Here is a 67,153-nt window from a genome sequence, read left to right on the forward strand (position 1 = left end):
AACACTAACCTTGTATATTTTGTTTATCTTTGCCTGTCTTTTGATTGTCTAATATTGTTGTCTTGAGGTTTCTTTTGTGTTGCATTTTTTGTTGTGAAGCACTTTGAGCTGCATCTCTTGTGTGAAAAGTGATCTATAAATCAAGTTTATTATTATTATTATGAAATGCGAACCTGTAATATAGCAAAAGGGAGTATATTTTGTTTAAGAAAACTGAAAATGGACATTAAGTCAACCTCATTATTGATATATTTAGTGGGTAACTTGATTACCTCAATTTCCTCTATGTCCTTTCCTGTGCAACAAGTGCAAAAATACAGCTGGGACAAATATGATTATAGGACTCATTATTGATGTGATATGTTGTCTCTCTTTCATATAACATTTTATTCCATGGAGACCGAGACTAATTTATTTTGGGGTTTTTTTTCATTATTGCAATGTCATAAACTGTTTATTTTCCCTTGACCTGAGTGGTTAAGTAACAGTTACTAGTTCAGGCTAATAACCATCCCCCCTCTGTGTCTCTCTGCTGCTTTGCCAGGGCAATTAGTTTGACCGCGTTAATGTGGAAAAAACACAGAGAGGAATACAGCGGCCATAGAGAGCGCTCACAAACACGCAGCAGGCCTCACTTGAATGCAATCAACCCATTTTAGTCTGGAGGATGTCTAAAATGGCTGTGTGAGTTTGTTGCCGTGAGTCATTTGTAGAGCAAAGTTTGATCGTTGGTGGGCAGCAGTAAAAGCCTCAAAGAGGAAATCAGTGTAGATGTAGAGGAGGCAGTGAATAAGCATAACATCACAAGCTTACAAACCATTACTAAACCTTGCTGCAGCATTGTGAGTGCAGCTGTTATTGCTGTATTACATTAAATGTGTATCAATCGTTGCTGATGGCCGAGGATGTACCTATTAACTTGCAGCTTTAAAGCATTGTCACATGCTAGATATCACTGAAATAGTCATGACACAGCAAATTTTTAAGTAAAGGAGAAAATCCATCTCCTTTAGATGTTTTGAGCCGCGAGTAGAAAACACATCATGATAGCTTAAATATGAAGATATAAAGTAAATGGTAGAGGTAATTTCAAATTTGCTGATTCAAATCATTTCAATCAGTTTGCATCACCCATGCAAACCAGTGTGGCATCTGTTCTGTGCTGTCTCTGTCTGAAGTTCAGTCTTTAGTTCAGTGTATTGCTGGCTCAATCTACATCCATTTCTGTATAAAACTAAAGCCTATGGGATTTTTCCATTAGATTTTATTTTATCATTGCAGAAAAAAAGCGCTGACACATTTATGACACTGACACATTCAGCAAGATCATCACAAATGAACCCCACTTTCAGGATTTTTGAAGCCTAAATGTAATTGCCAGAGGTAAAAAGCTATTGTTAGGCTATAAACAAACAATACTACTACCACTGTGGGGTTGTAAAAATCACGTTTGGCATGGCTCTATGTGATGACGTTCTTTGGTCTCATTAAGCAGCTTGTTAGCATAAAATCTTCAAAGTTATTGATCTAATTATACATCCTAAGCTAATGGAATACACAATTGGCCAGGACTTGAAATTTCTGACAAAGTTTACATCACAAAAACAACTATAATGATGTAAATTATCTATTGGTAATCCCGTCAAACTTCTTGATGTAAGTGTTTGTGCTTTACCCTCTCTTTTCCTGTGTTAGTATTGCTTATCATAGTCCTAGGTTTTTTTTAATTTAGCGCAATGTGTCATTTCTATTACAAAAAACAACAAACAAACAAATAAACAGCTAAACTCTGAAACACACTTATGCACCTAATAATGTACTATCAGTTTTCTTCAGTCTGGAGAGGCAAAGACAGTTTCATGAGTCAGTGAAAGCTTCACAAGCTCTTGTGTAGATTCTTGTGTGTAATCACTGCCATCTAGTGGAAAACAAGTGCAGTACAAACTACAGATCTCATTTATTCCACTGAATATGACTACTCATATCCTCAATATTACATGACATGACTGGGCGTGGGACAGATCAGAAATTGATCATGCTGCAGGATGAAATAAAATCACTATGAACACAATCACATATTTCACAGCATAGTCACCTGTTACACAACAGCTTGTGCCAAAAAAAGAGAAACGTTTGGCTTTGACTACACTGACAACAAACATAATATCAGTCAGTAAGTTATCTCTGAAGTCACAAAAAGGAATCTGTAACATCACAGCCTGAGTGAGGTGTTAACTGATGGTCATTACATCACAGCACATGTTGCACAAATGAAACACGGAAGAAAGAAAACTTGTATTGCTGCAGGAATTAAATGTATACAATCAAACTGGATCCATTTCTTTTCCTAAAAAAATGCAGTCTGGTACTTAAACTAACAACATATTGTCATTTAATACAGTTTCCTTTTTCATGTATGCAATGTGTCATAACATATCTATGATCACACCCACAAATGTGCACTGTTACAGAGTGTTAGTACAGCATTCTCAGTGTAATTACAATACATTACACCAGAAATTATTGATGGTATAATTAACTCTCACTCAGTGGTGACTGTTTTAGTGCAAATTTCATTACAGTACAGTTTAACCAAACACTACCCACCTTTTAGTGAGTTTTTTTTTGCTATATGATATTAAATAATATACAAATATTGCAATCATGTCATCAAACTAAATGAACAGCTTATAAGTAAATCACACTATCTACGTAAATACACACGAACAAAGACACAAAACCAAACATGAAATGCATATTTGCCATAAAATAGGTCTTCTGTCTACATTACGAGACATATAAGCTACAAAATAGTTTCTTCTCCATGTATGGAACATACAACGCAGAAGTATCACGTTCTTAAAGTATATAGAAACATAACTGGGTATAAAGAAAGAGCCAGCTCCTCCATTGTGCATGTGAGTGCATACATGTGGGGCTCAGTGTCAGCACGGCCCAGCAGGGGGCAGTGTTGTCTGTTATGTAACATCACTAAGTCAATTCACACTCCAACTCTCGGTATTTTTCAATGCTTCCTATATATCGCACTACAGTCTGATTTAGGAGGGTTGAACAGAGAAGAGGAAGTAGAATGGCCGATCTGTTGCATTCATCAGGTTTCAGTTACAGCAGGCTACAGATACTCTTCTTCTTTTACGTACAGGATCTCATGAGCTGAGCTGGGAACCTGAGAGAGTGAGAGAGAAAAGATTGGTGGCTGAAGGTTGGACATATTTCCATGCTGACATTTAATTTAATACTGACATCTTAAATAAATGAAAAATATTGCCTCTGATTGGCTTGGCTTTTCCAGATAATCTATCTTCTGGGAGGATGAAGTGACAGTTTTAGCGAATCTGACCAAAAGTTATTTTCATAAAAATTACCGACTAAATCTTTATTTCTTAGCCAAACTGTGAGGTATGAGGTATGACAAATCAATATTTTAATAAAAGTACGTACAGTAAGTACAGTTTTAAAATACTGTTCTAAATTGGCATGTCAGTTTTTTTTTTAACTGCTGATACCATCGAAACAATATGTAATGATTTGTAACCACAGCACAAGTTGTGCAATAGTTTGTAAATGGAAATTTTAATAAAGTTTTACTCTTATTTTACTATGCATTTTTTTTTTAGATATTTAAGGCACCTTACAGAAATAACCAACTCACTCAATCACTATTATCAGGCTGCAGATTCTCCGCAAGGTGAAGCTGTTCAGTCAATCTCCAGTCAGTTTTATTAATGCTGTTGCCACCTGCAGGTAAGGAAAGGAATAGCTGCTGCAAGTTTGACATTGCAGGTTAACTTTGTTTTCTGTGGCTACTATTTTCCTTCTGCATGTTTGTTTAACATTCTCCAGCCATATGTGCTTCAATAATTATTAAATGCCCTGAAAATAGGCATTTGTTCTTTCTATGAACAACTGGGCCCTTCATAAACATAAACAGTTGATTATTTCACAGGAGGAGTTTCTCTCTGTGTGTTTTTTGTCTGCACTCTACTCACTGGTTTGATTAGTGAGAGTTTGAACATCTGTAGTTTCTTGGCAACTCAGCAAACTCAATCTCCTGATGAGTTTAGAAATAATATGTGTAATTGATGTCAGTAACAGCAGCCAGTTGATGGTTCAAATGTTTAAAATACAGAACTTAGTCAGTCTAAACCACCATATTGCTTTCCCAAATATTTTACTTGTTGATGCAACAAATCTACTACTACTGTTCTCTGCTGCTGCTGCTGCTGCTTCTCTAGCCGACAGGTGGTGCAGGATGAACTAAAACAGCAGGTCCTGAACTGCAGTTCTGATACTGCAGACACTGCGGCTCTGTCACTGGATAATAGTGTTAAGGTCTGGTTCCAAGTGCTTTGCATTAACGAAAGAGACACTGTGGCGTAAAGTATCACTCACTTCATGTAGACCTTATGCAACTTTATTTGCATTGGCTGCACTAGTCTTTAAAGCTACAGCTGGTAACATTATGAAAATAACTTTTTGTCATAAGATTTTGTTACTGCATTGCCTTTTTCTCATCTCAAATTGTTTCAGAATCATATTTTTGTGTACTGTTTATCTGTAAAATAAAAAAGGTTTGCCCCAACTGGTGAGTTGGTCATTTCTCCTAATCACCCCCATCCAGGTTTCTCAATAGCTGCCCATGTGAGGGTTGAGGTCCCCCAGGAGAATTATAGACTGCAATAGTAGTTATTTAGAAATAAGGGTATTTAGAAATCAGAAAGGTATTTTTGTCATCGCCGTGATAAATACAAGTGCTTGTCTTTCTATAAAACTTACGTATATAGTGCACAGCATGCACCACCAGAGCTCAGTCTCCGTTCTCAACTAGTCAAACAGGCAGCTGAGCTGAGATGCTACGATGCACCCTCGTGTACTGCATACCCCAGTGAAATTTCAGGAGGGTATGACGATATGAAAAATTAGACACTGCAAAAGCCTACTACATAGGCAATATTATTTCCAGGACCCTACAGACTCTAAGTGGGCCGGATACTCTGAGCTGCTGATAGGTGCATAAGCTGCAGTTACTGTAAATCTATAATGTCACATTTTTAGTTAAATTTAACACTTGTGTACCTGGTTGACTCCTCCCACCACTAGGAGGCGGTCTCTGATGACGATGGAGGAGGTGGAGCAACGGGGGAAGGTCATCGGAGCCAACCTCTCCCACTTCTTCTTCTGAGGATGAAAGGCCTCCACTGTGTCCAGCGCGGACGGCTCATGACCTCAAAGGTATCAGACATATCAAAGGCAATGAATATTAGCCCATGTTCTACTCCTGTATACTGACTGAATCTCATATGTTACAGAAAATCTAAAAACATAAACACACAGGATTTAATCAATCAATCTGATGATGAGTCTGACAAATGCCATAATCTCATTAGATTTTGTCTCTGTCACAGAGGTTGACTTTGATCACTTATAAGTAGACTACCTGAACACATGAAACTGTTATGACACTAATAATAAAACATGGATGTAGCAAAATCCACGATGTATCCCTCTTACCAAGTCCTCCTGCTACTATCATCCGGCCACGCAGGAAAGCAGCAGCAAAGTCTGCTCTCTTTGTTTTCATCGCCACCGTCTCCTCGGACTTTAACCAGGCGCCTGCAGGAGAAGACACGACAGCTGAAACGAGCAGATGTGTGTGTACAAGCTTATGAAGTAGCTGAGGGTGAGGTCAGCGGCACCGTAGTCCTCCTTTGGCTGGACAGGATGCTGCTGAGCTTGTTTTCAGAGTGCGACCTGCACAAACAGGTCGACCGCAAGCCAGCTGCAGCCAGGACATTCACGGTACACACACACACACACACACACACACACACACACACACACACACACACACACACACACACACACACACACACAGACACACACAAAAGAAGGACACATTAAGGTTATAACAAACGCAGTCTACAAACAGACAGAGGGGAGCGGGAGGTTGGAGATGGGGTCAGAATATTACTAGGCAGAGAAAGTGGGGATACTGTTGGCACATTATTTTCATGAGTGAACTTTAATGAAAAATTTTAACCTTCCTATGTGGTGTGGAAAGGAGAAAGGAGGAGAGAAAGTCCAGGGTGGCTACTCGACCTTTGAAGTCTGACCAAGACTGTAAAACATCATCTAAAATAAGCTAGATATCTGAAAGCTACAGTTCATGTGAAAACCTTCAGGGACAATAGGTATACTGGTTTAAGTCACTGTGAGTGTAGTGGTGTGTATGTAGTGCAGTAAATTAAGAACAGGGTATTAAAAAATCTGGTAAAATCCTATGTGGGAAGGCTGGTGATAGAGGTTATGTTGTTGCCTCGTGTGGTGAGGACATACCTGGGAAGTGTGGTCTTTGTCCACTATAGGACACAGTGCCTCAAGACAGAGTCACACCGTGTCTGAACTGGACACGGCACAAGCGAGCGTCAGTGACTAAATCTGGTTAATTCCATTATTTCCTACTGGACTGTCCTAACTGACCTTGAGCGATGCAGCTGGATACAAGTAATCGTTTGAGGTAACACTTTTGTCACATGCCCTGTTTTTATTTTATTCCTGTTGCTCGCTTTGACTGCGCCAGTAACAACAAAAAATAGCTGCTACACCATGGATGTATTAAGAAAGTCTGGATATAGCCATGGAGGCAGGGCCCTGTTCATTCCTATGAGACCTGCTCATTGGCCCACCAAAAAAACCAAGCTCTTTTTCGGGTATAGAAAACCTGGATCTCTGGGTAACTTCCACCGGCAGAGCAAATGACTTGTGGTTTAGCACTTGGCCAGCTTGAAAAGCAGTCTAAAAAATTCAGTCTTGCGTTGCTTTTAGACTTCCCAAATGTATTCAAACTGGATGGCTTAATTCTAGATAGTGAAGTCTATCTAGATCGTCGTTTAGCAGGGGGTAGGGGTTGACACTCACAAAAAATGATCCACTGATTTACAGACATCTCTTTCTCAGTGTAAGTCAATAGGTAAAAGTCTTTCTGGGCCCATGGGCATCACACAACCAAGAGGGTGTAACTTTTGACTAACTAGCTCAGGTGCCGGTAGGTGAGCTTGTAGTAGATGCACACTTTTTATGTGCAGTATTATGGTTAGCGGGTGTAGCTCGCTAGAAGAAAATAGTTTCCACATTAAACTGCTCCATCCAAGGTGTGTGGATTATCTTGAGTAATAGTATTTCTGGGAAGAGAAACTGCTGTTGAGTTTTATGTTTTGGTTCTTTGAGCACCACAAGCCGAATGCCATCTAGTTCCATTATAATGGAGAGAGGGCAGACATCTGTGAGGCCAATATCTGCAACACTCGGCAGCTCACACCAGAACAATCTAAATTGATAAGGTGCATGAAGGTGTTGTGGTGAGCAGGTGCTTTTTCTTATCCACCATTTGAAACAAGTACTGAAACACCCCAAAATTTTGACATTAAAAAAGGAAAAAACAAGCCAAATATGTGGAAGCCATTACAGAAGACCTAATGGGGTTGAAGTAGAGGTGACATTTCCTTCACATTCAAAAGCTGAAGTACTCCAGATGATAAAAAGCATACTTGAAAGTGGTGGAAATGAAAAACAAAGCCGTTCTCTTTCCCCAGAAGACTCTGCAGACATTTTCTTTTTTTACTTTTAGGTTTTGTTGCTGCCAAGTTGTGTTTATCTAAAGGAAACCCAGGGTGGAGAGAATCGTGACAGAGGATGAAAGATAACTTCATTAGGGAGCGAGGGAGGGAGAGAGAATTAGAAAGATAGAGACAGAGCAAAAGAGCAAAAGTACAAAAACGTCTAACTCTTTTATTGTTGTCTAACTCCTGTTTCTTTTTATCTGGATCTGTATCTTGTTCTTTTCTTTTCTCAAACTATTTTTTCCATTGCCTTTTTTTCTATCTACCGTGTCTTTTTCATTCTCTCATCATCTCCTTATTCATTCTGTTTCTCTTTCTTTTTGCCTTTTTGCCTCTTTTTTTTTTTAATCTATTCTCAATCTTTTTTAAACAAGAGGCAGAGACAAAAAGGTGGAGGGAAACAAACAGAGATAGAGGGAATGAAAGAGAGATAAATAGCCAGATGGTGAGCCTTGCTGCCTGGTGCAGCAGTGTGTAATGAAGAGCTGTGTTTTCCTCTCCAGCCTGGTAACACTGAAGACAACAGAATAGAGATCACAGCTGGCTGTCCACTCTGCTCGCTTTTCTCTCCAGAGGGAAGTCCTCCTGGCAGATATTTCACACTGGGATAAAACATCAATCTGGGATGTTCATTTTTTTGGTAAATGACTAAAGGGTGGTGTATTCAAATATGTTTATATCCTCAAAGTGAGTACGCAAGGTATCAAAAGTAAGTTTGTGTATTAGCACTAGTATAGAAATATTTGAAATGATACCCGCCTGATCAAAAACATTCACAGACTAATGGGTGACTGCACGGGCAGTTACGCCCATTATTTTGACTGTTAATAGGTAAGATATGTTGACCACAGCCCACTTAACATCATTTTCTGTTTTTTCACCAAAAGTGGGTAATCTGTAACTTAGCAAGCTTTTCTGTTAGTTAGTTTGTTTATGTAAAGATAGGCGACATTATAGCTCCCCAAAAGTGAGGCCAAATCGTCTCACTTTCCCCAAGTTGCTGGCTGCAGTACAGGTCATAGACTCCGCCCCCTCCATGCATGTCAATGGCACATGGGCCAAACTAAAAAAAAAACAAAAAAAAAATCAAATCTTTTCCCAAATACTGTTTTATTGTTTTATTGTCATTGTATTAGGTAGTTCTTCAAACACTGATGTTTGTTTAAGTGTTTTCTTTCTGATAAGTTTGGTTTTAATTAGTTATTTGATACTATAAAAACAGGGTTTGAAGTCATGATTGACATAGCTATGTGTGCTAATCAGTGTACTTGCGTTCAGTAGCACTGCTCGTGATTGGTTGTGCAGATATATGGGCGAGAACTTGATACCATGGAGACCTCTGACTCTAAATGGCATCACCAGCGCATGATTGCAGCAGCCTTGCCTGGGATATCTTGGCTTCATTTTTGCACAGTGGGAGTATGTAAAGACGCGTCATCCATCTTTATGTACAGTCCAACATTTGGTCAGCTAGCTGTGTCACTTGGCGGTTGGTAGGTTTGGCTATTTCTGTGTAAGAACTAAGGTGCAACCTTTTTTAATGATGTAAGATGTAAATCACCTATTGGAAAACACTAGCATGATATCTCAGCTAAGTTTAAACTTATGGACATCTCGTGCAATTTGCTTCTGGACTTACTACATGCAGGTATGTTTTTATAAGCCTTGCTAGTTAAGGGGCTTTAGGGATGTCAGCCTGTCAGTTCACCACTAGACTAAAATATCTTAACTACTGGAATGATTGCCATTAAATTTAGTACAGACGCTTCAGGTGCCTAGAGGATGAGTCCTACCAAGTTTGGTATTCCCAGCTAGTGCCCTGATCCCCTTTTCCTCGAGCACCACCAGAAGATTAACATTGGGATTTTAGGTTACTCTGTACAATTACTGGATAAATTATGAGAATGTATCCAATACTTATGACCACATACCTGCAAGACTGATGACACTGTCATCCCATCAAACTCAGCTGATCTTTGTGTGTAGTCTAATTAGCGAATGTTGTCATGGAAACACTTTATTAAGATTTTTGTGTTGGCAAACATTACACCTGCTAAGCATTATAGCTGGCTTTGTAAGCATGTATGCATGCTTATGTTAGCATTAAGCTCAGTGTGCCTAAGTACAGCCTCACAGAGCTACTAGCATAGTTGCAGACTCATCGCTGTGTTTTTATCTGCAAAAATTAAAAACAAAAATGCATTATAAATTCAAATGCAACCCCTTGGCAAGGCCACATTGCACACTGCATTGAATTCTGGCCAAAATGAGTCTACTGCAAATTGAGACATCAGAATGTCTTTCTAGTGTGATGGATTCATCTTTTAATGATTGTTATACACTGAACCAAGATGGGGGATCCACAAAAAGTCCTGCTCTTTGATTCTGAAAGCAACATTATACTTATCTTCTTCTTGGATTATACTTCATACTACAGTAAAAACTGGATACATGCTTTGATGTACATGCTACTTTTCCATTTATCAGTCAATGGAAAGTAAAATACAACATAAATCTACAAAGTGGGTGCAGAATGCAGGCTACAACACTAGTAATTCTTTTATAAACAGTGCTTACAGTGTCACTCGCTGGATTTTCCACTTTAAATTACAGTGTGTGTCAACACATCACACTACAGACTTATGGTTCAATCCTCTGAGACTGAGTTGCGACTGCAAGCTTTATTCCTATTTGCTTTGGAGGGATTACACAAGTCTTTGCGCCAAGATTTTCTTTGTAGGACTCGGGGAAAACACCAGCATGCATTATTCTACTCTGGAGGGAGACAGCAGAGGAGAATAAAGAGATGGAGAGACAGAGAGGGAGAATAAAGACGGAGAGAGAGAGAGAATGACAATAGAATGAGGGAGATGAGGCGATTCTCTGAAGACTGGGCTTTGTAGTCTGTGTGGTAGTAATTTCGTCCACAGCTCTCCTCTGTAATTGTCCATCGTGATTAACACTAGAAAAGGATGGTGATTGCTTCACGTCCTTTGATGGATTCTGTCTGTCTGTCACGTGTGAAATCTCAAACACTGCTGACCACACAGACCATCCTTTTGAACAGAATCTCGCCATTATGATTCAGTAATTACATATTGGCCCACAGTCACGGCCAAAACAAGAGCACATTTGCCCTATTCTCATTTCTGCTTGATTCCATCTGCTTTGAAGTCTTCTGGGTGGGTTTTACCATCTCAGGCAGGACAGAAATCAAATATAGACGACGTGGGAATACATTTAGTCACTAGTTGGCTCCAGGGGGATGGCATCATTTGTGGTTTTTGTTACTGTTGCCTGAGTTCTACATGCCTCAGAGAAGCTTCTGATCAAAGCGTGTTTTTATTGGATAAAGTTAAAGCAGGATTCATAATTTTAGTTATTGTTGACAGGAAAGCAGTTTTAAAGGGTTAGTCAAAAAAAGTATTCCCCTTTTCAACTAAGTGGTTCCAGGCACTAAGAAGCCACAGATATGCACACCTGTTTGTTTGTTTTTCTTGTGAAGCATGAAGACTGAATTTCATTGTGTAATCCACTGTTGTACAATGATGATAAATGAACCTTGAAATAAAGTCAGGAAAGAAATCAGAAAAAACAGAATGCCCTTTGTGCTTTCCTGTTTTAGTTTTCACGGCATTTAAAAAACCATGAAGATGAGCTTGAGATGCAGTTTTCATGCATGGATACTATGATTATAAATGTTGCAAGGTGTTTTGGGACCACACAGCTCTGAGGTCTCTAAATGAAACTGCCAATTGGCAAGCTCCCCAGAGTTTGCATTCACACTGCCAATCAGAACGCTCAAGTGACATAAGCCAGCTAATGGTTGCAATGCAGCGCCTCTTTTGCTTTAACGTGTCAAAATTGTGTTGTATTTCCACTACTGCGTATATACTCAGTAAAGCCTGGACTTCAATGTTGAACTATTTGTCTGAGTTTTCTTCTATTATTTCATCACAAGCTGTTGTTTGTCAGGAGTTCACAAGGACCCAAAGTCAGGACAAAAAGGGCAGACAGGTGTGCAAACCAAAAGCAAGCTTTTATTCTGATTTTTTTTTTTTTTTTTGACGACATGCTATACTATGATGTTTTTTTAATGATTTTTGATATCATAGCATGAAAATGTCCACTAAACAAGCACGTAACTAAAACACAAAGCACAAGTGAAACACTAAACCGAAGCAACTAGGATCTCATGTAAGAACTCAGGGGTGAAAACAGCAGCAAACACTGTGGAGGCAACAGAGAGGGGCACAAATGAACTGACGATGAACAAAGAGAGACACACAGGGCTACATATACAGGGCAACAATCACAAGAACGAGACACAGCTGGGGGAGGTGGACACATGTAAAAGGCGGAAAACGCAGGGATTGGCTAACAATCGCAGGTGTGGCAGAGATCACAAAGGTGGAGCAAACAAGACTAAAACAGAACAGGTGAGGACTGAACAACTAGTGAGGGACAGGTGAAACCAATCAGGGAAACACACAAAGACAGGAAGTAAAAACAGACTTGACACATGAGGAGCAATACTACAAAATAAACCAGGAAACAGAACATGAGTAACAAGAAAACATATCAGAAAACCCCAAAACAATATAACACGAAACCCAGGATCATGACAGCTGTTAGTGTTATATGCTTTTTGTTCTTCACACGGCTTTACACGGTTTTTAAAAGTGGCGGTTGCCAGTATTGCATTAACTGAGTTCGACTAATCAACATAGGAGTGTTGTCACAGTACTGGAATTTCTAGCCCTGATATAATACCTTGAAAAATATCGATATTTGAAACCATTTTTGATACCATGTGGAAAATTTGACTTTAGGGGCATACATTTTAAAACTTTATTAACAGGTAAATATAACAAGGACATAACATGACAATGACTTTCTTGGTTAGTAGCAGAGTACTGCTGAATGACTGTGGTACGCACGAATAATAACATTAAATAGTCTTCTTGCGTTAGTGCACAGGTTGAAAAGCCTCTGAGAGTGTCAGATATGCAAAACGCGTTTCAAAAGTGCAAGTAAAAACAACAAAAAGTATCATGCCACAAAAGCCTCTAAGCAACTGTAGCGACTAAAACGAGTGACGACACCACAGCACTGTGAGCGAGTGAGAGGAGGCGGGGATATGTGGGAACTGTGCAACAACCAAATAATAAATAAAAAAGTGCAGCTCCACTAATGGCCACTTGAGGCTGCTATAAGAGACAATCAATCCCCACAGACCCGCATGTTAAAATGCCAAACTCTGCAGCAGAAATAAACAAATTTACAGCCTGATAGAAAAACGGATGCCCCCCCCTCGTAAAATATATTATAATTATGGCCGAGCAACTCTTTCTGAGAAAAGAGAGAGTGACAAAGTAGTATCAATGGTGTCAACACTGAGAAAAATGCGTATTTAAACATTTTTAAATATTCTGAATTAATATTTTATTGATTTTTTTTACAAAACTACAATCTACATTTACGTCTTGACCAATCATCTTACACTTACGTCACTCATGGATCCGAGGAGGTAAAATAGTCCCTCTACACAGAACTGTGGGCATTCCTAGTCCTTGTGCTCTGGAGCCAACAGTAAGGGGGGTCGCTGTGTCCTTTATCTGAATCAAACAGCATATTCATTTTTGATTATCTCTTAAACTCTCTTTGTTTTGTTTTGATCACAATCACAATCTAACGCTCTGACTTTATCTTTCTTTTAGAACTGTCAATTTTTAATGTTAATAAAGGACTTCTGACCCTAGTTCCTTTGATTATAATGCATAAAAAGGGCCTGAGTTGCTGTAGTGGAATTGGGCAGTATCCTGCAAAGCTGTCATCAATTTGTCTGAGTTTTGAGACATCAATCTCTGAGATTACTACCTTCACCACAAAATAATAGAGGTGGATAAAGTTTTGTTTGTGGTGCTGGCATCACTGATTCCATTGTATTGTTGTTGAGGCAGACAATTCAGAGACGGATAAAGACGAGATCTGGGCAAATGAAACCACAAATATCTGCACGGCTGTCTATCACTTAAGGAGAAAATATGTTTTTAGTATTCTGCATGAACTGACCCTTTGAACAATTTTCTCAGGCCATTTGTCATTCTCTACGTTAATTTTCTTTCACAACTCCGTTCTTTGCGATTTTGGCCTTGTACTTGTTGCAGCTTACCCACAATGCTGAAACATCACCTAACAGGCGTGTGTGTCTTAATATTGGAGATATGGAATGGAACAGTAATAGAATATCACTGTGTGACAGCAGATTGCAAGACTGTGTGTGTGTGTGTGTGTGTGTGTGTGTGTGTGGAGAGATATTGCTGCAGATGGATAATAAAGCAATCTGTTTCTGGATCTTGTAATTTAAAGCGCTCCTCATCCCCAGCCCTCCCTCCGCAGCTCATCTCCAATCTCATCTCCACCAAAATTAGATTGGAGAAACGGGGTACGCCTGCCTTCCCCGTTTGTGTGTGTGCACGTGCGTGTGGATATGCATCGGTATATGCACGCCCGCGCTTGTGTTGGTGTCTGTTGGAAGGCGTTTTCTTTCGTTCTTTCTTCCTCTATCTCTCGTACACAAGGCAAACTTTCTCCCCATTATCATACTTAACATTATCACTCCCACGTTCTGCTTTATTTGGCTTCTATTCGACCAATCCCGATGTGCAGCCGTATATCCAGCTGTCTAAAATGACTTATCGATTCTTGCTCTCCCATTTCTTCTTCCGGTCCCTCCTCAATTTGTTCACCTGTTACTCTGGGGTGTCTTTGCAGGATAGAGGGATAAGTCATTTCACTGTGTTGTGGGACACGGGGTGTGCACAGAATTAAGAGAGAAAGCAGCCTGTTTGAGGAGAAAACCATCTCTCTTCATGCTGTGGATGATTTAAATGGATGCTGTGTGTGACAGCAAGTCAAAATGAAGATGGATGCTTTAAGTGAAGGAGATAATGAGACATTTGCTGATATCTAAAAAAAAAAATAAAAAAATGAATGTCTGTATTAACCAGCTCTAACAGTGACTTTCTTTAAAAAAAAATTACAGGTCTGGTTTTCATCTATAATGTTAAAGAAACAGTTTTAGAAATGTCTATGTTCTTTTCTTATGAGCCAGCGATGAGAAGATTGATTTATATTTTATGCCTCTGTGTTGAGTATGAAATCAGGAGGTATTTAGCCTAGCTTAGCATACAGACTAGAAGCAGGGAGAAACAATTTACCTCACTAGCTCGCTGCGAATCTGACGAGTACTTCACTAGTTTTGCAATACACTATAATAGTATTGTTAGAATGAACAGTAAAAGCTAGTAGCGGCTAACTAAAGTAACTGCTTTTCAGTAAAGTAAAAAAGAAAAAGTGCCTGGGGACACTTAACAGGCAATACAGGAGAAAAAAGTTGACTGTTTTGTCCTCCTTTGTCACTACTTTGTTGCTTTTTCTTAAAGGTTACATTGTGAATTTATCCTTCCATCACAGACTATAGTCCTGGCTTTCTGCGTCTTAAAGTTATATTGCCTGAAACTAATAAAGATTGCGGCACAAGGCTGAACAGAACGGACGTCACCACATGTCTTTTGTCAAGTGTGTTTGTCTTAGCAACAGACACTATGGGGGTGGGACTTGAAGTCAGTCGAATGTTCATTAAGGAGTAGCTATAGCCTCTACAAATGTCACAAACTGTCATTTTCACATTTCTACTCATATATGAGCTTTACAATCAAGCCTAAAAAAAGCAAATATGAACACTTCCCAAATTTGGAACAATTTCTTTTAAACCACCCAGACTACACAAGCTAGACCTTTTCAACCATTCAATAAAACTGATCATTTATCTCTCAATACTTTTTCCTCATTCCAACTCTTCACTGAAGTCACATCCTGCTCATATTAAGTGAAATAATTCAAGATGGCATATGTTGCATCTGCATTTCCAGCTGGACTGTTTTACAAGCATTTCTTTGCGATTAATTGTGACATACTTGTTATAACTCAGAAACCTAGAGAGGATTTTCATCCAGCATGTGTTGTGTGTGCATGTGTATATGTTCTCATTTATGAATTTTGGCTCTGGAGGACAGAAGTGGCAGGGTTCAACCTTTTGTCAGACTCCATCTGCAACACTATTCAATTTTACATCAAAATACAGAACTTTTCTCAAATAAAGAAAAGAATAAATGGAAACCTGTAAAAGAAAAGGTGTTTTCGTACCTTGGCTTGTGTCAAATATGTTGACATTCTTGGTAAACTTGGAGCTCTGGTGTCCGCCTCCCTGCCGTAGTCCTCCAAGGAGACACAACCTCCCGGTTGTGTCCCATATCACACCCCCGTACGAACGTTTACAAGGCATGGGGGGTAGCGTCGTCCAAGAACGCGTCTCTGTGTCATACACCTCAAAGGCCTTCACCGGCCGCTTACACTGCCGACCGCCTAAAGCATCATATGAAAATGACATTAATAATCATAATTGTAAAGATGCTTGTGCATATTAACATTTTGAGAAAAAATGTACGTTGTTAACCCTTTAAAACCTGTATTGACAATATTTTATAATGATATATTTAAAATTATGTGCATAACATTTTTTTTTTTTTAATTTTCATTACTTTTTGGGGGTCATTTTCTTCCTTGTCGTTTACTGTATTTTCAGGTAATTTTCTAATTTCTTGCTAATTTGTTGGGCCATGTACAGTTGCTTCTTCTCGTGTTTTTTTAAAGAAATCAAACCAATTTGCTCAGGTTTCAAAGGGTTAAAATACTGTAGTACAAACACACCCACCTGCCACGTAGAGCTTGTTGGCCAGCAGATGTGTGTTGGCATCATAGCGTGGAGTCGGCATGGGAGGAAGTAGCGCCCACACGTCTTTTCGAAGGTCATACTGCTGCAGGATGCTACGTGGGAGCAGGTCAGCACCCATTCCCCCCACAGCCAGGGCCCGGCCATCTACACACACACACACACACACACACACACACACACACACACACACACACGTATGCACACACGCACGCACGCACGCACACACCCACGCAGAGTTAGAGTTTTCATCTGAGTGCTTTCATGTATTAATAATGTATCAAATGCAGGGATTCTATGGAAGTATAGTGTGTGAAATATTGGGTACATAACAACCTTAACAAAAATGCTGCTAAAATGAGTCAAACAATAACAACCTGCTCTACAATGATAAGCTTGTGAAAGACCAATCCCAGCAGATGGAAACACCTCATTGGCACTTTATTTTATGAAGTGCTAAAAATCTGCAAAGCCAGAGAGCTGGCTGAGAAGTTTGTGACGAGGCAGGAGACTGTGGCAGACATGGGAAGGACAGGGAGTACAGCAGCAGAATAATAAAATGCAAGAGTCCACGTCTGGCACTTTGGCATGACACCTCTAGCATAAGAATGGAAGTGGGTGAGAGTGTTGACACGGGGGAAAATACAGAGCAGCATTAACCATCAGAAAAGAAAAGAAGCTGCAGGGAAACAGCATGTATTTTTTTTAAAAAAAAAAAAACTTCATTGATTTTTCCAAGTTTTCTTCATAAATTATACTTATTTACTTCAAATTCTTACTTCAATGTATCTACATTACATAAGGAAGGAAAAAACTTTCCCACATACTTTATATTCATTTTGGGGATTAGAAAAGCTCATTATCTGAAGTCCATTATCTAAGATCTGGAAAATAACGATTCTAAAAATGTCAATAAGTACTGCGTTATTTAGTCAAATCGGCGAATGACTATCCATTCAGATATACCATATTTGTTTTAATTTGGCTCTATCGATCATTCTGTCAGACTATTTGTCTCATTTTCAGCTGCTGCGGATAAGTTTGGGGATAAATCTGCGATCAAAGACCTGAGGATTGAAGACTGTGCGGGGAGATGGAAAGAGCCGCCCGTACACAACCAATAAGTCTCTGTATTTACAGCATCTATCTGTGTTCCAGCAGACACTGACAGATGCACCGCTGGACTGAACACAAACCCATCCAAGGCTGGAGAGACACTCTGTGAAAAGACTGTTTATTTATATAGACCACTGCACCAATCCCGAAATGTGAGAATAAATGTGAGTGTCAGAGCCCAAAAATTGCTCTTTGACATCAGATAGGAAAACTTACCTGAGACTTTTTGGTTACAGTTCAGGTGTATTAAACTGTTGTTTCGAGTGCTGTTCATAAAGTGTGTTTAAAAATAACGTGAAGTTCTCTGTGGAGTACAGTTACTCTGATCATCATATCTACACTTAACACAGGCAATGGCACATAAAGTGACTAGTTACATAAATAAAAGTTATTATTAATTCAAAAGGGGTACTTGAGTGATTTAGTGTTGCACTTCAATAAAGCTGGGTGACTCACAAGCGACAGGTTTAGGAAAGAGTGGTAAAATCCAAAGCAGCAGAGTTAAATATAACCTTGACAGGCTAATTTTTCAAACGTTGGAAAGCTCCCTCACAAGCTACAGGACACATTCACAGACTGAGTAATACTCCTCATGATGAAGTACTGTACACTGGACTTCATGTGTAAAATTGGTGGAGTGCCCCTTTAAATTAAAACATTATTCTGTGTCATTATCTCCACGAGACATAAGGGGGCGAGAGAGGATCATGTGTTTGGTCGTGTGTATAAGTGTCTTTCCCTGTCTGTCTGCAGCTAATCTTACAAACTACTTGACCAATCAGCCTAATATTTTGTTGCACATTTATGACTGTATGTTCAAGGGCCTCTTGTGGTTGCAGTGATTCACAATTGTTGAAATATCTGTTTTATTGACTATTTTATTCTGTCAGTGACTGTGGACTCCTCACTTTGCCAAAGTTTTCCAAAAAATCTTTATCTAGGCAGTTTCAGGCCACATTTGGTCTTTATCATAGCTCAAAAACTGAAACAGATTAATTCCATACTTGATATGATCAACTTAAGTTAGGGACATTACCAGATGAATAAATGGAGCCTAAAAGAAATGTGTCAAAAGCCAAGCAGTAAAACCTAAAAATAAAAGCCCAGTCCCTTTTACTAGCCCGGTGTGGATACACATTTTTACAGATAAATGCCTGCTTCAATCAGAAGCCTGCTCAGGTTACCATTGAGTTCATGTTTATAGAATTTCCTTGGATGTATAATATGTGGTTATGGTTAGGAAAAGTTCTGGCATGAAATATCGACTTTTGGTGGCACATTTAAAGCTGAAAATGCTGCCGATGTCTTGCTAAATACATGCTGTATTGATGACAATCGCCATTAGAAATAACATCAATGCCTTGATAAATAAAACACTCAGTTTTAGCGGCACAAACCCTGCTCGAAATGCTGCTGATGTCTTGCAAAAAAACTTGTGTAGGACATTGGTTCTAAGTGCACATACATAGTCATACACACACATTTATAAGCGCAGTCCCCTCCAGCAAACAGTGGTTCCTGCGTGCATGTGAAACTGGGAATGGTTAAATAATATTTTTAATGAAATGGTATTGGACCTATTTCCTTATTTTAAATGCTCCTCTGAGTTCTGTCTGGAGCTGGAGATAAATAATAGTTTCGGGTGTTTTTTAAACTGAAACAGATTGCTTTCCAGTAATTTTACAGTTCACAATTTATAGTTCCTGATTTTGAGGGAAGTTCTTTTAAACCGTTGAGAAATTAAATCCAAACAGCTTATTGTTTTTAACTAACCACGCCTTTTTGGTCTCATTATTGGCGGCTTTTCACCCACCAGTGTACCAGTGAAACTAGAGGCTTATACATTAAAGTATTAGTGTTTAAGTAGGACACAGCTTATAAATTCTGGGTCAGCTGTAGGAACACTTTCTTTCAAAGTGTTACTACTTATGTGACGGAGTCCTTACCTTTCACAGTGATGGATACACCCATCAAAGCCTCCCGCAGAGCGCTCCTCTTTCTCCACCTCCCTTCCTCTGTGTTATACATTTCCACCACCTTCAGGGGAGTCTGGTCCTCTCCCACTCCTCCCACCACCAGGATTTGTTTGCCCAGCACTGCCACAGCTGCCCCCGCACGAGGGGTGGGCATGGCAGGCAAGCTCATCCACCGATCCCCCTGCAGACATGCAGAACAGCTTCATTCAGGCAAAGCAGTTCAGAGAAACCCAAAAACGATGACCGTCAGGTCATCTGTCAGAATATCTGGTTATGTTTCATAATTACATCTTCATTGTTACATCTATACTGTAAATCTGACAAGTTGCTCTTACTTAAAATAATCTTGGAAACTGATTGCCTTGAAAAAGGAAAGTAAATATAATTACAAATCTTAATCTATGTTTACTTTAGCTTTATCTACTTAATTTTATGAAGTTATTGCAACTTAAAAATGACAAGTGGACTTAACTTTTTAATAGTTAAAAAGTTAATATAGTTAATATTAGCAAGTAGGTCAAATCCCCCTCTTCACATGTAACACACTTAATAAATGGAATACAGGAGAGAACAGACGCTAAAAAAGAAAACAACTTGTACAAGTTTTAAAGCATCAGTATGTCAGGCAACATATTGACATTAGTTGGAGCACAGCCACAAAAGTTGTCTTTGTGTGAGAGGCTGAAGATGTTAACTTGGTTTTCTTTTTCTAATCTGGTGCACCTCCTCAGTGCTGCGATTTGCTTTATTCATAGAGCTATTTTATTTCCAATTTAAATGTATTTATTGGAGACGGGAGGTTTAATTTTTTTATGTTAAATTGGAAATTTAAATGTAGCTACCATATAGACAGTACTTTATTATTCATTTGCCAAGAAAATTACATTAATTATATAGAGTTTCCAGCTCTTTTTCCCCTTCTCAGTGTATTCAGAGCTTTGGGGAAATATAAGATTTATTTTGTTACACTTGAGCGTATGTTTGAATGTGTTAGTTCAGACTTGTTTGTTTGTTATAACTATGAAAAAATAGAAAGTGTTGCTTTTTTGCAAAAATTTGTTACTAAATTATTGTTGCTCTGACATCACTAGTTACAGGAAGCTACTATGTCAGTCATGTACTTTCTATTCTGAGACAGGAAACAATGAAACATCAGAGACAGTGTCCATGTTGTCTTGTACCTCTGGAGAGTAGAGCTCCAGGGCCGGGCAGGGCCTCCCCGCAGCGTCGCAGCCCCCCAGCATGTACATCTGCCCCCCCACCTCAGACAGAGTGTGGTAAACGCGGCCGCTGGGCAGCCGTGCCAGGCTCTGCCAGTGAAACTCGTGGGCTGAAGGTACCGCCATGGCCTCAGCCACCCAGGGGAGACTCACCACGGCAGGCCGGGATGAGGGAGGAGGAGGGCCAGAGTCAGGGGAGTTTTGGCGGTGGATTGATCAGGGAGAGCAGAGAAGATGGAGGTGTGGGAGAGCTGGGAGACTGGAGTCAAGGCTCCCTGGGTGAGGGGGAGGTTCTTTGTTGGAGAGGTGAAGCAGAGGTGAGCAGTAGGAGTGTCAGATCAGTTAAAGGCCAGGCTGAACTCTCCACTCGTGGAAATGGTCCGCCGCCTCCTGCAGGGCCCTGGAGAAGATTTAGCAGTTCAGATCAGGGCATGAAAAATGAACACATTTTTAAGAGCGTCGGCAAGTGTATGCATTTTCTGATTTGAGATACAAGGGCGGACGTTTACTGTAGCTTACAAGATGTTTACACTTGGCAGCATCTGCAGTAAAGCAAAGTTCAGGATATTTTTAAGTATGAGAAACTGTGGTGCATAGCACCCAAGTGCATTCAATACAATCTAATAACAATAAGAGAAGCTAGCTCGCTAGCCTATCCCACGGTCCTTAAGCCTCACTCCCACAAGAGACTACTTCGCTGACTGGATAGTTCTGAAGACAGATATTCAGCTTAGCCGTAGCTACCAAAATTTAGCCAGCACAAACCTCAACAACGGGGGTCTGGCTGGTGGCAGCATGAGTCTAACCTATGTAGGGATAGCAACAGATGATATGAAGGAGAGTTCAATGCTGGTGTTGATGCTGGCTAAATTCCAGTTGCTACAGGGTGTTAATCGAAGGTCCGTGCCCCCATAATTGAGAGACATTTAGCAGCAGAAATTATTATTATATTGTGCATTTAACTACATTTAGAGTTGATATCATAGTAACATCATAGTAAAGCAAAACACTAAAGCATTACACCCACTACCTACACTACCATGTCATGCACTTAATGTATTGGTTTCATTCATTCTGTTGCCTAAAGTTTCCAAAGTTCTAAAGTAGCTGAAATAATCTTTCGCTTACATTTCCAACATCCTTTATCAAAGGTTCTGTTTGTAAGATTTAGTGGGATTTAGTGGCGTCTAGTGGTGAGGATTTCAGATTTCAATCAGTTAAAACATACATTAGAATTCCCTCAGTGATCATTTTTTAGGAAACTGTCCAGAACATCTCTTCCTCTCCAAAACCACTGGACCAGGTAGTTAAAATAGGTTAAAAAAAATCCCTGAAAACACTATATAAAGCAGTTTTACATAAAAAAAAAAAAAAAAGAAGTAAAAATAAAAAGAAAAAAGTTTTCCGATGCTGTTTGTCGCAAAACTATGGTGGACGATGTGAAAATGCAAAAACATGGATGGCACTATCGAGAGCCAGTGTTCGATTTGTCCATTCTGGGCTACTGTAGAACCATGGTGGTCCAACATGGCAGACTCCATGGACGAGGACCCGTTCCTGAATATAATAGGTCATTTTAAGGTAACAAAAACAACAACTCTTATTTTCCGGTGGTTATAACCGAGGTAAATGATACTTACTGCATTATGTTCCATTTTCACTTGTTACGTCACCGAAAGTTTGTTGTTTTTTTTGGTCAAAAAATTTTAAGTGTCATTTAATCCAGCCTCGGCGCTACTAAAAAGTCTTATGTTCTTCTATTTAAAGAATAAGTGCTCAGTGAACATTTTGGATAATCTTGTCATACAGTTTAATGTATGAGGACTTCAGCGGTATGGTGATCACTGATTACAAGTTACGCTTCACCCACCTTTCCCTTTAACTCTACATCACTTTGCCTGTGTGTAACTAAATCAAAACATCCTCTTCTTCCATGCTCTGCTCACATGAGTAGCAGCTGTAGACTAGTGGAACCGAACTGACACGCTGTCTCTCATATTTAAGTTTCCTTCCTCGTCGCTGTGATGTCGGGAGCCGCTGTTGTTTTTTTCCTGTGTCATCCCTCAGGATCTTTCTTTTTCCTGCGTGTAACCCACTTCTCCTGCCTACGTACGGTTTCCAGCGAGGAACAGGAGGAGGAGGATGTCACTGATGTGGGAAGAAGCATCCAGAATAAACCCACGAAGCACTGCAAACCAAATTCTGACTACATCACAGGCTCCATCACCTTAAATGCACCCTGTATCACAACCTCATGTGTCATACAGAGGGGGGATAACACTACTCATTACCGCCAAAGTCAGGTGTGTTTGGAAGAGGTCACAGGAGGAGATTTAAGTGAAAATGAGGCTGCCGTTAAATCACCAAGCTGTGATTTAACACAGTCTCTCAGCAGTTTATCCTTTAAAGCTTGAAATCTCTTTTTAACACATGCACCCACCTCCTCCCGTCCCCTTTTTTTCTCCCCCTTTTGTCCGTCTCCCTCAGTTTTACGGCCACGCTTTATCTACCTGTCACACCTTTGATCATCTCACAGACAGAGGAATAAAGGACAGAGGGTGAATATAAAGAGAGGACCGTCCTTCAAAATAAAATCTCCCCCATTTTAGTGTGCGGGTAGGTTGCCATAGCAACAGTTGGGCTTTTCCCAAGAGGCACAGCTTTTGTTTTTTTTTATTCCTTGTGCACATGATTGCTTATCGCTTGGTTTGCTGTTAATAACGGCTGATGAAAAAGGATGAAAAACAAATAAAAGCGGTTGCCTTCTTATAGGCTGACCGTGGCGGGCGCATGCTTGCTAACGAGGCAGGGTAGATCACTCCCGCCCCAGCTCACAGAGTGCATTAATTGCAATCTGTAACCGATTTGGTTCGCCACATCTTTTTTTTTTTTTAATTAACTGCTCGAACAGCTTGAGATCAACAGTAAGCCCACCAGCATCATCTGAAGTCATTTACAATCAGCATGCCTCCAACTTGAAACTTTTAATTAGGTTGCATAGTTGCTCTCCCTCAGCTCCCCCCGTGCAGGGACCGTCTCTAAATGTAAAGCCACACAACGCTTCATTCATTAACTGAAGCATAATGAAGTGCATGTTCATTTCGTGTCATGTCTTATCATCCATTAGTGGCTTATCAACCTTCCTTCCAAGTCTGAAAGACAATAAGCATCATTTATGGTAAACAGGTTGTGGTGTAGGAGGAACATGTGAACTCAGTCTGGTGGTTGTTCTGCTCATGGACTTCAGACACATCAATATGCAAATAGTGAGATTGCAAAAGCTAACCTGAAGCCAAGGCACAAATCCAGCCACTAATAACATTTGATACAACAAATTGGAATATTTGATATGACAAAACTGGATCCAACCATACTGCATGAGAGTTAATCCCTTATTAATCAGACCTAGAAGGAAGAAATCCAGCATTACTTTTCCCCAGGAAAGACTCACATCAGATATTCATTATTCTTGTTGTTTTCACATGGATCATGAGTGATATTTTCCAAATAAATATTCTTTACTTAGAATGTAATTGAATAAATTAAATTGATGAAATTAGAAGGTGAACCTGCTGATAAGGTTCCATTTCATATCCTTCAAAATGGCCTGACTGGATGGATTTCAGTCATGTGCTTACATGGATCCTTATATTCAGCTAATAATGAATAAATAATAGCCCAATTAGAATAAAAATACCTCATGTAAACACCTCGACCAGAGGAAATTTGGCCCAAACGGAGGGAGTTTTCAATCGGATTGAGAGGTGTTCAGGAAAACATTAACACCTTATAACCATATTAATGTTTAATCTGATCATTTCTCCCTTTTTAGAATTATATTATTTCTGCACATTTGCCCCATGTGGGCATAACATTCTGTGACATAGGGGACGCCAGTAACAACATGCCAAAACAGCTGTTTCTTAGCACCTCCCTCTTCTGACTTTGACAAAGGATTGTTTATAAATTCAAAAATATTTACAATTTTCTATTATTTCAGGTAGCAGTAGCCTGCATACTAGCCACACTAGTCAGTTGTAATGTTTTCCAACAGTCTACATGTGAGGTGTTGAGGGGACATCTGTAATTTGTAGTATGTTACTTACTATTGAATTAAAATGTAAATTGTGTATTAAAATGTAAAATTCAAATGACGTAACCACTTTATCTTCTTAAGTATTGAATGAATTAATATTCTCAGTAAGTTTGGTAAAAACTCCTAGAACTGTTGCACATATAGATTTTTAATTTTTGAAGCTGGAACATTTAATCGGACACTTTTGGAATATATATTCTGTTTATTTATAGCACCACACTGTTGGAGCACAGAGCGTACTCTGGGCAGAGATGGAGCAGCAGAACGTCAGGCACATTGAAAGTAAAACTATCATAAAATCATTTATTTTGCCAGGTCTAAAAGTTTGCATTCACTAAAAGCAACTGCTCCTCTCATCCATCCATCTGATCTGATCAGCTCTGACGGATCAATTATCCATCCCGCTAGCTCCAAATTGCTGCTGAGAAAAAAACAAACTCATGGAGAGCTCTGCCTGCACTGTGTTCATGAACCTGCAAAAACCTCAATATTAAGACAGGGGACACAGAATTAGACACATGAATTTAAAATGTGTGGCATGAAATGTATACCACACATACAGTCTTAACGTCCTTGTAAACTGCTCGGTTGGAATCTCTATTTAGAATGATTTCAATCAGACTAAAAAAATATTGTCCATGTAACAGCAACTATTGTTTAGCTGTGGGAGCCAATCAGAGCCAGGTCTAGTTTCCTGATGCATCACTGTGGTTGGAAAACACTGCAAATAAAAGGCTTTGGGGAATTTTGGAAAGGTCTGGGAGGGCACTACTGCCAACAAAATTCCCCCCCAAAACTGCTGTTTGCACTTTTGTTTGCGATAAGAGGTGGTCTGTGTATCTGATGCCAAAACAACTGCCAACATTGCACTGCTCCTGTGCCTGACCTGCATTAACATGTTTGCTTCAGCTTGTTTTCACAGGATAATCTGCAAGTGAAAAATCCTGCAAATGGGCAAAAACTGTATTTATGGACATCATGGTTAGAGAACACCCTGAGGTTTAAAAAATATGCACGCAGAGGACCTGACTTCTGCTTTCACCACCACATTATAGCTTGTAACAGCAGCAGTCTTTAAACTGCTATATGGTTTGAATCAAAGAAGTTCTTTCCCTCAGTCACCTTTAATCCTTCTTTCAAGTCTGTCTTACGGGTTGGGCTGTGATTTGGGACAAGGCTTCAATAACCTACACAAGGTATTTTTAGTGCAGTAACCTATTTTTCATTATTTAGAGGTCAGATGAAATGCCTGTTGTGCTTTATTCTAGTCTACAACTGACCCTCTGTGTACTCTCCCTCTCTCCCTCTGAGGGTGCAGGCAGTTTACCAAGGGATCATTTATTGACTTGTATTTAATTAGTCTGCAGTATTTAAATAGCGCATCTGTGCTGCAGTCTGTAGCTGACCTCAGAACACCTCCAAAGTTGCCAAAATGTGTTAGTGCATGTGCAGCGTGTGTGTGCACTTCTCTGGGTGTGTGTGTGTGCGTGTATAAAAATGCGAAGAAGGTACCAGAGTTTTATCAGACAAACAGCTTTTCACACTGGCCTGGTTTTAACAAAGCTGAATCTGTCCTCCAGAGCTCCAACAGCAGTTCCACCTTCCTGAGTCAGATACAATCAGTACTGTTTTGGCTCCAGCAAGCCTTATCTGGTTAAGTTGAGAACAGGCCAGCTACTTCATGGTAACAACCTGCTATTGATACAGATCCATTTAACTTTAGGAGCGAGAAAAAGTCTTTGCTGAGTAAAGATAGACCCTGGAAAGTGAAGACACAGCAGTTCTTGTTTTTATCACCACAGGCCTCTGAGCAATTATCTGGGGCATTTTCATATGAATAAATATGTTTTGTTCAGCCCGCAGTGGTCCTGCAGTGAGCTCACCTGAAAAAGCTAGTGACATAAAGTGGTAAATGAGGGGAGATTCAAGTACATGATGCTAACACCACTTATGGCCTAAGCCATAAATATGGTATAATGTATCCACATGCAACCCCCAAATCAACTGAGGTGACATCTTGATCTGATGACCTAGCGACTGATCCCCTGTAAATACACTGTCAAGGAAACTAGCTCACCCAGCAGTCAGCATTACTGCATATGGGTCATTTTTAGACATGTCTTAAAGGTCCAGTGTGCAGGACTAAGGGGCATCTATTGTCAAAAATGGTACTCAATATTCAGAACTGTGTTATTGTGAGTGTATAATCACTTATACGTGAGATTCGTTGAGTTTTAGTTACCATAGAATGAGCTGTTTACATGTACATACAAAGCTTGTCTTCTCCCATAGAGACCACTGTGTTGCCTCTACAGTAGCCCAGAACAGATAAACTAAACTCCAGCTCTGGATGGGACCATTTGCATTTTTGCCACGGCCGTCATAGTTTTCTCACACTTCTCTCACGTCACTTTTGCGTAAAGGTCACAATGGCACTGTGAGCAGTCACATTTCCATATCACTTTCAACACAAACACTAGTCTGAATGAGAGCCGTCAATCGCAGTCCTCAAAAAGTCCTCAAAAACAGCCTCAAAGTCCTCAAAAACAGCCTGTGTCATTGTGTGTCACACAAAGACACAGGCTGTTTACATAAGCAGTAATTAGGACCCACAATACTATTGTTTTAAAGCAGCGACCTCTAGTGGCTGTGGTAATTATTACGGGAGCAAAGGAGGAAGTGAGGTGACGTAGTATAAAGTGAAGTCGGCTTGGGATCGCAGGGTCAAACAAATACAGGACTTTGACGCAGGAGACTGCTGTTTTGTCCTGTGTGAAACCAAAATTCAACAATGTAATGCAGTGCATCACATGACATACGTGACATTATGTTATGTTAGTAACCAACATAGTTATCTTAAGCCAAACCATGATCTTTTTTCTAAGCCTCTTCCTTTTCATTTCCACTGAATGTGAGTGAGTGAAAAAGCATTAAAACATTTGCTTCTGATGGAAGAAAATTCACATCTTCACATCACCTGAAGTTCAACATCGGCGGAATTTGACTTGCAAAGTCGCAGTCTTAACCAATAATGAAGAAGGATGTGTGGAGGACACACTGATTGTTGCTGTGTTTAATCTGCCGATATTTTATGATTTTGGCCATGAAAAATACAAACTACCCGCTACGAGAGATGCTGCGTGGCTGACAGTGAGTCTGGAGACAGGCATGTGTGAAATATAAGAAAATGCAAAATGTATCACAAACAATGTATTTTGCAATATGATGCAGAAGAGAAAACCCTTTTTCCTTTATATTGTTACTTCTCACTGTTCTCACCATATTATTCTCTCATTCCGCTCCTTCTGACAAAAAAGAGGCCAAATATCACAAGAGCATTGCATCTTTTTGTAAATGTTGAGTCATGTCTGAATAAAGCCAGAGGGAACATTTACAAACAATAACAGACGCGTTAGCCAGCAATGTTTTGCATCCAGTTTCATTCAACTGCAGTACCTCAGCCAATCACTAAAAGCATCTATACATGTGTTATTCCAGAGTTTTGGTTCTAGTTTAGTCTATCCAAAGGCACAGAGTCTGATGTTTTTTTTTTGGAATTAATTGAAAAAGAATTGCCAATGAAAGCTACGATAGATGAACAGACAAAGTAAAGAAACCCAAAGAAGCTCAAACTTCATCCGAAGAAAATGCAAAAATGAGAAGTACTGCCTACACAGTTTTACTGACAGGTAAAGTCTGTAAAGTGCCGAGCAGAAACACTATAGCGAGGGAGGTTGAGCACTGACGATAGAGCAAAAGTAAAGAAGAACTTGTAGCTCACTTTTGGATGAGATTTACCGGACAGCAGGCTTCATTTTTTCCCGCTTTGCTTCAGACCAACACAGTATATTGTACATGACATTTACACCGCCTCTTAGCTGTAATACCTCACGGCACGAGAGCTCTTCCTCACCATGTGAACATGCAGCACACTTCAGCGGGAACACATTTAGCCTCTCTGGCTGACAGATCCACAGCTCAGCTCCTCTCAACCGACTGAATCACCATGTTGTTCCCGGCAGCAACTGCAGACATCCTGCCGCCGGTCAGCTCCAAGATTAGCTGAAGCTCCGGGTTACCTGGCTGCCCAGCTCCAACCCATCTAATGGCCCAGACAGGATTAGCTGAATGTGCTGCCTTAACAGAGCGGGGCAGAGAGCTAAAGTCTGAGGGTTTGTGGGCTGGAGAGAGTCGCTCAACCAAGAAGACTCTCCTCTAAATCTGAGCTGACCTCTGGATCAATAGGCCAGACGGAGAGAGGCGTCCCTCAGCCTCCAGAGAGCAAACAGATGCAATAGCCACTCGCTCTGCTAATCTTATCTCAACTGTGCACACATAAACACACACCATGTGCTATCTGTAATAAATCACCAGCAGCAGACACTACAGTGAGGAGGAACAATGTAGTATAATAAAGTTGCCACAACCCAGAGCAGGGAAATTACCTGCTGCTGTCATTAGAGCTTCTTTTAGCTCTGCGGCTGCTGTTGCTGCTGCTGGCCTTCTCACTGTGAATGCTGTCATTTACATATTTTACACAAGATTGAAATGGCAAAATGCTCCAGCCCAGCTGTTACTGTGTCTGTATTGGTGCTGATGAAGTGAATTAGCAGGCTAAATGTGGTCCAGGTTGTATAATGAGAGAGCAGAGACTAAATAAGTTGTGGCTGATTGTTGGCTGAGGCTGTTGTGGAGCAGTTGGCGTTTCTCTTATCTGCTTTTAAAAGGCAAACAACTCACTCTGTTTCTCCTCGCTGGCTCGGTGTGGTTGTCGTTATGTGTTTTTGTGTGTTTTATTTGTGTGTGTATGCACATGTGTTTGTGCTCAGCTGACAGATGCTGTAAAAGTGAGCACATTGTCGCCGTAGCAACTCAAGTGTAACGTTGTGTGAGGAAAGAAAAGAGCACCCATTTCTTTCTCCTTCTCTGATTTTCATGTCACCATCAGTCCAGTACATGAACGCACTGACCATCTACCAGCGTGTGCAAGGACAAGCTCTGCCGGGAAACAAATGTAAAAGGCCAAGAATGTAGAAAAAGGAGAAAAAACTCTCAAATTACCTGCTAAAAGATTAAAACCCTAAAACAAATCATGAGGTATGTAGCATGGTACGTTGAACTAAACAAAAATTCAAACACTTTTTTAAACACTTTTGGTTTTTGCCTCCATTTGTCACCATTTTTTCATGCACTCAATACATAAATCTATCCCAAAATTTAGTCATAAATATGTTGTAATCCATGATAATTTCTCCTTTTCCAAGATAATCCGTCCACCTGACCAGTGAGGCATGTCAAAATACTGATTAAAAAGAATCGTTATTATACAGGTGTGCCACTCTAAAATGCTCAGTTTGATCACAACACAACGCCAAAGATGTTGTAAGTTTTAAGGACCCTTGGCATAGCTGTTCCCCTATAACTGAATGTTCATTTCACGACCACAAACTGTCTCCAATCTTGTTTCCATTAATTTGGCAGTACATCCAACCAACCTCAAAACAGCAGACCAAATACAGCTACTAGGACCTCCCCATCCAGCGTCTTCTTAAGGATAATGGAAACGACATTAGAGAAGTCTAAGCATGGCAATAGCACACTCCCTCAAAACTTGGGATTGGGATCTGTGGCATTGTGATGTGTGATGAAGTTTCACATTGTAGAGCGGCCCGAGGCACACCTGTGTAGTAATCATGCTGTTTAATCAATATCTTGATACGCCCGTCAGGTTAATGGATTATCTAGCATGTATTTTAACAAATTTGTGACTAAAATGTGTAAAATCTGTAAAAAATGGGTGCAAAAACAAAAGTGAAAGTGGATAGGAGCTTTAAAAGCTACATAATTAAAAGTTCTAAATAAATAAAAGTTCACATTTTGTTCACACCTGCTAGTGTCACATTCTACGTGACCATTTGAATCAAGTTTTTCCTCTATTTTCACTCATTTTATTTACTGGCTGAAGGTTTAGTCACATGTCTCTCACTAGTGAGTCACACCATATATTATTCTTAGCACAGAACAATTATCTTACCCATGTATAAAAATATCTGTCAGTATTGCGTAGACATATGTCGACGGGACATTTTATGACTTAGTAATGTCAATCTGTCCACGAGATCCTGTGGTGCCTCTTCCAAGTAATAATTAAGCCATCAAATGCCATTATAATAAAGGTTACTGGTATAGTGTAAAAGAAACTGGAACTTCAGAACACTTCAACAAAAATCAGTCCACTATAAACAGACGGCCTAGATTTCCTCTCTGGGCTCTGCTAGTATCAGTTGCAAGAGGGTCAGAGGTCAGTGAGCAGCAGAAAGATCCAGCAGGATATTCATGTTAGTCATCAGAGATCATGGGCTTTCCTTATTTGTCGATTTTGTGCCTCCTCGTCTCGTCTCTCCTCTGTTCTCCTGCCAGTGACCTGGAAATCGATCTCAGCTCAGTGTCCGAAATTGACTTTTCGACTCATTGGCTGAGGAACAATCCACCATTCAAGCATATTTTTACTGGACAAAGTAATGAATTGGTTGTATTATGTTGAATACAAACTTTAAGAAAAGGTCAGATCCAAATTTTAGGAAAAATTATTTTAATATATTTACTGAGAGGTCTAAGGCTTTTATTGTGCAAGGTATGAACAGAGGGAGCGAAGCGGTAACGCGCTGCTGTTGACAATATGGGAGAGTCATTGTTCAGACTACTGAGCCTCTGTGTTATTATTTTATTACCTTTGTAAGTATGGGCGCCACTCATAACGCTATGCTTCAAATAAGCCTAATGGGGCTTTCATATCGCCTCCTCCAGTCATTTTAATGAGTGAAAGTGGTTGAGAACAAGGCAGTAGGGTGGGAAGTGGTTGTTGTCCATCTGAAAGCACACAGATTTCACTCAGAGCTCACCGTGTTGAACAACTGATAGTTGCTGCCTGGCTTTGGCCGATTAAAGAGCGGGCATCACGGAAGCAGAAAGAAGACAAGATGGAGGAGCTGATAATAGGCGGGTTTTCATCAAACCTTCAAAATGCACAAATTGAAATTGCGAATATAAAATACGCCTACCGGAAAAATGTCAATTTCGAAAAAACTCCCATTTATCACCAAAAAGTTAAGACGCTCGCGTGAGGTGGTATTTCAGGGGATTCGAAAAGGCCATCTTACACAAAACTGCAATGGAAACACTTTTTTCCCGCTTTCATAGGTCACATGATGCTCTGGCTATGCGCATGTCAGTAGAAACTGGTTCCCTCGAGCATGATGCAGCAGGTGCTACAGAGGTATTACTGCATCGCATAACTCTTCAAAAGTTGACCGGATCAACCAGAAGTTTTGAATCCACAATTCCTCTGTGAAGTCGTGGACTAACAGCTCCCAGAAAGAGGCTCGCCTTTTCATTGTGGCTTCCATAACATGCCTGCGTCGCCTTCCATTGGAAATAATGACAACTAGGTTGGAGGCTGCAATAGAAATCAACCTGCTAATGTTCTGAACATCCATCACCACACTTTTTGGAAATGTTATTGCAAGAGGAGAAGTCGCATTACATCACTCAATGGAAACACAGTCATCTCGCAATTGTGTTTTATCGACATCTCAAAAATATCGCTTGAGTTTTGCACAAATCTGTAATGGAAACCTGCCTTATGTTGGAAAATGAATACATTGTGTTACAGCACTAAGGACAATTAGAAAAAAAACTGGCCTCGGATAACATTACCACCAAACTTCAAATGTCTGGTACATTGTCAAAATAAGTAGAATTCTTTGATCATTTAATTGATTTTCATTATTTCCTGACACTGAAAGCAGAGGTACAGCAGAGCAGCGTGCCCATAAATAATGTTAAATCCAGGCCAAGACTCAGAATAGTGTTTTATTACACGATTTTTTTTTTGCACAACATTTTACCCGTCAGCATGGTGTATAGCCCTCTGAGATTTAATTGCCTGATGGAACATCTACCTGCATTTGGCGCTAATTTCGCACCCTGTCATCATACCATTTTCAAAGATGTCTCAATTCCTTAAATGCATCTCAAGGAGAGAGAAGGCTTGCTGGAATAGATTGGAGTGAGGATGCACAGGTGTATCATTTCTGGAAGTTTTTTAAGCACCTGTGAAATATAAAGAAGGCCTGACACACACCTGATGATGCAGCTGTGTCACACGTCACATTTAGCTGATGGCGCTTTAAAATGATGCCTCATTATGTTCAATGCTTGTTGCCTCGACTTCTCTCTTCTCGTGTCTCTAGTGTTGTCAAAAATATCATCTTAGCAAAACATATAGATTCTGAATATTTGAAATGGTGTTCCCACAGTATGGATGCACTGGTACCAGCTCTGCTTTGTTGCTCGTTCTCATTGTTAATGTTTACTGCAGTCTTTCTGCTCTCTGCTACGAACCAAGAAAAGAAAGGTTGTTGTCATATTATAGGTATGGTAGTAATTCCAATATTGTGACAGTGCCAGTCTCTTCCTTGTCTCCTCCGCTCGCATCTCACATGGCAGAGTGTCAGAGGAGAGGAGGCGAGGAAAGGAATCAAGTTTGTGCAAAATGAGAAATGAGAAAAGCCTTATCTTTTAACAGAGCCAAGGACTACCATCTCCCCTGACAACCACCTGTTCACGTGACCAAACTGCATACTCACATGATAACAACTGAGCAAACTCCATCTGAAGTGGAACTGTGAGGCGCAAGATCCAGCAAAAGCTACTGAGTGGACATTGACTAAATTTGTTTTTGGGGGAATCTTAATTAACTCCCTGCTGCACCATGGAAACTAGCAGTTCCTATTTGCTCTGCTTGTTTTTATGCATGATTTAAAGAGATATAGGAACATTAGTCTCAAAAGACACGGGAGAAACATTTATCTCTAGTGCTGTTTACAGCAGTGAGTGCGAAATGGGTTTAAATTACTGCTTTTTTATAGATACAACTGGCTTTTCATGGTATAATTATGTCTTGTGATGCTTACTTAAGGTCAAAGTTTAACCACCTTATGAGAAACCACAGACACTACACACAACACATGCTCTTTGATGCTCACAGGTGCACATATGATCTTAATGAGAGTGTGTTTGGGAAGCTAATCAGAAGACGCGGCTCCATTTTAAATGTTGCTGCGCCAGGAGCCATGGAGACAAGACGGAAATAGATACAGGCACTAAGGGAAAAAAAAAAAAAGAAGCAAACATTAGCAGAGCTGAGAAAACAAAGCTTGATGTATGCATGGACATGACGTGCCTGCCTGCACCACACAACACGCTTGGTTACATAAGGACAATGTATATTGAGTTTCCACTGTACCGTCCCTGAAGCACTCCCCCCTCCTTGGCTCAAGCACTCATACATTCAGGCCATAGTGGTTCTGCTCTCTTTCACTGACTGCTGTGTAGGAGTCAAATTAGAGTGAGCTGATCTAGCGTGGCAGTGCTGTGAAGGCTTGAGTGGAGAAAAGAGCAAAAGGAGGGAGAAGTGTAAGGAAAGGAAAGATGGAGGAGAGGCAGAGAGGGGAGGGGGAGCGACGGTGAGGAGTGGGAGAAGTGGGCTAACTTAATGGATGGGGGATATTACATGGAGGAGATAATGAGAGGGAGGGACAGCTTAATGAGGGGGGTGATAGAGCCCGGGTAGCAAAGCTAACGGGTTATATGGAGCACTAGCTCTATTACAGAGGGGAGTTAGGGACATCATAATCCCTGTGGCCTTATAAGTAATTACTATGTGATAGAGAAAGAGAATGGTAAGACCTATCTGCTGTCAGCAGAATTGGAATGAACTCCCAAACGGTTCTTTCATCGCACCATGCTTTTATGTGTGTGTGTGAGTGTGAGCGAGTGTGTCTTCGCTGCACTTGTACCCTTTTAAGATTCCAATGGTTGACTTTCAGAGTGAGAGCATTTGTGCATAGTTAGGGCATATTTTTATTCGGCATCGCTTCCATAAGAGAGTTAGTTCAGGGGTAGGAGGTGGGTTTATGGATATTGGCATCTATAGAAAATATAAAGAGTGTGTTTAGCTCCTCTGTGTGTGGATCATAAGACAGCAGGAGGTCTGCACAGTGTGTTCTGCTGGCAGGCTCGCTTTTATCTACCAGTTCGATGGATGCACAGTAACTAGGCTGCTCGCCTTCAGTCTGGTGAGCTATGAACACATTCACATTGTTAAGTTAAGCAAGCAAGAAGACAAACACCAGAGTCCCTGTAGATCAGCAGCTCTAGAACTGCATGCCAAGACTTTAGCATGCCATGTGTGGAGTAAAAGCAGGCCACCAGGACTATGCAAAGTAAATCGACTGACCTGACAAAGTTAATTTGTTACTGTTTTTGTTATTTGCTATGGCTGATCCAGCCAGGCCTATTTTTGGACCTGCTGAGCAAGCATGAATTCATAAGCCATGCTGTGATTCTTAGCTGCAAACACTCTCCAAAACCATTCACTTAAGCTCTCTGTGCAAACAGGGCCAGTAGTCCCTGCTTGAAAATAATTAGGTCATTATATATGTATTATATTTTCAACACATTTTGTCTCTTAATCTCTAAAACAAAACTACCTCAGCTGACAAGTCAACATATCCACATGCAACGGCTCATATGATTTCCTACGAATTACCGCCCCAAAGAATGACAAACACAAAGTTACATAAATAACCTAAAGTTACTGTGGTTAGGTTTGGGAAAAGAACAACTTGCCTTAAATGACTCAAAGTTCGCTAAGAGTTTACACGGAAAGTCCTGTGTTTTGTGACCCGTCCAGCACTCCAATCTACCTCCTAACTGGACTGCCTGGTACCACTTCCTTCTTTACTACCTTCAGCACATTGGTCATGTGATCGTAGCCTCCCAAAATATGTGGGTTGTGCAAGGATTACTGACTCATGACAACGTGGAATATGTATGGATTTTGGTGCGTTACTTTTCACAGGAAAATGTAAAAACAGTGGACAACAACAGCCTGGACGAGTTCAGGTTAAAGTTTATCATCATCAGCTTTGAAACAACCAAGTTGCATCATGGATGCTGTTAGGGCTGCCCTTTGAAAGTCGGAGATTGAGATCATCAGTTCACTGAGATTGCTTAAAGTCAAGCTCTCTTTTCTTTTTTGCTTGTCAGTTTGCTGTGCCGTGTAGTTCTGTAGAGAGTGCAGCTGCACGGAGGAGGAGAGGCTTTGCACCATAAGACTCTGAGGATTTCTTCTCTCCTCTGCTTTGAAGTGATGAATTTATAGCCCACAGTACCTTAATACAATACAGTCAGTGTCTTTTGTTTTATATCTAGTGTCGACAAAAAAAATGTTGTTGCACATTTGCTATCCATTGCCAGTTTCTTTACTATATTTCACAAATGCAACTGTCACATTGAACAAGTTTAGCCCTGCTTCAAACTTTAAACCTTTCTAAGAAAAGAAAAACCTGTGGTTGAATATTCATGTTGAAGCGCCAAATCTGATTTGACTGCCATAATTCTCAGTCAGGTACAGCCGTAGATGCTTTTCTAGTTTAAGTTTGCAACAATGTAACCTCTCCAATCTCTCTGTCTTCATCTGTAGTTGAACATACTGCAGTTCCTTTTCAATACACTGCACAATATATGCATAACGCACTACCATTAAGTGTCCCTTGCACTTGAGAGCTCACACTCAACACTGCACTGCATTAGGCCCTCAGTGACACACCTGCCAAGTGTGAAGCCGATAAGATGAACGGTTGTCGAGAAAATTGAAGGGTAGACATACAGTACAGTCAGACAGACAGTCTCTTCCATATTAGTCAAATGTGCTGAATATCAGCGCCTATTATTTGAGAATTTTTAGGATTAGAGCTGCTAAAAGTTTTATGTTTTTATAATCCTTACAACTAATACCATGTTTATAGTGAGACACAAGCTGTGTTCTGATTCCATGCTTTGTGTATACCAATGGTAAATGTATATTTTCTAGGACTGTAAGCAGAGCACTTTGCTCAGTAAGTATGGAGCAAATTTATGCAAGTTACTGCTTTGTAGTAAAAATATCTGATATAAAGTGTGTGCCACCAGTCGTCAATCACACCGTGATTCTGGAGCACTGCTGCCAATTCCAAATTTGAAGATGTCACTCACCTTGTCAGAAAGAGATGGCCTGTCATCCCAGCGGCACAGGCTGACAGACATACGTTATATCACTTTTTAAGTTCCTCCTAACTTTGACAGGAAGGAGCTCCATCCTGTTTGTCTTACGGGAAAATGAGCAGGCTAACGTTACACTGAGGCCGGCATCGAACCGCATTGATTTAACACTAGCACCTGAGTTAAATGGTATTTATGAGTGTGTGTGTGTGGACGGAAGTAATCAATGCTTGTTGAATGAGAAAGGATGAGGGAAGGAAGTAAAAAGTGAGGAGGGGGGAGTGAAAAGGAAAGCGAGGGGAGAGGAGGTGAGGCTCTTCAACCAGAAGAAAATCAATGACACAACTGTACCTTCAGGGCGGAAATCTCAGGCAGGAAGCCCTCGATGATTTCTCAGCACTGCCTTTCAGTTACCTGTGAAGTAAAGAAGATGGCACTATGAACTCTGCATCACAGAGTGTTTATCCCATGAGCATCAGTACTCAAATACTCTATTGGGACATCAGTAGTTAATGTGTTTTAGGCAAAAGGGCTGGGCGATATGGCCTAAAAATAAAATCTCAGATTTCTTCACATTCAATTTATGATTTTAATCGATTTTTTCCCTCTTAAAAACAAACTACCAATGACAAAGAAATAACTCAAAACAAGTTTTGCTTTGATTTTAGCAATAGAAATGAACGCAGGAAAACTGAAAAATGTAGAAGGAAACTTATAGCTTAGCGGCACAACCCTGGTGTCGATAGATTTCAGCATGTGGATGAACCCAGGCTTTTCCACTGTATATGCGGGCTGTATCTTTAGAGATATGCAGTGCGACTGCATCAGTAAAAGCTTTGCTCTGGGTCACTTTGCTGTCATACGGGACACAGTAAGAAAATTACTCCACTATTGTTGGCTGCTTTTTACTGGCTGTTTGTGGGCTGACTCGTTCTTGTGCATCTTCAGAGTGAGACACATTTCTTCCAGTCGGCTGCATGCCTCTGTTTGAGATGTTGAAATAAATCGGTTGTGCTGCTGTCTTTAGTTCCAACGGCCTTACAGCAAACTTTGCAGCTGACTTTGGTTTGCTTGAGATCTGACGCTGCAAAACCGAACCAGTTCCAAATGACTGACGAGACTGTGCCTTTTTTGGGAACATACTCTTCATTGTCATTCACGCTTGCTGTCATGTATGCGTATCTCTTGGAGGTAAATGCGAGGGGAGGACACAGTACACTAAGAACAATGCCGAATTATAGAAAAAAATCTTGATCTTCATTTTTAAAACTGTCCTAAAGCACAATTTCACATTAAACAATAAAATCAATTTATCGCCCAGCCCTAGTAGGCAACTGTTGATTCATGCAACTTTGAATTATAAAACAACACTTCGTTGCTCAGATTATGCAAATATTTAGCTAACTTTATCAAATATTAATGACATAAGAGTTTTACAGTTTTACACTTGAAAAAGAAGCTGAAATTGAGCAGAGTCCACGTCTTTCCCCTGGAGTTTCTGATGGGGACTGATGGAGTATAAAGAGTTTAGTTTCCAACTTTGGAGTAAAGTATGACAGCGGAGGAGAGTGACAATCTCCCTCGGGGAGAGAGGAAGACAAAGAAATGTCATTCTTCCTCCTGTACATCTGTGCTCAGCCTGAACCTAGGCAGACTGGAGACAGACAAGTGTGGTGAATATTGAGTAAGTGACCTTTGAGATAAGGCCTGGATGGTCTTTATAATTCACTGTCATCATTGTCATGAGGGCTGCAACAATAGATCCATCATCATCAATCATCATTTCCTGGGCTGGGAAGGGGTTATAAAAATGGGGACTATGACAAACGATGTAAACAATCCAATAATTTTCAAACGGGGAACTTCAACTTAGTTTCCAGTTTATGAGGTATAGCTAAAACTAATGCAATCTAGTGCAACAGCCCTGCGGTAAATCCTGACTGAGTGAAGAAATTAATGTTCAGTTTTGAAATATTTTTCCACTCCAGTTATATAAGTGAGAATATAGCTATGAAGTAAGGAATCTATGTCTGTTTGTCAGTATGTGTGTGCCCTTTGCATATCTTGAGATCATCTAATTTACTTCACACTTGGAGGGTGTATTGCTGGGAACGCAAGGACATGCAGTGTCGAATTTAATGTGATTTAGACACGCGACACATTCAGTGTTAATAAACTTTGAGTAGACAAGCGGACAGCTCTCCATGGCTCTATGCAGCGAAAAGTAACAGCACTTAAGGGCTCTGCAGAGTCAACTATGTAAACTGTGTATTTCTTCTGTTTCTGACCGCAATAAGCTGCTATCTTGTGTTTTTTTTTGCCATACTAACATATAACACTAATAATGTTACAACAAAATACCCCCACTAATTAAATCCATACAACATGGTTATGTCAAAGCAAGTATTGGAGATGCTGTTTTTCTTTTTACTAATAACTCCGCCTGGTGTATTTCACTGGTGTTTCTGACCATGAGTAGCCGCGACTTGGGCCTGTTTTTCTGGGTTAAATAAAGATATTTGCGGGACCCCAGGCAAACGCTGTCTTGCTCTATGTTTCACCCTTTCTCTAATTGGGAACTCTGGTAGGCTATTTGCAGTGGTTAAAAAAATACTTAAAACGTTTTTTTTCTTTGGAAGTAAAACCATTAACTACAAATAGTAAAACTGCAATTACAGTTTAAGACCAACATCCAAATATTTGCTATAAAAGAAAAAGTGAAAAAGAGGAAGCACAATGTATTTACTTAACATCTGTTCATGGTAGAGATTTCATTTCTAATTTAACGCTGGAGATATGAATAAATATTAAAGCATCATATTTTAATTGTTAAATTTTATGAGTAAAATCTGTATCTGCAGTTTCACCAGAAACAAGTTTCTGCCATGTGCATGCACATAGTGCAATGCTTTTCTCTTAAGTAGTACATAAATAGTCATTAATCTACCATATTTTTTGTGCTTTGAGGGGCTTTTTGTGTTTTTTTGGGGGTTACAATGAATAGCACGATACTATGTTTTTCATATCATCACAATAACAACAGCTGTTTAGGGTACAGGTGTATTACTCAGGACCCCAGGAAGTGCAGTGTGGAGTGTGAAGTTTGTGTGAGTGGTTCTTGAGAAAGCTGCAGTAATACCACAGACTATATGCAACTGAACAGACATGGGTTTGACATGGGCACTGATATGACTGTAGACTAAATACTAGAAACACCCCTCTATAACCGTTTCAACAAAAACTAAAGATTAGAACTTTATTAGGCCAGAAATTTTGCAGGACTGACCATTAAAGTTATAGCTCAGTGTACCTATTAAACTGATAACTAAGTGTAAATTGTACAGTATGAGGGATCTGCACTTGTTCTTATTTCACTGCCCCACCCAACCTCAATGGTGCGTTACTTACTGTCAGTGTGTGCTATTATATGGTATCATGTGACTAACAGTCTTCAAGTATTTATCTCCGTCATTTGCTATGTGAGGCTTTTTAACCCTCTGAAACCTGGATCGCTTTTCTTGTGCTGCATTCAGATGCCTTCAACAAGTATTTAAACCTTTGAACCCTGTGCAAATTGGAAAGTCAGTGAGCAAACTTAGCAAGAAATGTTTTGCAAATGTAGATTAGAAAATTATATTTAAAAAAAAAAATTATATATATATATATATATATATATATATATGTGTGTGTGTGTGTATATATATATATGTATATATATAAAATATAACTACCAGAAATATTTATTTAACATCATTTACAGAATTATTATTCTTATTATTAAAGCATGTTTTTCAGGTCATTTCCTTTTGTTGTTTGTTTGTTTTTACTTTTCTTGGTGTTTTTGTACTAATTTTCAGGTAATCTATTATTCTTTCTACACAGTTTTTGTTGGGATTTTATTGCAAATTTTTGGATCATTTTGCTCATTGCCTTCTTCGCATTTTTTTTTTATTTGGAAACGAAATCAAGCCAATTTGCTCAGGTTTTAAAGGGTTAAGTAATCACAGTATCACACACAAAACCAATAACAAGTGCAGCCTATTAACAAATGTAAATGTATCTGGCCTCATGGGTTTAGCTAGTATTTTGTATTAAGTACAAAGACCTTATACGATGAAGTAACTGCGCTTTCATTTCAATCACTTGAAGAGGAAGCTCGTGTTGAGGCAGGATGAAGTGTAGAGTAGTTTTAACATTAGCCTGAAACAACCTTAGCCCGTAGCACCACTAGCTTAGCACTGTCTCCTCAACTAGCCGAAGTTTACAGTAGAAACGTTAACTTTCTCGACATTTCCTGGGTACCGTGTCGTCAAATGTAACGAGTAACGAAATACCGCTAGCTAAAGTACTAGCATCACTTTACAACTGAGCCAGGAGTCATGTCTACCCTCTTAAGTGACTCTCCTCTCAAGCAGACCGACTGCACTTCCATTAACAGCCCCTCACGAGCTACTTACTTTCCCCGCTTCCGTCGCCGCTTTCTCGGTGTGTGCCGCTGCTCCTGTCCCCTCCGCTCCTCCGCTCCTCTCTCTCTGGGAGCGAGATGGAGAGAGGAGTCGGATCCAGGCGGAGGAGGATGGGAAGAGAGTCGCGCCGCTAATAGCTCCCGCCGCACCGGGAGCGCACAGCGGAGGAGCGGGAAGGAACACGAAACAGGTCCGCTTACCGAGCTTGATGTATCATGTGGGTCAGAGATGAAGAATTCATCTCGAGCTTTCATCGCACAAGTTAAAATTCATCCCCGCGATGGTACAATCCGGAGAGAGAGGGAGAGAGCCTGTGTGTTGTGATAACCTATATTTGGTAAAGGGGAGTCCACTGACACAGTTTCATGTATTAGAAATGACAGGGATATGTTAGTGGGCGTTTACTCGTCTGTCAGAGAGTTTGAGGTTACAGTAGGCTGTGAATATTTTATGGATGAAATAAAGACAAAGGACGTAGGTTTATAAGGAGTTGCGAATGACATGGTCTTTTATTAGCCTTTATCCTGGTGACAAAGCAGCAAGCTATTTTCACATCAGCTTTGGCTTTTGCTCTTTTTCGGTGCCCTAGTCTAAACACATTCAGTTTTATACAACTTCACTCAACCTCCAGGGGCGCCTGCAAAAGGGGGGCGGGGGGACCACAGCCCTGATACAGTTGCTGGCCCTACCATTGGCTTCCCCTGGTGAAAATAACTGGAGGCTGACATTACTGTCTTTGTAAGACCAGAGGATAGTGATATCTTTCTGGTACTTTTATTATTATTATTATTTTGCTATTTACATTGTTATTATTGTTTGCTGTTTTGTATGATATTTATTTATATTTTAACTTTTGTTTGCTTGTTGATTGTTTTAAATGTGTTTGTTCATGCTCGGCATCATTGAAAATGAGGGTGTCCCTCAGTTGATTTCCAGAGTCTTAAATAAAGGTTTGAATAAATGAATGAATGAATCTAATGAACACAAACAACCTAAGGCACCTAGTAAAAACCAGACATGTTGCACTAGCTAAGTTGTACTAGTGATTTTCAAAGGGGTTCCTTGAGCTCTCACCTCAAGATATGTGAATGAAACTGGGTTCTATGGGTTCCTATGAGTCTTGAGTCTTCCCCAAACTTAAGAAGGTCCCCATGGCTATACTGATAGGTCTACATAACACATTGTGGAGGCACACTTTTTTGATAAAACAAGCTCTTATTTGATGTTTTAGTTTGTTTGTTTGTTATTTTATGAGATCTGCTACTTAATTTTTTTTCTTTTTTTTACGAAAAATATATTAAAAACTGAATCAGTCTGAATCAGTTTTTTTCATTGTGAATAAGAAAATGTTTGACGGGCTACCCCCTATTAATAAATCAAATCTTATGTATTCAAAATTTACATGTACATTTAAATACAATAGATTTTATAATGGTATAAGTTTTTCTTTATTTTTCTTCTAGATATTTATACTATAAGAAAAAATGCCACCCAATACTCAAAATTATATCAAAATAATGAAAAAAAAACCTTAAATGTTTATCAAAACAGTTGGCAATCCATTTTCTGTCAATTGAAAGATTAGGTAGTCATTGCAGTTGTATTTGTATAAACTGTATAAACAAAATAGATTTTTTTTTCTCTTAACTTGAAACTTTTTATGTAAAAATCTTAATTCGTAAAGTTACTAAAGCTGTCAGATAAATGTAGTGAAGTATAAATTACAAAATTACAATATTCTGAAATGTAGTGGACTAAAAGTATAAAGTACATCAAATTGGTTTAAGTACAGTTATTGAGTAAATGTACTTAGTTACCTTCCACCACTGAGTTTATTCATGTTGCTCCTTTAATTTACCTGCCTGTACATAGTGAGCACAGTCATGCTCCCCAGAGAAAGAAATCTTTTGATTTTTGGTCTATTTTTAAAATGAAATGTAAAATCTGAAAATGTAAAATAATTTCAGGACATTTTTCCCTTTTTTTATCATATCTAATAATCAGATGATTTCCAGATTATTTCCTTGTCACCTTCTACTTATTTGTTTGCAGCTTGCGGGAGATGTCTTGCCAAATTGCTCATTATATTTTTTCAAGTGTTTCTGAAAGAAACTTCCTCAGATTTCAGAGGTTTAAATGCTGGTAAAAGGCGTGTGAATGCAGCAGAAGAAAACTGATGTCCATCAATGTGGTAAAGGATTAAGGCCCATAACTTAAAAACAAAAAACAAAACAAAAAAACAACGTGACAATGGCAAGTGTGTTTCCTTTACTGCCCCTGTTGTTCATGTGCGTATTGCATTTGCGCATTCATAGTGTTAATTTCTGAGGACATGCACAACCAAGGCTGCACAGAACGCAACAACTTCAAACTCTGAACTTTTACTGTTTCTTTAATTACAGCTCTCTGCAAGGCAGTAAAGGCCACCGCCATCAACATACACATCATTCCAATCCCAAAATCTACTCCGTGTCAATTAGGCTGTGTGATTGAGCCTGATAGACAATCCAGCTTTTGTGTTATTGTCATTGCCTCTAGAAAATCAAGTCCCCCTTATTTTCTCTGCCCGGGTCATTTTTTTTGCCTCCTGTCTGTGCCTCCACATCCTCTGCCACCCCTGCTATTTTTTAAAAGCCAGACAGAGGGAGCGTGGCCCAGAAATCCTGCTCTGAAGATGAGTACCAACTCGCTGTCAGCACTGCTGTCGGCCCTCCTGGGACATAGCCTGATTACAGCACCATCATTCTCTCTCTTTTAGTTCTGGACACACACACACAGAAACACACTAACACACACACACAGTTGTATCACTGTTCTCAATGCACATCTGTACTTTACAGCTCATTGAATATGCCTTTTCAACTGCATTATTATTTTCTAAGAGCTTTGAATGTGTGTGGTCTCCTGTCACTGTGTTTTCAGGCTCTCTGAAGTCTCAGAGTCTGAGACAGAGATGACTGTGGAGATCTTGTTGCCGATGACAGCTGGCCAGTCACATAATTGGCTTGTCGACATGTCACTCTCTATCTCTGATGTTTCCATTGGAGCAGAACACTGGTCTGGAGGAAAGGAATCCACTTCTACATCTATAATTCAGCTGAGACTCAAACTGTCTACAGCCAGCAGTTTTTACTTGGCAAAACTTACAGTTTATAGTACTTGGCACAGGTATGAGCTTTGCGAGGAACTGCTACTGCGGGTTTGTTTCAAAGCAGGTTAACAGGAACGGTAATTGGGTCAAGATGGTTTTCTGGACTGTAAAAACCAATTGCTAAACCTCACTTAGAGGAGATGCTCTGAATTTACTGATCATATTATGAGAACTCATGAACCAGAATGACCCATCTGTCCCGGGCAAATCACTCGCTCTGCTGCTGTCACTTCAGCAAATACTATGTTGTGACAGTTTGCTCCAGAAGAACTGGCTGCATCAGCATTTCCAAGTTCCACCTTCAGGGACTCTGTTACTGGATCAAACCTGCCCCAACGTTACAACTGGTGTCTTTGGCTGAATGCTTCGGTGGTTGCTTGGAGTAATGGCAGATGTTGGAAATGGGAAGAACTTTTTCCTCAAATGCCTTATTGCATTCTATTCTATAACTAGAAATGTGCAATCAGAAGATTGCAGATCTGCAATAGGCACCCGAGCAGACTACCAGGCTCTCGTGCCACTCTAGACAGTTCCTGTTATTCCAGCAGATGCAGATGCAGCGCATTACAAAAGTGTCCCAGCAATGTCCCAGAAGCTATGAAAAATATGTGCCTTGTCTTTTTTTGACTGAGCCACGGTGCACTACCCAAAGCAGATTGATTTCTCCTACTAACAGGCACCGTTTGTGAAAAATAGATCCTAGGGCTGTTAACGTTAATATGTTAGTTATAAGGCGATTAAAGTCCCTAATTATCACGTTAATCGCCGGCCAACATTATTTGAAAGGGCTATACAGGGCTGAGCAAAGGAATCCATTGTTACCAAACACACCATGCCTCTCAGTAAAAGGGAGGAATAACGCTCCAAAGTTAGGCTAAATTTTGGAAAAACAGCATGGTCATTTCACAGGGGGCCTTCGACCTCAAGATATCTGAGTGAAAATGGGTCTCTTTACAGAAATGCCCCCTTTATGTTAGTCCCATGCAGTTTGTTTTTTTTGCTGTCATTTGATTCCTGATCAAGACAATTTGGTAAGAATTGCTTTACCTTGTCAATATGGACTTTTCTGTTTTGTAATGCAAAATAAAGGCAGTGAAAATGTGATTAAAAAATGTAATTAATCGCAATTAGGTATAGCAATGTAGATTCAATATTAATATGAGGATAAATACATTTATAAAAATAAAACAACTGGACTTTGAATGGTTCCAGGTGCTATATCGGAGGCCACTGGGCTTGCTTGAGTTTCTGGAAGATATTTCGCCTCTCATCCGAGCAGCTTCATCATTTCAGAACTGAAAGACGCATGATCCCCTCCAGGCTTATGCCTGGTGGAGAAGTCTGATTCAATACCAACATGCTGAATAAAAAGATTTGCAGTTCAGAGTACTAACCTACTTCACCACACAGGAAAGCGACTTTGCAGCAGAGTATCTTACAGGCTCAGTGTAGGCAGGTCATACAGCCAACTGCCTTGTATAAATGATAGAATCAGATCAATGTGAGACCATACCATCCATATGCTCTGCACTTCCAGCACACTCTCACATAGAGAAACTGTTCAACAGATAAAATCCATTTGTCCTTCTATACAGGCACACACAGGGCAAAGTTTCCAGTTAAAAGGAAAACTTTAACTGCTTGTTCAGACCTACTATACACAAGACCCTCAAGTTAGACACCAATGTCTTTGAAAATCCTGGCTTTCTTATTTCTGTGTGGCAGCAACAGTAAAGTTATGTTTAGGGAGAAACTGTCATTACAGTTATTAAAAAAGGCAAAGTTTGATTGTGGGTCTTTGTCGGGATGCAGGAACGTCAGACTCTCTAACTCCACTACTCCACTACTCTACTCTACTCTACTACTCTGCTACTCTCTCTACTCTTCACATGGGCACTGGGGAACAGGACTGACCTGTGTGTTGCATGATACTGTTAGAGCAGCATATTAATGGTTTTGAAGTGAGATGCCAAAGTATTGCATATAGGTGTGATGTTTGGGAGGTTTGCATACTCTTGGTTGTGTAGTATAACACGCACAAGGTCCAGCAGCATAGATGAAACCCACATCACTTATGCTGCCGAATACTGATTTCAATCTGTAAATTATTAAAAGTCATGACTCAGTTGAGACTTCTAGAAAAACAGAGATGAGACAGTGGAAGCATCTGTCTGCATTTCATACACTAATAAAATGTATTCAATGAAGAGATTTTTTATAGAAGCATACACTATATACTCTGCCTGTGCGGGCAACGTTAAAGCGCTACCAAAAGTTCAACTACACTCAGCCTAGCAGCCAGTAAAAGTAAAGCTGGAGAGAACTGAGGCATGCCGTGCCATGCATGAGCTCTAGACAATGCATATTCTGCAGAGTGAAGGCTACAAGGCAGAGAAGTCTTCCCCCATCCACAGAACAGAGTGAGCCCCAGGCAGAGCTTCACTTCTGGGCCCGTCTTGCTAACCGCCTGCCTTCATCCACTTTGATCATGGAGGCGAGTGGAGGAAATTCAGGAGAGCTCGACTTCAATCATCCAGCGGAGCTCCTTCTGTGAAGAGACTCAGTGTAGTGTAGCGTCGTGTGCTGGGAGACTTTTGTATGGTAATTTGTTATGGAGGTGGGGGGCGAGGGAGGCTTGCTTTTCAAAGGAACTCTTTGAAGTTTGCCAGAAGTGTACATGGATGCACAGTGAGATTAGAATATACAGGAGTAATTGTTCTGTCCCAGGCAGAGATGAAACAATGAATAAATTCCTCAGTTATGACCTTCAAGTTTGAGTCAAACAGCTTTTGTTCCAATCTGACATGAGAAAGTAAATTGACAGTTGAGACTGGTCTGCCTCTGCCTGTGAAGACTGACTGAGGCGGCAGGCTGGGATCTGATGTCCTCCATTACACCAAAGCCAGCTGGGTGTTTACACCTCTTTTTAGATATTGTATGTAGAGATTTTGGCAAGGCACTAAACATTATAAGCACATTGTGGGCCCTGATCATTTTTATTACCATAGACATGACACTGACATCACCGTAGGCGGAGTACCTAATGGGCAGTTTTACAGATAATCAGTCTTTGGTTTCTGGCGCATGCTATTATGGAATGAATTCATATTTTTGTGATTTATAGCATGTGTACTAGACTGCATTAAATTATAGACATCACCACTGTGATGCTGCCCATTTGTTTGTAGAATCCTGTTTAGAAACCTCCGATTTGGAATTTTGTCCTTTGCCATCTAGGATTTTTGGTGCCAAATATGACCAAATTTGGACATAACCCACCTCTAACGTTAGCTGTCTGCCTGGTTGGCACAATGCATTTACAGCCATGGCTAACTGGGATACTTTAAACTGGAATAATTTTTGCAACTGAAAAAGAGGCTTAAAACCATTAAAATGGTACTTACAAAATGTATTTAAGAACAGAACAGTGTCTGACTCCTTAGAAGACCTTTTAGCTGACCAAAATGTTATTAAACATTACTGGAATGTATCTGAAGCACTGCCAACCTCTTCCCACAAGCACAGAAAACTGAACTTTTATGTATCAACAATCTGAAAATACATGTTTTTATGTTTTCAAAATTTACTGGAGGCCCTGATAAAGAGAAAATTTAAAGTACAAGCGTACATTAAACACCAACCAGGGAGCTATGTTACCTATGAGGAGAGAAAGATTAGATCATGAAGCATGGGTGGTCATAATTTACAGTGTGGTACAAACTGGGGTTTTGGTTTCTAAAGCTAATTTCAACATTCATGACAACAGTTTGGAGGGTGAATTTTTATATAACTCACTCATGTAAATCTTAATAAGGTTTAAACTGAGGCCGTGCCTGCTTTGAGTTACTGCTGTTGTAACCTAACATAACCTATTGTTACGTGATTATGGCATGACTCAAGATTTTTAGAAGGCGTAACCTTGGTTGCCATTATTTCAGTATGTTTTCAGTGTATGAACATTATTAAGAAAAGAGTTCAGAAAGAAAAGAAAGAATAAACTGGACAACCACTGTCCATTCTACTGAGGCAAATCTCCAGTTACCTATAACCTATGGTTATAGCTGTAATCCCTGCAGCTGGCCATGAGCAGCACTGGTCTCAGTGGGTTTGTACATGAGTGTCAATCAGAGGCAATCCATACTTGACCAAAATGCTACATCACACATCCCAATCAACCCTGAGGGCATCCGTAAGTGCACTCCACACCAAATCAGCTTGATGTAGGGCAGCTGACTGATCAGCATCTGCCGTTGTGTCCTGACCCTGGTACTCTAGTGAACAAGGTTTTGTCATAAATTTCAACAACTTCATATCTGCACTGCCTAAGATTATTTAGTAGAAACGCGGCATCAAAAGGGGTGCTCCAACAGAGAAGAGAGTCCCATTGCTGCTGAATGAGATGCTATAAAGTCACCTGTGCACAATTTAAATTTATGACGTGGTACAGTGTGATCTCGTCTGCCCTTAAGAGAGGATGAATCACGACTGAAAAGCAAAACAGAAAGCATACAGCTAAACATTAGTGAGTGTTTTGAAAGCTGGACTCAATGTGTAGGATTTTCTATTTAACTAAATTTGGCAAAATAAAAATAAATAATTCAGTGAATTAAAAAAAAGACAATATAGATCATAATGTAGGCAGTTAAAATGTATATATGTGAACAATTACATGAAAAAGTTAAATAGGGGACCATGTTATTTTTATTCTGTAAATTTTACAGACTGGAATTGGTGGCTGCAAAACTTTGTAAGTTGAGTGGGGTTCTGGGAAGGGAATTGTGACCCATGATCTCCATATTTTTTTTTTTTTTTTTTACAAAATACTGGCAACTGTTTATACTACTTTTTATATTCTACTCTCAGGTGGATTAAAAATCCATGTTTACAAGAGCAGCAAGTCTTAACAGCCTGCACCAGCTTCAGGACCACCTGCTGCCTGTTTACTATAACAACATGTTAACACACACACACAGACACACACACACACACAAAAACATATTACATGTCTTATTTCTCTTTTGATATCATCTTAATTATCTCTATGTGTTGAATAATTAAAGGTTCCCTGTGGAGTTTTTGGACCTCTAGTGGCACTACAGAGCTGTTTTTCTATGATTGGGTCAGGGAGGTGACACAATACACAGTCTTCCCAGTGGTTTCACACTACTCTACTGATCTACCAGCGGACATAATGTGACAAGTTGTGCTGCAATGCGCCATCAAAGACAGAAAAGAAGACTGCAAGCTAGTAAACATGGATGTGAACAATGGCTGGCTTTAAAAAAGCACAGTGTATTTATAGCTATAGTGCTAATGCTTATCACCGGCAACAAAAAACAGGTTTAAAACCATTGAAACAAAATGTTCTTCCTGAGAGAAAAGACTGAACACACAACTCCGAAGAGAGTTCTTTAGCACAAACAAGAAAGTAAGACTCTCTCAGGTGACCAAAATTGGATGATCTGAAAACACAGTGAATTCGGGATAGCTTCAGTTACGGCAATACTCTGTGAATCTGCAGTTGGGCCATGGTTAAATTACCCACCCAACACTGTCGCCTCAGGGACAGCTCTCACCTGTCACGCAAAGTGGCCATGCCCTTCATTTGCATCACTTTAAGCCCTGATTACATTTAAATTATTGAGTTATTTTTTTTTTTTAAAAAAGTTGTCATGAACAGGGAAATTAGGTGAAAAGACCAAAATTTGTTTTTTTTTGTACCAGGTTGTTAACATGTTTACTCATGCTGTAAAGTTGGACATTTTATCATGGGAGTCTAAGGGAATAGACTCACTTTTGGAGTCAGCCTCAAGTGGCCATTAGAGGAATTGCAGATTTTGGCATTTCCACTTTGGTTTCATTTTTCAGTCCTTAACCCCATTTACGTAAATCCAAAGCTTGCCATGCTTTCATAAGCTGTGGACAATTGCAGTTCGGGCGCAGGTTGATGCAAAGTGTCAGATAGCGTCTTTCAAATGTGCTCAGAAACCTTCTACTATTTGTGTGCAATTCCTCCCTTAGTATTCTGTCTTTTATCCTCTGTGCAAAAACATAAAACCCGCTAGATATGTGCATAAACCTTTGTTTACATACATGCCACAATCTCATAAAAGTAAGCATCTGTTTTCTTTCCAGTGCTGAATATTTCATTTCGAAAAGCGCTGGTGTGTGTATCAGGAGCACTCCCTTCTGCTACACCGGTGACTGTGGGTGTCGCTGTAATCCTCAGGATGCCGAGCAGAATCCATCATGGGATTTCACGCCTCCTTCTTTCGTCTCCTTCACCTCCTTATTCCCTCATCCCCTCGCCCCCTCTCTTTTCATCACATCCCTCCTGACCTTCCTGCTCCAGAGCGCGTTCCCCATTTCCATTGGAGAGCAGTCGTGATGAGCTTCAGCGTGTTGTGGGCCAGGCTAATCACTAAAGCAAGTAAACAACTGGAAAGGTGAGCGGAGTGCAGCGCAATCAATAACGCTACAGTGGTTGATTGGTGTGGAGGTAGTGGGTGCCATGCGCATGCAAACACACACACACACTTGCACACACACACACACACAGGGTCATAGAGGTCAATCTGAACAAGACAACGAGGAGCTGGGATCAGTGTAAAATGGTGGTTGCTTGACATTAACAAACGAACAGGAATCTCTCAAAGTAGGTCTGCACTCCCTCTGACCTCAATTCCTCATTTCCTTTGACATACACACACACACACACACACACACACACACACACACACTGTTTTTTTTTAACTGTAGCTCTTTTCAAGCGCTCACACATGCACACACTTGCGCACCTACATGCACATAGACACAGTTATTAGCAGTTTCTCTCCATTAGGGAGTACAGCTGCTGTCGTCGTGCATTTCGGTTGCTTTACTTGATCAGTTAATGGCACTTATTTTCCAGAAAGAGCCTCCACCTGGCTTCCATGCCACTCCAACAGCCTCTGATTAAAATCTGCGTGTTAATACTGGCACTCTGGTGATCTGCCGTACTCCTGTGAGTGAAATAAGGCCTCCGATGAGGATAGAAGGAGGATGTTGAATACTTGACAAGAGCATCTGCTGGTTATAACTGAACAGCTTCCAACGAAGAGGATATCCGTCTTGTCTCGGAAGCATTTTAACCCCTTGATACCTGAGCAAATTGGCGTGATTTGAGAAATGGACCGAAAACTAGCAACAAATTAGTAAAAAGTTGAAGAGAAACAAAATTTCTTTAAAATAAGCACAAAAAATCAAAACAATGACCCCAAGAAAGTGCTAAAAAATAATATGAATTTTTTCTTTTTTATATAATTTTAAATATATTATTGAGATTATTAATTATACATATAGTTTTCTGTACATTTTTCCCATTTTTATTTATTTTTTGTATGATATTAAATAATCCCCCCAGCTAATTTTCAGATCATCTCATTATCACCTTTTAGTAATTTTTGTTTTTGCAGTTTGCTGGACATTTCTTGCCAAGTTGCTTATTATGTTGTTGTTATTATTTTTTTTTTTAAGAAATCAAACCAAATTTCTCTGATTTCAGAGGTCTGAATGCTTACAAAAAGCATCTGAAAAAAAAACAACAACCTGATGTCGATCCAGGTGTTAAAGGGTTAAAGATGTTCAAGCATACAAACTCGTTACGAGGGACACCTGTCACAGTGCATTGTGGGTTGAATGCCTCAGAGCAGCAACTCCCACCTTTCAAAATACCTCTACAACCATGCACGAGACAAACAACGCTGCATACGAGGCCGCATCTGCTTTTTCAAGGTCACTGCAACAATTCAGAGCATCTTCATTACTTCTGTTGGCCCTCTGTCGTTCCCATAGCAACCCTGCTGGGCTGACAGATGAGAGGCGCGGGAGTCGGCTTCCCACATAGTTGCAAAAAAACACATGCAGGCACAGACATTAAAACAATGAACGCGGTGCTACATCTGGGGAAGCACACTCTGCATTGTTTAAAATAAACCAGGCATCAGAGGCGAGGTGTTGGAGTGAGATTGTCGTACACAAATAGGCCATTATGGCAAAAGTGGAACACAAGGAGTCTCCTATGAAAACAGAGTGTTCTCTCTCTACTCCCGACTCTCTCCTTTTGCTCTCTGCGTCTGTGTCTCTCTGTTGCTCTCTCTGCGGGCAGGCCGCGTGCGCCTCGATGCTCGTTATCAGAACAAACAGAGATGAGGGTGGAAGAATGGGGTACACACCATGTACCAGAGAGGGGAGGATGAAAGGGTACAAAACAAGAGAAAATCAAACACCCGGCATGAGGGGAACACCGGGGAATTGTTTCTATCGGCGCACACCTACTTCCATAGGGAGCTTTACCATTTTAACGCTTTAAAGACCTGCCACGCCATAACCCACCAATACACCAGATAGTCAGCCCCTGAAAAAAATAATTCCAATTCCAGTCCATATCAGATATACATTTCCCTTGGGGGTTTAAAAAGAAAAAAAGAAAAGAGAGCGACTCTCCAAAGGCTGCAATAGGCTTGTAATGAATAAGACATTGCATCAGAATTGGAGAGACAGTGAAATCTCCTTCCTGTCTGCTTGCTGTGAGACAAGGGATGTATCATTACCAACTCTGTCTTTTTATGTCCTTGGAAGTGTGAATCCACAGTGTAACGAGTGGTGAAACATTCCAATAAATCCAGCAGGCACAATGCTGAGAGAATTGGCGCCATGAAATCCAAATATCGTCCGTGTCCTGAGGCGGAGGATTTGGTGTTTAGATGAAGCTATCAGGTAAAGTCTCTGCACTATATTTGTGCATACATTTATATAAACTATGCTCTTCTGTGTTTATGGTGTATTTTGATGGATATGACTATACAAAATGGAAAAGGTTCAAGGTTTATTTATTGTTATTCTACTATACAGGAGTGAACAACAAAATGTAAGTTGTAAAGAAAAAAAGGAGTTAGTTTCCATGTTGGTGTATGGAGGATGAGTTGAGGAGTCTCACATTTTAAGAAAATAAGCTGCTCTGCAGCCTGGTGGTATGGCAGAAGATACTACTTTGAGTATCCTTTGAGCTCTGCACACATGCCTCGGCCTAAAGTCACCAATATCAGTCAATACAGGATGTTCGAAAAAGCCAAATTATGGCATAAGTTCAACTTAAACTGGACATTTAAAACATATGCAAACATGTTAACTCAACTGAAATCATATTAAGTCGAATTTCTCGAAGTCGGACTAACATGCCTAATAATGCCGTTGGGGGTGGATTTACTCCTTCATGTATACGCCTTAACCGGACCTAAATTGGCCTCAATGTTCTGCACATGATCCTAGTTGCCATGCCTGGCTTTGATCCAGAAGTTGAAAAGCTTAAATTCGTAGAAGAAACCCGGGAAAAATAAAAGAGGATGAAGAAGGAAAAGAACAAAACAAGATCAAGGTACTAAGTATAGTGTAGAGTACATACAAGATATGCAGTGCTGTGAAGTTTGACGTGCACCGCCTTTGCTGCTTTCTAACTTATTTGGTAAGTGATGTAATAGCTCAACCGGAAGAAGGTCCGATAGTAAAAAGCTGAAAGGGGGCTGAACACCATCTACTGTGGTAGAGCTGGACATAGGTCAGTGAATAAACTGACTCTCCGGCAGGACTTGTATATTGGAACAAAGACAGTAGTCCAACTAAATGGCCTAATCGAGCTATTATCGTAGCTCAACTTAACTGTGCATATAAACGTACTGACTGATGCTCGGTAGATGGGTACCAATGATATTCAGGACTTGCCTAGGTCCAGACCATGGAATCCTCCCACTCCACCGATTCGTCCAGCATCGTGACACATCAAAGCAATTTCTTGGTTGAAATAAAAAACAACCATTTTGTGCCAAATATGGGACTAATGGTGCTGTCAAACTATTTTTGAGCATCGTTAGGTTTTGTGCTGCAATTAATGAGAAGTTTAAACAACAAAAGCAAGCGCTCTGGACAAGATAGATGCTGCTATTGAGGCTTTTCTAAATCAACATGCTATCTCATTATCTCTCGACATTTTGGTCTGTTATCCTTAATTTGCTCTACTCTTAAAACCCTGCCAAACAAGTATGCTGGCGTGGCTTTGCATCTGTGTGGACTTAAAATCATGTCAAAAGGATATGTTGGTTAATATTAATTGGTTCGGGGAAATAATATTCCCCTCCTCACAAAAATCAATTAGAATGGATGTCATGTATAGCTAAAGATAGAAATGGAGTTGAAAGGTTTGACGAGTTCTGGGCAGTTTTAATCACCTGTTGCAGGGCTTTCCCTTCCTGTGCTGTGCACAAATGCAAGGTTGTAATGTTTCTGGTCAGTATGCTTTCTATAGCTTCTTTGTAAAGTTAGGGTTTGACAAGAACTTGGCAGGGGAATTTTGCTGGAAGTTTCCTTAAGAAATACATTTCTGAGCTTTCTCAGCCACGGTAGAGGTGTTTCATGTCAGATTCTCTTTGATGCTGATTCACAGGAACCTAAAAGTGATATTCTCTGTGCACCACTTTTCAAAATTGTTGATTTGCGTCAATATGATTTTCCATAATCGTCTGTAATCTGATTTACAATTGTGGTGTTATCCCCGAACTTTCCGACAGAGTTTTCTTCATGTTGGATGAATGCCAAAATGTTTCGATCAATATAATTTCCACCTCATATTCACCACATTCCATTACATATTCAACATTTGGATATATTCCAGTGATTTGCATGCACCAAGTCATTTTCACTCATGCTCACTCATAGATGTAATTTAGCAAGACAAAGAGTCTACTGGTGGCAGCTCTGTGAGGATGCCTCCAGCTTTACATACTAACATTAATGTGTGTACCAGTAGTTGAGATGTTTCACTAGTAACCAATAATGCCATTACCGGACCCATGTCGCTGGCTTGACTAAAATTAGCTGGTGTTACATGCAAAAATATTTAAATCAACATAGTTTTCCACCATTCAATTGTAAACCCTAATGGTGTGTTTCGCAAGTGGATTTGTGTTATAAGCTATAATGTGTATGTACAGTAAATATCCCAGTAAGAATGTAAAATGACTATATATTGCCAGTAAAAGGCTGAAAAGAAGTGAGCACAAACTGCTTGCGAATGCCAGTCACACTTTGATTAAATCTCCCTCCATCAGTTCAGACAGCTTTAGTTTCTGACACTCAGCTTTATAGATGAAGAACGATCTGCAGCCAGACACCTTCCACGGCTGGAAACTGGCCCCTACCATGCTGCGACTCAGTCACCCATCAAGCTCCCTTATCTCCCGAGGGAAACACCCTCAGTCCTGGTTTCTGGAGATCTACGTAACAACACTGTCTGCCCAAAATCCCCAGCGGACGACAGAGCCTGTAGAGAAAGGAGACTGCTTGGGCTTCTGATAACAGTCAAAGAGGACTTTGACAGGTATTCAAACACACGCAGGCACACACACGCACACACGCACACACACACTCACACACACTCACACACAGCAGTGATCAGAAGTTTGATAAAACGGGCTGATTACGTCAAGATAAAGGACAAGGTTAGTGTGCGATTTTATTTATCCATCCTGAGTCACAGAGGATTTAAATCAGCCTGACTCCATCAGTGTCAAAGTGAGGATGTTGTGTCTTAGGCAACTGCAGTACTGCAAGCTGCCATTGGGTGTCCCTGCTCCACCAGCAACATTAACCTGATGTCTGTGGACTCTGCTGATGAGGTTTTCTCTACCCTGCTCCCAGTCGGCCTGAAGAACAGGTGAATGGACAGGAGGTCTAAGTGAAATCCAGCACCTGTCCTTTCTATTTATTTTCCAATCCTCTGTATGTTTTTGTACGTCAATCATTATGATGACCAAATATCCCAATGCCCCAACTGGGCAATGAGCCGGCACAACAAAATGGTAAAATAGGCTGTTATGCAAAAGACTCTGCGCTTTGCTCAACTGGCACAGCTATCTGTAGGACTTAGACACAGGAAATTACTTAGTTAAAGCTACAATGATCACTGTTGTTATAATTCTAATAGCTAAAATTATTCTGTAATGCCATGAAAGATTTCCCACATAAATTAATTCTGGCTTTTTACGTTCTTTCAGCTCACTATTTTTTTTTTTAAATACACTGATCACTTTTTTGTTGAAAAAAAAAGCTAAGCAGAGAAGGGCTCCAAACAACTTAGAATGACTGCTCAGTATATGACAATTCATTACTCTTCTCCCTTATAAAGTTTGAGAGTATGAACGGAGTTCAGTGGGATGCAAAGATCACATAATATAGTAAACGAGCCGAGTTAGCCCTTAAAGCTCATGCATGCTAACTAAACCAACAATGAATTGGAAGTGAGCAACAACATTTTTGCCGACACCAGCTATTAAACAAAACCCAGAGATTATATAATATTAAGTTGTTGTGAGTTGTAAATTCACCACTTCTTAGCAGAAGACAGAAGACATTATCTCAGAGCCGGACAGCTGTCTCCGTCTCACAATGCAGCAAGTGCTGCTAAAGAGCCGGATAACTCCCTCAGGAGTTTTTGTAGACCTAAAACTGAGCTAACTCCAAATGAATAATAATGTTGCTCCATATCTGCCATATGTTTTATTTATTCATTTTTTTTTATTCTTCTTTTTGTTTTTTTAGGAGAAAATGATGATTGTTTCAGCTTGTTTCTGCTGCCCCCAGGTGGCCAAAATAGGTTACTGCAGGTTATGGGTTAGGGAAATATCGCCTTCATGATTAAGAACAACATTTTGACTTTTGGCTGAAGATGAGATGCAGATCACAGTTTTGTCAATGCCTGCACAAGGTTGCTTGTCAGGAAAAATATGTTGTTTTCAGCATTTAAACACATTTCTAAGCCTGTTTTTTATCTGGTGAGAACAGTCTCCACAAAGAGTGTAAATATGTCATTTTTGCACTCAAATACTGGGGAAATATATGTGTACGAAGACTAATCTAGTGCACAAGCAGTAGTTTAACCTTTTCCAAAACAGCAGAAGTGGTCAAATCGATTTATTATTATTTATTTATAATTTTATATTTGGAGATCCACCAAAGGCAAAGGGTGAATAAAAATACTTCAAATACCTTGTGCCAACACCTCGAAGCTAAACGATTGCACTGAGGGTCCATAACTCCAATATTTACTTCATTATCCTCTATGTGCTCTCATTTACAAACCTCAGGTTGCCCAAAAGTGATTTACAAGAAGACTCGTGCTGCTTTAATGTGCCCCTCGCATGCTCCAGCATCCTAGTTTGTCAGCTATAAATACAACTTGTGGCAGATTCATGTACATTTCAGTCAAGAATATCTACACAGGCTATTAAATTAACAGCTGTCTGTGGGACATTTGGAGGAACCAAATGGCAGGGAGCTATTTCATGCTGCAATGCTAGTCTTTAAGAGTGGATATAAGAGTTTTCAATTTGCAGAAAAATATTTCACCTAAAACCTCACTCACCTTAGCCAGTTTTTTTGTTGCAAAAATCCAAACAACCCTAAAGAGGTGGCAGTTCAGAAAAGTCTATGTTACAATTTAAAACAGAGATTTTCTGCATACCGTCACTTTCAAGAAATGTGACTTCCTGTGTGTGCCATGCTGTGTTAGTACTGTAAAATATAAATTTACTCCTGTTATGAGTCATTAGTCAAGTTTCCATCCAAATGTAGCCCAACCTAACAAAATTAGCAACATTTCCACAATATGCCAAATAATGCACCTTTTCACTCATTCCTGTAATGTGAATATTAGGAGCTGGATATACTGGATAATTCTCCAGCAGGATGACATTAAAATATTGCAGAGGAAAATGGTGCAACAAGATGATGTAATTATAAAAGCTCTGGTCGAATGAGAAACGGTGAAAATATGATAGAAATGTGTAATTTCAGTTTACAAGGAAGGTTACAGTCTCTCACTCTACACAGATTGGATGTTTTTGTCTGCTGCCAGTTTTTTGTCTGCAATAACAAGTTAAGTCATATGCTTAATGCTTAATTTCACTATGTTACTCTTTATTTTGATTTGTACACTTTTCCCAGACAAAACATATGCCAAAAATGGGTAAAACATAACAAAGAGACACAAAATGACTTCAACAAGACACAAAACAACAACAAGCAAAAAAACCACCACTAAGTCCGAGTGTTTTGCACCTATGATGGAGAAGTGGTGGGGCCTCTTTCCATATCTGTGCCCAGGGGGCCAACTGTCTCATGGTCCACCCATGGATGTCAGTGATTTGTTGATGTTAAAATTTTCATAATTTTGATGTTTTTGTCTTTAATCGGGTAAACAGATTCTGGAAATGAAAAATGAGCAGCTTCTTCTGGTATAGTAACAAAAATGCATAAAGACAAAGCATAAGAAAAAGACAGACAGGTAGACCCACAGAGAGACGGGGACTGACACAGACAGAAGGAAAAGATTCCCCACTGCTCTTGTAACTCCCTTTCAACTCTGACGTTTGCTCTGTCGACTTGAGTGAGCGACTTTTTTCTCTCTGTTTTCTGCCTCTGAAATGTCAAAGAAGGCTCTTTGGCTGCTGCCAAGCTGCTCTGTGTCTTTACTACCATAGAAATAGGGAGAGAGTCACTGTAATTGTAGTATGAAGACTACTATTTCTCTCTCTCTCTCTCTTTCTCTCTATTCATATTTGAGTTTGTAGAGACTTTGGGATGCCAGGGAGAGAATTTTCCTCCTCATTAAAAACCTTGTAAGAGGAGCAGACTCTGGTAGGTGCAAGCAAACACACACACGTACACACCGATATGGACGCACACAAATACACAAACATAAACACGCACCTTCAATGAAGGTTCAGTCGAGCTAACAGCACCTGACAGAGCAATCACAGTCACATACATGTTTCTCCCTCTTTTTATCCCATCTTTTTCATCTACCTCCCATCTTCATCCTCGTTTTCGTCACCCTCTTTCACCCCTTTTCTCTGTTGCATCCTGTTTTATACCCTTCACTGCTCCATCTGTCCCTCCTTTTCCCCATGTTTCTTATTATATCCTACTCTCTATTTTTTCTTTAAGAAAAACGAACACAAACTACAATTAACGGAAAAACACTAAGGGCCAAATGCATAAATAATGCGTACGTAAAAAAAAAAAGTGTAAACTTTTCCCCACAAAAATACTGGTATTTACATAGAAGCTGCTGAAGTTGATAAAGTATCAATCAAAATAAAACAGTGATGAGTAGTACAGAAACTTCTCCAGTCAAACAGTACATTCGATCCCTTTTGCATGAGGGGTCCTGGACTGCTGGTGGAGAAACATCCGATGAGAAATGTGTGGAACTTGGCGTGTTGGAGATGGTGCATCATGTGATGCTTCAGTGCTAGCTGTATACAGCAGAGAGGAAGATCCTATTTGAGGAAATTACCAAGCTGGGAGTGAAGAAGTCCTCTTTGAGAACTCTGTTAGGGGAGCATCACAATAAACATCTAATTAACCGGAAAGTCCCTGATTTTCGCCATGCCATAGGCCTGTATCCCAGGATTTAGGTCAGTAGGCACCAGCTAGGGTGTCTGACAGATGTCAACAGTGTGAGTCAGCAATACACCAGATACGCCTAATCTGCCATCAAAATCTAACAGAAGAAGAAGAGGGGGTCCTGGACTGTCCTGAATTTCTGCTGGATCAGCAAACTTAATGTTGCTGCCATTGCCGCAGCCGGTCAGGTTAACGTCCGCCTGGTCAACCTGAGATAACGCAGCAGCAGCAGCAGCAGCAGCAGCAGCTAACATTTAACAAGGAGCTGCTAAACCCCACACCAATAGAGAACTCCAGTAATGAGTCCTAAAACCCGGAAAGCCATTAGCATTTCAGCACATCCAGTTCCCTCGTCTCAAAGTCAGTGTTTTGTTTTTTTTAATGGTTTTGTGGTCAGAAGCCTTAAATAACTTCTGTGGTTAACCCTAGCTTAAGAGACTTTCATGCTCCAAACCAATCGATCTGGAATGGAGCATCCTGTCAGCTACATTTGGCGAAAATTTAATAAACAACAACAAGCTACGGTACTCAACAATCACGGTTTGGGTGGGTGAACAACTGTCCTCAGCAAGGAGCTCACACTCCTGCAGCAGCAGCCACAACCCATACAGTTTTGGGTGTGGTAATTTCGATTGCGATGTATTTAATAGAGCTGGTGGTTCAATGTGGTGGGATGCCACTAAAACTTTTGAAAGTATGGATATACCACACAGATATCACATTATGAAGTACCTCATTGGAACAGATATCACTTGAAGGGTAGCCTACTGTAATTTATAAAACAATATCTAGCCCTATCTGTTAAGGAAGAATGTGCCGTGAGAATGTGCTTTCATTCATATTTCAGACCAGGCGTACACAGGCTGTGGGTGACATGATGTGATGAGGATGATGAGGAGACTGAATACTGTAAAGAGAGAGGTAACGTTGTTTTTAGGCTATTTCCGCCAATTTCTCTGGTTGTGTTATTATTTTCGTAAGTCTGTTTCTATATGCGCGCTATCAGTAAATCACAGATTATTCTTCTGACATTTCATATATATGATAATTGAGATTTTACCTCAATGATAGCGTGTAGAAACGTGATTAAGTAATGTTACAGATGCTATAAATAGCCACAGCCGTGTGTCATGATATATGCTCTGGGGCATAATTTCTAAAGGTGTGTATAGAATTTACATCACAAGGCTGCTCACAGATGGAGAAAAATTTTCGGATTTATAGAGCAGTGCATACACACATCCCACGCCGATTTCCCTTTATAAATCACAATCAACCTGGATTTTGGCACATGTAAGTGAGCTTCTTGCTCCACCCTTTTCACGCCCATATTTACCTATAAATAGGCAGTGAAACACCTCTAATTGATATGAATCGACATGCAGAGAATGATGACGAAATATTGGGAAGAAGGTTAAAAACAGAAATTTCAAGTGTGAAATGGAAATATTTGCTGTGGAGGTAGACACAAGGAAAAATGTATTGTTTGGCAGACACAGAGTGGGCATTACAAATGCCAAAAAGGCTGTAGGGTGGCAGCATGTGATGAAGGGAGTGAATGCTGCCAGCACAGATGTTTGAACCCTCTCTGAAATAAAAAAAGAAGTGGCCTGATATAAGAGTGGAAGCAAAAGGAGCATAGCTGTACACCGAGAGAGTTTTTGTACCACAGGCAGGAGCGAGGTAATGCTGGCGCTCAACCCCCTCGTTGAGCAGCTTGCTGCATTAATGGGTGAATTTCTCCTAAGTGGGCGAGTGATGGAGGTGGATTGGGACACGGATCTGCAAGAAGACAACTCAGGTACATAATTTGTAGGCTCATTTGAAAAGTGAGAAAACCTAATGCATTTATAATCAAGTTTAAACACTTATTCACTTAAGAGACAAATGAGACATTTTGTAATTTTGTAGTCACTGTGTGTTCCAGTGGGCTCGCTAGCCGAGGAAGAACTGAGTGCAACCAGCTCTGGAATATTTAATCGACTCTGTCTCAACATCTCCAACCCTTATCCTTGCAAACCTTTTCGGGATAAAGTTTTTTGCTTGTGGAATCGAGGCAGTGCCATCTGCCCTTCAGAAGCCTGATGGTGCGCTCCACAACAGCACATGCTTGGCAATGGTGTAAATTGTAATTGGTCTCTTCTGCACTCTGAGGGTTGTAGAAAAGGCTGAGCAGCCTCTGCTTGAGGGGATATCCTGTCGCCTGCAAGGTTAGTAAAGGGGTTAAGCGCTGCAGCAAAGAACTGCAATTGATTTACTTAAAAGCAAGACATCACGCAGAGCTCCAGCCTCATGTCTGTGCCCAACATCGCCCTTTCTCCATTTGAATGAGTCATGGGTTGACTCAGGCCACTGAGCCACAAAGTTAAGTTAAGAGTTAAAGGTCCTAAAACTGAATGAGCTGGAAAGCTCAACACTACCATGTCTTCAATAAACAAATTTACAAAGAAACAATTCAAATTTGCAATGTTTTGACGAAAGTGATAAGTAAGTTGCCCTTTTTCAACCCAAAAAGGTTTGGAGAGCATTAATCCAAAGTGTATACTCGCCAGTGGCAGGTAAAGTCGTGCAGTACAGTCACTCCGTTACATGTACCTTAGTAATTTTCTACATAAATTTGACTTCTAAAAGTACGTGTTCTGCAAAATGCTTTTTATTCTTACTAAAGAATATTTGCAATAAAATATATCTTCTTCTTCGTTACATTGGGCTACACATTTCACGCTACTTTTACTGATATATAAAAGTATAAATCATTTTTGTATTCAGCTGAGCTCAAATGCATGACGTCGATTGTCCGACAGCAAGGGATATGATAGCCTACTGATCGATCATAGCACCACAGATGGAGTTTATGTTTTGGACACTAAATGCATCTACACACATACGTTTAATAAGTGACAGTTTTTCCAAGTTTTTGTTCAATTGATAAAACATTGGTCAACAACATATATTTTGCCCTTTCTCTGGTTCATGATATGGCACTTCTGAGATACGGCAGCTTGGTCAGTGGCCCGACACTTCAGACTATGTATGTATGTAATGCAGAGCAGGTGGACCTGAATGCAGGAGACTGCAGTCAACTCTAACTCAAATAGGTCATAATTTCAGGTTGGAACAGGGAAACAGCAAACAGAACATCACACCACCAAAACAAGAATCCAACAAAGACTGAATTGAAAACCAGGACTTAAATACAAGCTAGACTGATGAAGGGGTGAAGTGCAGCCGGAGAAAATGGTTGGAAAAGCTCAGGTGAGGGGAATAAGTTGATGAGGCAGAGGAACAGGCAGGGAGCTGATTGGCTGGGAGAAACCGAGGAACAGGAAAGGACTAACGAGGCTGATGTGAGACAGGTGTGACAGAAAAGAAGCGGGAAACAGACAAAAGCAGGAAGAAAATGAGAACAGGTGAGAGATCTGCAGGACTAGTGAGGGACAGGTGAAACTAATCAGGGCGGGACAGACAAACACTAAAGCAGGAAAACACACAAAGACAGGAAGTTAAAGCAGACATGACAGATTAGAAGTCAATCTACAAAATAAAACAGGAAACATAAAACATGAATGAATACATGCAACAAAGAAAAGCAAACAGAAAACTTAGCACATGACACATAAAGAGAATATCAAAATAAAACAGGTTACATGATGAAAAAACACTGAAAACCCAAGACCTAGAGTTAAAAATCCTTACAATAACGAAATGTGTAACAAAGACAGATTACTGATACAACTAGTCTCTGGACACAGAGCAGGATTTTGACAATGATGCTTTAGGTACCTGACTGGTGATCATTTTGAATCTTAGGGACTGCATGTCAATTTGCGATCATTACATGCTCTAGTGTTGACTTAGGATCAGCATCAGGAGGGCAAAGAAATGTGCTGGGTCCTTACAGCATCACTATCATGCCACCATTTAACACCCTTTTGTGTTGTATTACTTAAATAAGACCTTAAAATAAAGACTGAAAACCTTTTGCTTCTTGCAAACCTTATATCTCACAAGCCAGCCTAAATGAATATTTCTGGCTACAGCGCATTGGGATACCAAATACTATAAGTAAGTTTCAGTAGTGGGGGGGCCTAAAATCCAAATGCCCCCCTAATAGATGGCGTCTTTGACTATATGCACACCATCTCTCTAAATAAACATTCATGTTCACAGGAAACATTGGTTTTGTTACTAAAACTACTTTACCTTTTTAGCGTAAAAAAGGTTATGTTTTAGGTTAAAATAAGTATGTACTATATGTTACGTAATTTAATTCACAGAAGTTAACGTACGTCATGTTAACCACGTTACATAATTTGGTTTCACACGGGACACAAACAGCAGCCTCCAGGGTGAAAGTCCCGTCTGTGTTTGCTCCATTTGCCACACCTTGAACACCCCCCATCTGCACTTTCTCACTATCTACTACATTATTGCATGGACAGGTTTACATTGGAGTTAGATGAAAGCTTAGAACGTCTTGTACAGATGCTAGGGAATGTGTTGTGTGACAGAATCAGACACTGAAGGCCTCTGAACAACCTGCTGTATTTGATGCTCTGAGAACAGGCTAAACCATTTCTGATACTATGCAACATGAAACAGCATTTTTCAACTGTAACACCACGTGATTATCATGTGATCCAGCACTGATGTTTAAATATCAAACTGAGTTTAAAGAGGAGCATGAGTTTAAAATGTCACTTATTGATGTGTCAATAAATTGCACATTGGGAGCTACAGTATGTGGACATTTTTCATGTTGTTGACTGCTATTCTTCTTGTCCAGCACCTGTTTCTGGGTGTACGCTTCCCACATCTGATACACTCCATTTCTTCCTTCATAATCTATTAATCTGCACATGTCCCAAATATAGGATGAGAAATGCACACACTTACCTTTCTGCATCTAGATTCATTTTATGGTCATAATCAATAAGACACAAAGTCAAAGGGGCTACAAAGAAATTGCTGAATCTGCATTCCTTTAGAGGGTTTTCTCTTTTTTAATGCAAGCCAATAATTTGTGCAAGAAGTAAAGTTATGAGTACAACAAACAAGCATGTAGTTCACATATGTTCCCAGTAGCCTATCAGGGGCTGAGAGATACTGATTTTGGAGGAAATGTTGCTGCAGAGTGTCACTTGAAAGAACTACAGTGGCATACCAAGCAGAACTATGTTCCGCTGACACAGCGTATTATTATCACTCAACATGGTGTTTGCTTAAGCACTGCACCGCACCCGGGAGACGCAGGGATGATTTTTCTGATGTCAACAACAGTCCCGTCTCCTCAAAAAATGTACGCTTTTGACTGCTCTTCTTCAAGTCAACAAAGAAGTCACATCCCGGCGATTTAAGTTGCTCCAGTACAACAGGCTCATTGACTGTCTTTGATGTTTTGCTTTTCCTCCCTCTCTGTCTGTGGTGCCGGGTGGGTGGAGGTGGAGAGGTAATGTGATGCAGAGAAGCGACTGGAGCGAGACGAAGCTCCGAGAGAAAACCCAGGTTCACACCAGGGTGGCTTACACTGCTGCTTTACTCTCTGATCACACACACATGCATGCACACAAATGAGCATGCAGGCACCTGCGCGTACACACACAGCCACGCACACAAGCACGCATATTCACGGGTGTGCACGCACATACAGTACAAACACACAAGCTTGCACACACATATTCAGAGCGGCTTATGAGTTGTGCACCTCAATACCAGCCGCAGTATAGCCCATCTGTGAAAAGGTAAATTGAATTTTACAGGCACAAAGCCGACTCCCCTGTGGTCTTTAGAAAAAAAGCCCCACTTTGTGAGTCTAAAGCTTTTCTAAAGCTTTCGTCTCTTCATCGCTTTTTTTCCTCCCCTTCCCTTTTCTTCTCGTCCCTGCCTGCCTCTCTCTCTCTCTGTGGGGGAAATGAAGGTGTGAGAAACACTGATCGATATGCTCATTAAATAGTTGTGTCTTTGGGAGGCCTGCAGAGGGTCGGCACACAAAGAGCACAGAGGCGAGTGCCGCGCTGAAAAAGCCTGCTATATCACCACAACAACGGCCATAACTGAACAGCACCACTTTTCACCATCACAAAGAGTAAAACAATCCCTCTCTTCTCCCCCCCTCTTCCTCCTTTTTCTCAACTCTTCCTCCTCCTCCCTCCAACTGCCTCTTCGCTTGCCCAGAGATGTAGTTAAAGCACTTTTATTCTGCTTGTGCAGAGGATTTTCCAATCTGTCCGTGCCTCTATTATTAGAAGCTCCCTTACATAGCCTTTCTGTATTGAGTTAACACAAACAGCTATGCAGCTAGTCACTCTGCCCACACAATTAACCCCCCCACACACTGAGGTTCTGAGAAAACGCAGTTTGATATGTTAAATTCTAATTAACTACAGCATTACCGCCTCCACTGCTCTACAGTGTGTGTGTGTGTGTGTGTGTGTGTGTGTGTGTGTGTGTGTGTCAGGCAGGTGGGATAGACACTGACAGGTGGAATAAAATTGCCAGTGTGAGGTATCCATCTGTGCAGGATCCACCATATGCATTTCAAAAACTCTGCAAGGTTTCCATGCCAAATGATGGAGCGAGATTGACACTGTTCCATCTGCCAGTGCACAGCCTTTATTTGAGGTGTATGGGTATAAACAGGGGTGGAGAGATTATTACAATCTCTCACTCAATTTGAAGAGCTGTTTGGCTGAAATGTCCCTCGAGAAGAGGATAAAAATAGAACCGGAGTCAAAAATGGTGCGAAAATCTGTTTAGGAAAAATAGTATGTATTCAAGATGGACTGGAAACAGAGCGTACTCCGGTGCACATTGTTTGTCAAAAAGGAACACAACTGCTTCCATCAAGTAAGTGAAAACACCTTGCAAAGAGAGGCTGTCTTAAAGGGACAGTTCACCCCAAAATCAAAAATACACATTTTTGTCTTACCTGCAGTGCTTTTTATTTATTAATCTGGAGTGTTTTGGTGCAAGTTGCAGAGTGCTTGAGATTTTGGGTGTAAAGGTGTTTTCTTTCTCTCCAGTATAACAGAACTAGATGGCACTCACCTTGTGGTGCTCAAACAAGCAGAAAAATACATTTTAAAAAC

The 67,153-nt window shown here is 40.2% G+C and overlaps 1 protein-coding gene across 2 annotated transcripts; it reads right to left on the bottom strand.

The window, feature by feature from the left end:
- Positions 1-1,864: 1,864 nt before the first annotated feature.
- On the bottom strand, positions 1,865-41,780 carry klhdc8a (kelch domain containing 8A). Of its 2 annotated transcripts, XM_042506593.2 has the most exons (9): positions 41,408-41,780; positions 37,302-37,364; positions 20,711-21,149; positions 19,500-19,710; positions 16,420-16,584; positions 15,852-16,070; positions 5,533-5,634; positions 5,098-5,246; positions 1,865-3,187 (listed from the first exon to the last, which is right to left on the bottom strand). In XM_042506593.2, exons 3-9 carry the CDS (start codon positions 20,873-20,875, stop codon positions 3,134-3,136), a joined length of 1,065 nt encoding a protein of 354 aa, XP_042362527.1. In that variant the 5' UTR covers positions 20,876-21,149; positions 37,302-37,364; positions 41,408-41,780; the 3' UTR covers positions 1,865-3,133. The 2 variants fall into 2 exon arrangements, with proteins under 2 accessions (XP_042362527.1, XP_087940147.1); XM_088084021.1 differs by lacking the exons at positions 37,302-37,364; positions 41,408-41,780 and adding an exon at positions 28,759-29,081.
- Between the last annotated feature and the right edge of the window lie 25,373 nt (positions 41,781-67,153).

This window comes from Plectropomus leopardus, chromosome 2, assembly GCF_026936395.1.
Source record: "Plectropomus leopardus strain MGB_pleo_1.0 chromosome 2, ASM2693639v1, whole genome shotgun sequence".
Lineage (NCBI taxonomy): Eukaryota > Metazoa > Chordata > Actinopteri > Perciformes > Serranidae > Plectropomus > Plectropomus leopardus.

Coding starts and splice junctions, on each gene's coding strand:
- klhdc8a (XM_042506593.2), bottom strand. CDS start 20,875: ATGGCGGTACCTTCAGCCCACGAGTTTCACTGGCAGAGCCTGGCACGG. Junction 16,585..19,499: donor TGTATCCATCACTGTGAAAG/GTAAGGACTCCG, acceptor GTGTGTGTGTAG/ATGGCCGGGCCCTGGCTGTG. Junction 3,188..5,097: donor TGGTGGGAGGAGTCAACCAG/GTACACAAGTGT, acceptor TCACTCTCTCAG/GTTCCCAGCTCAGCTCATGA.